The sequence below is a fragment of the Mus caroli genome, chromosome 2, assembly GCF_900094665.2.
Source record: "Mus caroli chromosome 2, CAROLI_EIJ_v1.1, whole genome shotgun sequence".
Classification (NCBI taxonomy): Eukaryota; Metazoa; Chordata; class Mammalia; order Rodentia; family Muridae; genus Mus; species Mus caroli.
In genome coordinates, this window is record NC_034571.1 from 125,096,548 (window position 1) to 125,163,796 (window position 67,249).

Below are 67,249 nucleotides of genomic sequence, written 5' to 3' on the forward strand. Positions count from 1 at the left end.
GATCCCATTACAGATGGTTGTGAGCCACCATGTGGTTGCTGGGAATTGAACTCAGGACCTCTGGAAGAGCAGTCAGTGCTCTTAACCATTGAGCCATCTCTCCAGCCCCCTGAAGTTTCTTAGATTCTAAATTTAGTCCTCTAAATCTTCCTTCCTTCCTTCCTTCCTTCCTTCCTTCCTTCCTTCCTTCCTTCCTTCCTTCCTTCTCTCTCTCTCTCTCTCTTTCTTTTCAAAAATGTCTACTTTCAGCCAGGTCAGTCAGTGGTGCCTTCTGGGGAAATCCAGTTTCAGCTGCTTAGACTAGTCACTATCAGTGACCAGCCCCTTAATGTTCCAGGACCTGCCATTTATATCCTATAGTGTCTGCATTTTCTCCCTTAATGTTGTTCTTTTTTTAAAATTATTTTATTTATTTACATTCCAGCTGTTGTGCCCCTGCAACCCCTCTGTCCTCCCTCCCACAGTTCCTCATCCCGCTCCTCCTCCCCCTTGCCTCCTAGAGGGTGCTCCCCTCCCCAGCAGGTTTCCCCCTTCCCTGGGGCCTCAAGTCTCTGGAGGATTAGGTGCATCTTCTTGAAGTTGGGCACTCCTATGGTTGAATTAGGGGAAGGACTGAAGAAGGTGAAGAGGAGGGCGAGCCCATAGGAAGACCAGGGCCCCAGGGAGCTCCTGCACACCTGTTCACTTACAGAGTGACTAAGGTTGTGATAGGCAGGCTGGAAGTTGCAGGAAGTGTGCAAGGGCTGCCTTTCAACTGGTGACATATTAACTTGGAAATACAGGGAAGAGCAGTGGGAGGAGATAAATAAAAACAAAACAATTATGTATGAAAATGCTATAATAAAGCATTGTGTGCTGATTTTAAAAAAATGTCCTATGTTTGAAAAAAGTTGGTAGATAAAGATCTCAGATTCCTTGCCTCACAGTGGCCTGTCTCTCCTGTGTATTCTATATCGTCTTAGTTACTTTACACAGTGCTGTGACAAAATACCCAATCAAAGCAACCTAAAGGGGAATGCGCTTACTTCACTTAGGGATACAGGCATTCGCGGGGTTAGGGAGAAGGAGGTAGGAGCATGAGGCTGGCTGCTCACACGGGGAGAGAGAACAGAAAATGGGGCTGGGTTATGACTATCAAGGCCCATCCCCAGTGACATACTTCCCTCAGCAAGGCTCCAGCTCCTAAAGGTTCCATAGCCTATCTAACAGCGCCATGGGTTGGGGACCAAAAGTTCAAACACATGAGCTTATATGGAACACTTTACATTCAAACCCCAGCGTATGCTATCTTCCAGAGTTCCCCAGCAAGAGGGCCCAATTGCCCTGTGCTCCTTAGTACTTCCTGTCATCCTCAGTAGCTCAACCCCGGCTCCTCAGTGCTTCCTGATATTACTTCCCTAATAGTTTGCCTATATGCAAATCCCTGTCTCAGGCTAATCTTCAGCCCTCTGCCTTCTCCTGAGCAGTAACCCACTAAATACTTCATGCGTTTTCTGGCCAGAGTCATGTCTCTCTGGAATAGATTACAATGCAACTTTTCCTGGGGAGAAATAAACACTTCTCTACTTATCCCAGAGAGAGCACTGGCGACAACCAAATAACAGCTTCACCCAAGTCTAACTGGGTGAGCAGGATTTGGGGTGAGGGGTTACTTAAATAAATATAGGTGATCCTCACATAGCCACATCACTGAAAAGTCTCACACCAGCTTGGGCGATGACTTCTTCTTAGCTGCACAAATGAAGTCTTACTCCCTTGGCTAATCTACCATACTATATATGAGTTCTGTCAACTGCCCAAGTCCTCACAGCAGAGTTATATTCAGCTGACAGGAAGGCACAGAGGGAGTACCTGAAACCCCAGCTGAGGATTTAATGGTCCCTTCTACCTCTTTCTCCTGGGAAGAAATATCAAGAGGCCCATCTGAATAGTCAGAGACTCTCTGAAGATGCTAAGGGCTGGTGTGGTCAGAGGACATCATAGCCCCACTCTCCCGTCTTCTGCTAGGCATGCCATTTTATCAATGCTTCCTTTCATTCCGTTGCTGGGACCCCTTCCTCTCACTTCTGTATCCTGGACCAAAACTACTATGCAGAACCATTTCATTGTTCTAGATCAGCACCTCTGTCCCCAAGCTGTTCCTGTGGGGATTATTATCACCTTTTCCTGTCTCTTGTTAAGAAACGTAATAAACAAAATGATAGCTATCATCTGTGCATCGCTTATATGAGTTTGAATGTTTCTCAGACTGCAAGCAGATGAACAAAATGTATTTTCTTTGTCATAGCAGACACCAGGAGCACAAGAGTCTGGCTCTTCACTCAGGGTAAACACACTCTGTTGCCATATAGATGATGACCTGGTAGAGGTTTAAGCAAATAATACAAGAAAATGATTTTTTTTTTTTGTTTTTTTTGAGACAGGGTTTCTCTTTATAGTCCTGGCTGTCTTGGAACTCACTCTGTAGACCAGGCTGGCCTTGAACTCAGAAATCTGCCTGCCTCTGCCTCCCGAGTGTTGGGATTAAAGGCATGCACCAACACGCCCAGCCTGAAAATGATATTCTTTAATAGTCTTTCTTTTGGGGCATTTCCTAAAGATAATGTAAGGACTTTGGATCCTATTATTCTAAAAACTGGCATATTGGGTTGTTGAGGTTACTCAAGCCTGGTGGTCTGAGTTCAATGGAGGGAGAGAACTTACCCCTGACCTCCACACATGTATTATGCTGTGAATATGCAAAGGTGAGCACACACTGAATAAATAAATGTAATGCTAAACATGTAAAAGAAGGTTTTTGATATGATTTTCTTTTTTCTTTTAATTGGCATATAGCTTTGAGTTGCCAACCAACTCAAGTGTACACCCAAACTTACAATTTTTCTTGACTCTCCTGCATACAATTGTGAGCTTCTATGTCCTTGACTAGGCAGGCAGTGTTGATTGCCTGCAAATGTTGAATTGCCTGTTGCGGGTTAGTTGAGTTATGTGCGTTCTCCAGTCCCGTGAAGCATCATGTTCTTTGGAGCCTGGAGAGTGGCAACGGACTGTCCTCTCACTGTACGCTGCCAAGCATCTCTAATCAATCAGGGACTGTTAGCTCCTGGGTGGGGCTGAGCACAAATCAGACAGGCTTGCTTCTCTCTCCCCAGTTGTGAGAGTTAGTGGTTTTGGGTTTTTGTCAACTTGACACAAGCTAGAGTCATCTAGAAAGAGGAAAGTCAGTGAAGAAATTGCCTCCATCAGATTGACCTGTAGCCAAGTCTTTGGGATGTATTAATTAGTGATTGATGTGAGAAGACCACACCCACTTCAGACAGTGCCACCTCTGGGCATGTGGGCCAGGGTTGTTTAAAAACTGAACAACCCATAGAAGGAAGCTAGTCAGCAGAGTTCCTCCATGCTTCAGGTCCTGCCACTGGGTTCCTGCCTTGACTTCCCTCAATGATGGACTGTGAGGTAGAAGAGGAGGCAAAATATACCTCTCCTCCCCACATTGCTTTAGTTAATGTGTTCATCACAGCAACAGAAAGTAGTCAAGGACACCCATTCTCATCTCCTCATTACCTCAGACTAACTCAAAACAAACTCAGCTCATTGAACCCTCGTCACTGGAATAGAGTCAAGGAGTGCCATCAGAGCCTTCACTGTCACATTCCATAGAATATCGGTCTCTTAGTTACTATACTATCACTATGATGAAACACCATGACCAAGGCAACTTATAAAGCAAGGCATTTAGTTGGGGGCTTGCTTATAGGAGGCAGCAGGCAGGCAGACATGAGGCTGGAGCAATAGCTAAAAGTGCTATAGCGACCTATAGGGAGTAGGTGGAGAGTGAGCTCTGGGCCTGGTGTGGGCTTTTAAAACCTAAAACCCCAGCCCCAGTGACGACATACCTTCTTTAGCGAACCTATACCTTTCCCAACAAAGCTACTCCCCCAACTCTTTCCCAAACAGTTCCACTCACTGGGAACCAGGCGTTCAAACATTTGATCCTATTAACCTGTCTGGACCAGTGAGCTAAGTCTCCACGGATCAATGGATATGCTAAAGATCTATAGTGGAGTAACCGGGGGACTCCAAGTGTTTGAGCTCAAGAGTAGTGCAAATAAACACTTCTCATTTTTATTATCAAAGTAAGTGTAATGTGAGGTGATGTTTACAGTTAGTGTAAGCCAATACAAGTACATCGAGGGATAAACATTGTATTATATATTATTATCTTTGGTTGTATGAAAAAAGCCAAGTATATTCTTTCCTGTCCTTGTTTGCCTTTCCCACAGATATGAAGCAGACACGCCAGGGCATCGCCTTCATGTCCTTGTTTTCAAGTACATTCATTTATCATAGTTTATGCAATTCTTTCTCAAAGGCTACCTTATGAGAAGAATTCTGCATTCTCTCCCATCCATAGTTCACAGTAAGTGTATAGCTTTCTCACACTGGCCCCTACATGAACTTATAGGGGTGAAAGAGCCTCCTAGGCTCATATATTTAAATGGTTAATCACCAGGAAGTAGAACTGTTTGGGAGGGTGAGGAGGCGTGGCCTTGTTGGAGGAGGTGTGTCACTAGCAGTGGATCTGAGGTTTCAAAAGCCTGTGTCAATCTCAGTCTTCATGTCTCTGCCCGTGGCCTTCAGATCAGGATGTAGGTCTCGGCTACTTCACCACAGTGCATGCCTGTCACCACTTTTACCACCATGACGATAATGGACTATGTCCCAGAAGCTGCAAGCAAGTCCTCAATTAAATGTTTTCTTCTATAAGTTGGCTTGGTCATGGTGTCTCTTCACAACAATGGAACTAACTAAGGCAGGGCCATTCTGATTTAAACAACCACAAAGGTCTTGTGGGAAAAGTGCCCACAAGAGACTGTAAAGCAGAAGTCAGCTGTCCCATTTCTTCGTTGAGGGGTTGCTGAAGGAGGAACCCAGGGCCTGGCATCTGCTAGGCAAATGTTCAGCCACTGGCCTACAGCCTGCCAATAAATTCTACAAGCAGATGCAAATTATAAGTGCAATAATAAGTAGCTTTCATACAGATGCTCTTATTACACATATATGTAATTCATATAAAAATCACATAATGTATACCTCTGGGGAGAGTAGACATAACTGTATTCATAATAGGGTTGGGATGGTGTGGGGGTTGGGGAAAGATGTTGAGTTTTCACACTATTTTACTTCAGCCATGATGGTTTTTTGCTTTGTTTTGTTTAGAGACAAAGTCTCAAAGACTATCTAGAAGTAGCTTACATCCCAGGCAACTCTGCACACACAATCCTCCTCGATCCCATTTCCAAGGGCTAGGATTGAGGGTGTGCACCCCCGTGCTCCACCAACTACATCCTTTCTCAATAGAGAGGTAGTTCAAGAAACTCAACATGGTCTTTCTTCTGATACAGATGGCCTGAAGCAAAACTCCTCCTTCTCCCAGCTGCCTATTCTTCCACCTCAGAAGTGGCTCCATGATGCGCACGGATGCTCTTCACTTCAGCTGCAGTGGTGGTCCAAGGGATCAGTACTGAATCAGTAGGCCTGAGGGTTAGGCCCCTGCCTGATCCTTTATCTTTCTGAGAAGCTGCAATGTGCCCTTTAAGTCCAGCCTTCACCACCCTGCTTTCCCCGGGTGATCTTGTTCCTTGTCACACAACTCAGGGAACTATTTTTAGTTCAGGTGCATCCCAGTTAACCTCAGCCTCGCCTCACTCCCCATATAATGGTCCTACAAGTACTCACACGGCCACAGGTCATCTAATGGTCCCTAAGAACTCACTCACACTTCTGTATCATTGTCAACTGTATAGGAGAGGATGACAGAATCAAAGCAATTTGTCTTCTCTCTACACAACACAGCAGTAATCAGTAGTGACGTGAGGGGTCCCCACCACACTCCAGCCATCAGCCAGCTTCAGGGCCAAGCACTTTTATGAAGCAATTGCCCAGCAAGATGCTCCCACATCCCCCACACCATTACAGAGGGAACAAGCTCTAGAAACAGAAGACAACAAGCGTGCCTCCTTTAATAGTTTTCTCTCCCACTGTTATTTAAATCACCCTTAATGAGGGGGCTCTCAAATGTATAACTCATAGCAAAATAAAGTCTGCTTCTTGGGTGTGGGAAACACACTAATGAGATGTCTGACTGAGTGTTAGCAGCGATTCTAGCAAACAAAGTGCATCAGGGTAAATAGTCCTAAAAGCCTCTGGGCACTGGGAAAAATGTACTGTGGGCAGCCTTCCCTAGCAAGATTACAAAAAGAGACTCCCAACCCAAGAAGGCATCTTAATTTTAAAAGTTACACTAGTCCATTTTGTCTGTTTATATGGGCATGCACACACCCCTGTGTGCGTGTCTCTCTCTGTGTGTATACATATGTGTGTGTGTGTGTGTGTGTGTGTGTGTATGTGTGTAAGTCAAAGGACAGCTTATAGGAGTCTTATCCTTTGGCCAGATGTATCACAGGAATTGTACAGAGGTCTTCAGGTTGGTGGGAAATACTCTAACTCACTGAACCATCTTGTGGGCCCACATCTTAAATTTTGGACAACTGGTTGGCATGGATCATTATAACCTGACACAAATCCTTTTCCTTCCACACACATTTTACCAACTTCAGAGGATGCTGTCATTGTTCCACTTGAAAGGCAGCTGGGAGAAATTTTGCTTAAACAGTCTTCATAAGGACCTGACTTTTCAGTGCAAACACTGCTCAACTGATGTGGGTATTGGCTTCTAACAATCAATCCACCATGCAGACCTTTCCTTGTGTAGGGTCCTTGCTCAGGTACATTTGCCTTCACGTCCTCCACCCTCAGCCACACCTAAAGACTGACCGATCTGATTAATAGCAGCCAGAACCAGCACGTCCAGACATGAATGAAATGAATCCAGTGGCAGAGAAAGACGTCGGACGTACTTATAAAAAGATAAAGAGAAGAGGGGATATGTTTGGTGTAAGTATGGTGAGGTGTGGGGGAAGGGGGTGCCTCGGTGGGCACATGCTGAGGCATCCCTTCCCCTTGAGGGACCAGCCACACGACCGTATAGTATTGAGTATAGAATAGAGTTTATTCAGGGCTTGGGGATGGGAGTTGAGAGGCTAGCAGAGGCAGAGAAAGAGAAGTAGAGGCCAGCCATGAGCACGTGGAGAGAGATGGGGGAAGGGAATAGAGAGAGAGAGTGGGAGCAGGAAGGCAAGAGCAAGAGAGAGCAAGAGAGAGGAGGTGTGAGGGGGCAAGCAGCCCCTTTTATAGTGAGTCAGGCATACCTGACTGTTGCCAGGTAACTGTGGGGCAGAGCTTAGACAAAATGCTAACAAAGTCAGAATGCTATCCCTCAATCAGCCTCATCCCCATGGACAATCATGTGACATAGCCACGCCCCTTTACATGTGTACTTTATTGGTTCTACAGGACTTGACTTGTCTCAGAGATACATAGACTGTAAGTGCTGAAGGGGCCTCAGTCACTTCGCCAACAGGTCCCGTGTAGGGCTGAACTGTGTTCTAGTTTGCTGTCTATTGCTGTGACAAAGACTGTGCCCCAGCAACTTGTAAGGGAAGGGCTTTTGGTGTCTTAGTTACTGTTCTATTGCTGTGACAAAACACTATGGCCAAGGCAAACTATGAAATGAAGCATTTAATTAGGGGTTTGTTTACAGTTTCAGAGGGTTAACCCATGCCCATCATGGTAGAGAGCATGACAGGAGGCAGGCAGGCGTGGACACGTTGGAGAGAGAGAGAGAGAGAGAGAGAGAGAGAGAGAGAGAGAGAGAGAGAGAGAGAGTGTCTTTGATTTTGCTTTCTGCTTCGCTTTGTGCCCAGGGCTTTGCTCTGGCTATTGGTTATTTCTACACTGTTTTGCCTGCTACAGAAAGAAAGCAGAAGCCCAGGCCTTTCCCTATGACAATCCACACATCCACCTCTTTACCATAATATCTGACTCACTCTATTTGGGTCCCAGGTCTACCTTAGAACCTTCCTCCTTCCTCTGATTCAGAGCCTACATAATGAACTCACTGAATAGCATTTCCGGAGGCAAACATCCAACTGCACAGGATTCCTCTGTGGACTCCTGTGAGTCAACACAATGTAATCCTTTCTGTTGTGTTTTATCTTCTTGGGACACAGTTTCCGGGACTCGCTGGGACTCACTATGTAGATAAGACTGGCCTTGAACTCACAGAGATCTGCTTGCTTCTGTCTCTGGAGTGCCAGCATTCAAAGTGTGCACCCCACACGTGGTTGCAATCTTTACTTAATTCATCAAAGTCTATTCACCCAAGGCAACATTCAGAGCCAGTAAGAATGGACATCCATCCATAGTGTGGAGGGTTTCTTTGTACCCGTAGCTTTAAAAACAGAATCCATCCAGGTCTTTGTAAGAACAAGATAACAAATCTTCCCAGAGTTCCATCTTTTGCTCCTCTTTCTTCCCGTGATGACACTCAGTTATGAGTCTGTATTTCCGTCTTTCAGTGCGATTCCAAGTAGATTTCTTCCTAAGCAAAGAGCACAAAAGTCATTCACTTCCTGGAAGTGCAGAGGAACCATCCATTCAGCAAGTGCCAGTCCCTTGATGTGGTTCTAAGTCCATGCTAATAAACGATGTAAACGTTGACATCATGAATTGTTATTAGAGATTTCCTAAAATATGAGTTAGTCAGAAATAGGCTATGAAGTGCTGATGTTCTGATCTGAATGCACCATTGTGGTAACAAGCTGAAGGCTGTACACAAATGGAGGCCACATTCAGGGACTTCAGATGCACCAGCTCTGGGTGGGGACTGAGGAAAGCATCGCTCAAATGGTGGTGTGCTGCAGTTAACAAATGGGCATCTGCCACTGATAGGCTGAAGGCCATTCTCATTAGTGTTAACTCCTAACTGGGGTGCCAGAGAATGTGCTGGGTTAAGAGCACAATACAGTGTGAGGGCTGATAGGCAAAGTAGACAGGGAGGGAGGGAGTGAAGGAGGGGGGAAGGGAGGGAGCTCTTGCTAATGTGGCTCTGGGGCGGGGCTGGACTCATCCACAGACCTCCTCTGACTAGCTGCTGCTTGTGTGGTTGGAGAGTGATGGGCAGCCTGTGGGAGGGGCTAGGCTAATGGTCGTAACAGTTCATGCTGATATGGTCCAGGCAAGAACAAAATGGAGAATGCCCGATGGTATTTCATGTCTATTTGAAACCTTGCTAATATTGGCTGGCTCAAAGACACTGACATCTTGGTTGGACTGTGAGTAAGAGGGTATCCTGGCTTATGCATGAGACCCTAAGGGGAGAGAGTGATTCTAACACGGAGGGGCTGCCTGTGGCATCTATTAGCCTGTGTGTGATTTCTACATGCCTCCAAGTAGATGTATTCATTACACTCCCAGTGATCAAGTGTCTTTTGAAAGGTGGTAGTGGGCTGACAAGATGGCTCAGCGGGTAAGAGCACAGACTGCTCTTCAGAAGGTCCTGAGTTCAAATCCCAGCAACCACCTGTAATGAGATCTGATGTCCTCTTCTGGTACGTCTGAAGACAGCTACAGTGTACTTATGTATAATAATAATAAATAAATCTTTGGACCGGAGCGAAAAGGGACTGAGTGAGCAGGCCAACTGGAGCGAGCAGAGGTCCTAAATTCAATTCCATGAAGGTTCACAACCATCTGTACAGCTATAGTGTACTCATATACATAAAATAAATAAAGAAATCTTTTAAAAAGAGAGAGGGAAAAGAGAAGCATTTAGAAACCTGGGCTTGAATAGGTAGGCTTGGTAGTAAATGCTTGTAACCCCAGGACACTGGGCACTATGATGAGAGAGTCAGGATTTAAGACTATCTTCTGAAATATAAGTTGAAGGCCAGTCTGGGCTACTGATATTCTATCTCAAAAACAAAACAACAGCAGATAGAGACGACAGAAAATGTTAATGTAGGCTTGAAGCTAACTAAGCACAGCAGCACACATCTGTAATCCCAGAACTCAAGAGGCTAAGGCACCAGGACTGCACGTTGTCTATAAACCAGCATCACATAGTGAGTTCCAGGACATTCTGGACTACAACAAAGAGATCCTGTCTCAAACAAACAACATCAACGACGGTGAGAACAAATCAGGACTGGGAGATGTCTCGCTCCCCAGTTAAGAGCACTAGCTACTCTTCCAGAGGACACAGGATCAATTCCCAGCACCCATATGGCAGCTCATAACCCTTTACAACTCCAGTTCTGGAGTTTCTGATGCCCTCTTCTGGTGTCCATGGGTACTGTCCACATGTGAAGCACAGGTAAAACACCCCCACACATAAAATAATCAAAATCGTTAATAAAACTTAAAAAAGAAAAAAGAAAAAGAAAGAAAGGTGGCAGTAATGAGGTCCCAGATATGTGACAAGTGAAGAAGACTAATGGCTGGAAAGATGGGCCAGTGGTTACGAGAGTACGCTGCTCTTGCAGAGAGCCAGGGTTGGAGTCTTAACACCTCAGCATCTACATGGAGGCTGAAACTCTATCTGTAACTCTGCTTTCAGAGACCCAAAGCCCTTTCTTATTTCTGTGGGCACCAGGCATACATGTGGTGCACAGACATGCATTCAGGCAAAACACTTAAACATAAAATACTAATAAAATAAATCTTAAAAAGAAGAGTAGAGGAAAACATAGGGCTGATAGTCTCCATTTCCAGTAATTATAAATTTCAAAGCCTAAAATAACGAGAATTTAATCATATTTATTCAGGAACTAGTTTTTAAAAGTCAGAATTAAGCCAGGCATGGTGTCAGAGAGTTTATGAGTTTAAGGGTAATCTAGGCTACTTAGTAAGGCCTTGTCTCAAAAAACAAACAAACAAAAAAACTCCAAACAACAACAAACAAACAAACAACAACAACAACAACAACAAAACGAGGAGAGGACCCAGGAGACAAAGATTTGTATTTTCTCATTGAGTTTTTTTTTTGTTTTTTTTTTTGTTTTTAAATTATATGTGAGTACACTGTAGCTGTCTTCAGACACTCCAGAAGAGGGCATCCCATTACAGATGGTTGTGAGCCACCATGTGGTTGCTGGGAATTGAATTGGGAATTGAACTCAGGACCTCTGGAAGAGCAGTCAGTGCTCTTAACCGCTGAGCCATCTCACCAGCCCGAGTTTCATTTCACAAACATTTCCTTTTGTGGTGTGGAGACCTGAGTGTCTTTGCATGCTAGGGAATATTCTACAATTGAGCCGTGCCTCTACCCCTCATCATTTTGTTTCTAAGTCATTGAAAGCATGATTTAAACCAAAATTTCATAATCCATATAAAATCTTTGCTGGGTTTTCTTACTTAAGATGGTAGAAACCTATACAAGACCATGCTAATGGTTCTCTCATTCTGATGGGATAAAAATAATCAAAAGAATAGCAGGAAACCAAACTCAAAAAGCTGCCCTTGTGGGCAAGCATTCGCACTTTACATTGGCAGCAGCTATGCTGGAGACTGGAAAAAATACGGAAAGTACACAGGTGGTTTGCCAAAGCGTGCTGGTAACAGCTTGGGTAACAGTTTTCTGGATGCGGTGTCAGGCTTGAAGCGAGGGAACAGGTGGTTTTCTTAATCACGAGGGAACGAGAGCCCGAGCAAGATAACCTCTCAATAGCAATCGTGTTTGGAACAAAACCAGTGTCTGATAAAAAATAAAAAGTGGAATCTCCCATGGTTAACAAGAATCTTTGGCTTTGATTTGGGAGGGGGCAGAACGCTGAGTATTGCATTAAAAAAATGCACTTGCGTTGTTTCATAGGCGGCGTGTGGCAGAGAGGACGGCCCAGTGAGCAGCGAGCCTTGCTCTGTGAAGACACTGAGTAAGGATGGGCAGGAGAGCTCACTGGTTATCCTGTGGAAAAGCTCTCCAAGGTGCTTCTAACCCGGGGAAGTTTGCATTTATAACAAAATAAACGGTGCAGTCTGGAGACGTTTTCTGGGAAGCAACTCCAAGGTTCTCAGTAGGTCTGACCAGTGACAAGGGTTCTTATTGGTCCAGGCAAACCAACAAGGGTACATTAACAAGGCTCACTGTCGGGTGCTTTTTCCTTCCAAATACTGAGGATAAAACACAGGGCCTTCAGCATGCTAGGTGAGTGCTCTGCTTCTGAGCTGTTCCCCCAGCCCAGCTCCCAGGGTTCATTTTCATCATGGGTAGGAAAGTGGGTACAGTTAGAATTCACTGCAGAGGCAGAATAATACCTGGACCACACATTGGCGTGAATAGTGCAAATCTGTGCAGTGCCAGAAGATAATATTTGGTTTATAGGGATTCCTTCTGACCCTCTGAAGCTTTACCGTCTCTCTGGCTTCAGGGAGCTGGGAACACCTGTCACTCAAGTTTAGAGGCCCCAGGGTTCCTGGGCATGGACACAGCCTTCTCTATGCCTCTGCCTCCTTGAAGTAACAGGGGTTGGCCAAAAGCGTTCTAAATTTTGTTTCAATGCTTATGTCTCAGCCTCCTGAATGTTGTGATTATAGGGGTGAGTCTCAACATGTGTCTGTCTGTCTGTCTGTCTTTTGTAGTACCAGGCATGTACATATTCCACCACTGAGCTAGAACCCAAGACCAGAGTTTTCTGTGTTCTTGAAAATGTTTATAACAAATTCTTTTATCGTAAATCGTAAGTTAACAAGAGCAACTTGAATCGAGATGAAAATATTTCAGCATTAAGATAGAAAGTAAGTGTCTTTTAGAGTGGAATTTACAGAGTAAAATACAAGTGGGAAACCTGTCAGCTCTCTTCTTCTTTTTTTTTTTAATTATATTTTATGTACATTGTTGTTTTGTCTGTATGTAAGTCAGTATGAGGGTGTTGATTCTCTTGGAAGTTATAGACAGTTGTGAGCTGCTATGTGGATGCTGGGAATTGAGCCCAGGTCCTCTGGAAGAGCAGCCAGTGCTCTCAACCACAGAGACATCTCTCTAGCTACATTTTTTTTTTTTTTGGTTTTGTTTACTTGTTTTGTTTTGTTTTGTTTTGTTTTGTTTTTGAGACAAGTATTTCTCTATGTAATGAGCCCTGGCTGTCCTGGACTTGCTTTGATAGATCAGGCTGGCTTCGAACTCACAGAGATCCACCTGCCTGGGCCTCCCGAGTGCTGGGATGAAAGGCGTGTGCCACCGCATCCGGCCTAACTCTTTTCTTTTTATGCTTGTCTTATTTGTAAACTATGTGTCTGCATGTGTGTCTCTGTGTATGCAGAAGAGGCATCAGATCTCTTGGAGATGAAGTTCTAGGCTGTCCTGAGCTGCCTGACGTGGGCAATGCTAACTGAACTCAGGACCTCTGGAAGAGAAGTAAGAGCACTTAATCCTCTCTCCAGCCCCTTGTTAAACTTTTGAAAAACTGGGGAGGAAAGCCTAATATTTCAATGACAACTTAAGACCAGACATTGTGTAGCACATTTGGAATCCCACAGGGAGGAAGGGGGAGTCACCTGATTCCTTGCTCTCCTTACTAGCCCTGCCCCCAGAAGATACAGACAAGAATAGCTGAATGAGATCCCATCAAACTTTTGTGCATTGAAAATATGACAGGATGATGAGGGGCCTCATTTTTGCGCAAAAAGCCAGTCACAGAAAGACAAGCAGAGCACAATGTCATTGCAGTCACATGGGTGTCACATCCATAGAACCAGGTAGCAGATGGTGCCTGCCAGGGGCTGGAGAGGAGAGGCAAAGGGGGCTGGTGTTTAATAAGTATGGAGGTCTAGCTTTGTAAGATTTAAATGCCCACAGGTCTGTCTGACAACATGAATATACTTTAGTACTACTGAACCTCAATTTTAAAATAGTGAAGATGATCAATTTTATGTAATATGATCTATTTTTAAAAAGCATCCCAAGCCCCCACCCAAATAAAATAAAATAAAATAAACCAAAACCCAAATCCAAAATCCTGTGGGAAGGAAACCCTTGGGGCAGAGGATTATTGAGCTGTTTTCAAAGCTTCCACATGAAGTGCTCAGAAGACTTTGAACTGAGACACTTTGATAGATAAACGACACTGACTAGTCTGAAACTAGGAACCAGAGTTGCCAAATGCCACCAAGAAATTTTGTCTAACCAGTGGTGGGAGAGATGGAAAATGAATGTTTCCTTTAGGGCAGCACACTTAGTAAATGTGCTCTTTAATTTTTAGTGTTTAAGGGTTTTTTTTTTTGTTGTTGTTGTTAGTTTTTTTTGGTTTTTTTTGTTTTTTTTTTGTTTGTTTGTTTTTGAGACAGGTTTTCTCTGTGTAGCCTCGGCTGTCCTGGAATTCACTCTGTAGACCAGGCTGGCCTCAAACTCAGAAATCCACCTGCCTCTGCCTCCCTAGTGCTGGGATTAAAGGCGTGCACCACCACTGCCTGGCAGTGTATAAGCTTTCATTAGTAAACTTTATATATATTTTGTATGTTTTCTCTTCTTGCATATATGTCTATGTGTGAGGGAGGGCATAAGTGTTAGAGTTCTGAGGCAGCTTAAAGAGACAGGGAGTCAGAGAGATGCAGGAATCTAATTCAGTGGACAGGACTGTTGGTTGGCACACACAGTGAGGGTCAGACTCTCTCTCACAGGAAGCTGGTCTGCCCGAGAATAAAGATGGCTGCAAGCCTTTGTAGGGATGGAAAGTTTGCAGTACACGTTTCCTCCTTCAGTCCCCCATCTTCTGGAGTTGCCTAACCAAGGTGAGGCTTGCTGTCTCCACGATAGTCTCTCATTCCAATCCCTGAAGGGCTATAGAAAATGGGGGGTGGGTGTAGATTCCTTCTTAGATATTTCCTGATAAGGAGGGTCATTGTTGGGGGGCAGGAGTCCCAGATCTTTGAAGAGGAGGTCCTCTGGTGACAGCAGGAGAGTTTTAACGTGATCAACTGTGATGGCTCATTTGATTGCCGCCCCGTATTCCTCGAGAGAAATTTGAGAAGTCATTTTTTCCAGGGGTGTAAGCAGATGATTTGCTTATAATAAAACTGAAAGCTTGTTCAGGAAGTTGGATGGGGTTGTGGGGTAGAATTGTGAGAGTGTGAGCCAGGAGAGGACTGGAACCTAGAGGTGATTTAGGGTGACAGTCACTAGTCCCATGGCCAAGAATGCTGCACCAAAATGAGCTAGCAGAAGCATCAGAGAGCTACAGAGCAGTGAAGGAAGGAAACAGGAGAACACAGAGGACTAACGTAAAGTAAGAATTGTGTCTGGCCTGGGATGAAAGGGATGAAGGTTCCTTGTAGGCAGAGCCCTCCGCTCCGCAGCATTGCAGATGTGTCAGAACAACTGGAGCAAAGGGAGCTGCGGGGGGGCGGGTGAGAGGCATTGGGGGAGCTTGGAGGAACAGTTTGTTTGGGTGTAGGGAGAAATTCCATAAGTAAAATGTTTAAAAGACAGGGCAAAAACATAAACATGGGGATAATAAGGAGGAAGGAAGTGATCAAGAAGAAGAGGTGGAGTGGGAAGGATCCTGAGTCCCATACAAAGGAGGAGGCTGTGGTTGAATTTTTGGTCTGGTTCTGGGGTCTTTGGGCTCACCTCAAACCAGCTAGAATTCTGGTGCAGAAGCTGTGTCGTTTGTGGACAGTCAGATCCGGGTTTGGAGTACTGCAGCAGCCAAAGAATCGGGTTGGTCCTATAGGATGTTAAACTGGTCTGAGATTTCGCTAATGTTTCTTTAGGAGGTCAGCTGATGCAAGGAAGGCTTCAGTCGGCTGTTGTAGTTCTTAGTCCTGAAAAACCATGCCTAGAGCGGCAAAAACAGGTGAGGTAGATGACCCTTGGCCCATGAGTCCCCCCGTCAGGGGTTACCCAAACTGCTTTCAGGGGTTTGGGGGAGCTGCTCTCTCTTTAACTGTTTCCATCTGACAAAATGACCTATTGAAGGAGAAATAGCAGTTGAGGTCCTCAGAGGAGGCTCCATTCAAGGGGCGCAATACCACGTAACAGATGACAGAGATTCAGAATATAAGTCAGAGGTAATAACTGTACAGCCTTATGGGGAACTTTAAGGAAGCAAGTTAATGAGGAAAAAAATGTTAAAAAAGATTTATTTATTTATTTTATAAGTACACTGTAGCTGTCTTCAGACACACCAGAAGAAGAGGGCATCAGATCCCATTACAGATGGTTGTGAGCCACCATGTAGTTGCTAGGATTTGAACTCAGGACCTCTGGAAGAGCAGCCAGTCAGTGCTCTTTTTTTTTTTTTTTTTTTTTTTCCGAGACGGGGTTTCTCTGTATAGCCCTGGCTGTTCTGGAACTCACTTTGTAGATCAGGCTGGCCTCGAACTCAGAAATCTGCCTGCCTCTGCCTCCCGAGTGCTGGGACTAAAGGCATGCACCACCATGCCCGGCTCGGTCGGTGCTCTTAACCACTGAGCCATCTCTCCAGCCCTAATGAGGAAAGTTTTAAATCAAGTTAATATAAAGTTAAATATAAAGTTAAATGCAATTGTACAACTGGCTGGACCATGACCAACGTTCTGTAGAAGGGTAAGGTAACTAGTTAGCTCTTTGTTTATATTGGATGCCTGCATAAGGGGCGAGCACCTGGAAGCTCTGTAGAAGAATTCAGGTAAACTGGCATCTAATCGACAAATTAAAAGGGAAATTGAGTCCTATCAAATCATTTTTATAGGATTGTCTAGCAAAGTTCCAAAGATGCTGCTAGGATAGTCTGATCAACTTCCCAAAGCTGTGAGTTTGATGGCAGAGTATCTGGAAGCCTCCTTTAATGAGGGAACATGGGTGGTTAGGGTGTGGACCCTGGAATTAGCCTTCCCTAAGAGGAAGAACTGTAAGCTGAGGTAAAGGGCATGGCCAATTGAACTAGCAGGCAGGTTGGGTGGTTAGCTCAGGTACAGGGTTACCCTGCTCACAGCATCCTTTTATGTCCGTGTGGGAGACAATCCTCCATATTTTAGACCCAAACTGTATTTTCCTATTCAATTTTTTTCTCATCCCAAAGTATTTCCATTTTGCCAAAAACATATTTCCATGCCTATATCCTTTTATGTCTCTATTTATACTTGAAGGCTTTTTCTGTTTTAATCAATTTTTATAAATTTTCTTTCTTAATAACTCTGTTTTGCAATGATAACCCAGGGAACTGTATTTCAAACATATGCAGAATATGTTAGCTGTCCCAGAGGCATTTCCATTTTCTCTTACTACCAAATCTAAATAGTTGTTAAAATGTAGGTCTCATAATGGATGCTAAGCAATTGTCCTGACTAAAAAGCACCACCGTCTGAATGGGCCCACCCACAAGCCAACAAAGGGCTCCTCGGCCTCTCCTCTCTCTCTGTGCTTGCTTCCTTTCCTGTTTCCATTGCATAGGGCCAAGCACCTGCTTGATTTTCTATAGATGTGTTTGCCATTTAAGCAATGTCTATCCAAAACATTTTATCCTGTTCAAAGATGAAGACGTGGCAAACTATTGAACTGAAATCACTTTGGATTCCAGGAATGGCAAAACTTCCCAGGACAGACCATCTTTGCCTGTTAATTTTTGTGAACTTGACACAAATGTAGACATACCTAAGAAGAAGGGATCTCAATTGAGGAACTGCATCCATCACATAGGCCTGTGGGGCCATTTCTTGACAGCTAATTGTTGGAGGAAGGCCCAGCCACTGTGAGTGGTGCTACACCCATAGGCAGTGGGTCTTTGTTGTATAAGGTAGCTGATTAAGCCAGGGGGAGCAAGCCTGTAAACAGTACTCCTGTGTGGTTTTGCTTTCCTTAATAGGCAGGAACTTGTAAGATGAAATAAACCCTTTCTTACCCAAGTTCCTTTTGGTCATGATGTTTATCACAACAAACTAGGAAGCCATCTTCCATAGGTGAGCAATTATCCATGAAAGTGTGGTGGCCACATCCAGGGGCAGTAGCAATCATCTTTACAAGCCATAAGGACTTCTCTGGATCACCTTACAGAACCAAAACTCAGAAAATGACCAACAGATTAACACCCTACCATACTTGCCTAATTAACCATGTGTATTGCCCACCCTTGTCTCAGTTCTCTTTTTAAATAGAAAGTTATGTCATATTCTAAGGACAGACGTGGGTCTCTGGGCCCTTTATCTGGTCTTCCTGATGTGGCCACATCAGTCAAATTTGTCTCTTTGTCTTTTGCTGTTTCTTGTCTTTTTGACTGAGACAGGTAGTCAAACCTAGTTTTTTGGCGATTGCTGGAGCTGAGAACTTTGCCCTCAAATTCCTTTTATACTGTGAACAAAAAGGGATCGAACTAACTTTATATGAGTTCTTATAAGCCAGTTTTAGTAAGTCATTTGAGTGGGAGGCTTTACTATGTAAGCATACCACAGACATATATCTCACAATAGCATATATATATATATATATATATATATATATATATATGGGAAATCGATATATATATATATATACACACACTGATATACCAAGATAAAATAACTTTCATGTTAATATTTAGTCATAAGACAAATTGTAGGAATGTAAATTATGATGGAATAAAGATGACCTCCTAGTTTGGTCAAACTTAACTAATTTCTCATTTGTAGTTAAGTAAAAACCTCTATATTATAGCCCCAAACAAGAACATCAAATCATGGTCGTAGACTAACAGACTAACAGACAGCACTACCCAAAGAATTTGTGCAATCAACAATTCTGATGAACACAAACGATAGAATGAAAGATTCCACTAATCAGAGTTCAGTTTCAGTAAAACTGTGGGGACATGGACTGTGCCACCGGAAGAACTGGAATGTAACCAGAGAGGCAGAGCATGTTCAAATCCTGGAAATCTCAACCCTTGAGACCCGAAGGAGTGGAATTATTTTTGTGCCTGCCTCTGAGCAAGCAAACAGGCAACCCCCAACCAGATTGTCACCAGGAGGGTCACCAGGTAACCCAGCGCCTGGAAGGTCTCCCCATGCTAATGAAGTATCTCAGTACCTAGCTTTCAGCCAATGGCCTTCTTCCTCCCTGGATAGTCCCACCCCCTTCCTCAAAACTATGTAATACTTGGCTCACTCCACATAAAGCGTGTCTGTTTAAACGCACCCTGAGTATACTACAAGCTAAGACTACATCACAGGCGCCTCTTTCCCCTTCTGGCCTGGTGTGTAACAGCATCTGACACCACACAGGGAAGAGGCAGACTGTGGACCCCACCGGTTTTGGGATTTGCCAAGTCCTCTCTCCAGGCCAGGGGCAGGGTAGATACTGGTGGCGCTTGGACACCTCAAGAGAAGAGGCTAAAATGGAACCACATACAACCAAGGCCAAACCACACATCTGTCTTTAAGCTATAGTAGTGGCCAGTAAAGGAGTGAAGAGGGAAGCTTCTTAGGCAGGTTTTGGCTGATATTCTAATTAGTCTTTTCTGTTTTAGGAGCTGGTGATCAGAGGGACATCCTAAGAAAATCCTGTCTTGTAGAAAGTAGGGCCTGGAATTTTATAGGAAGTCAATCTTTTCTACAAGTACAAAAACATGTTCTGCTTGGCAGATCCTAGATGAGAAGGGAGGGAGGGAGGGAGGGAGGGGAGAGAGAGAGAGAGAGAGAGAGAGAGAGAGAGAGAGAGAGAGAGACAGAAGGTCATAGAAACAGAGGGATGCTGAACTGAGAACTCAGAGTCCCTAGAATGACTTATTTCAGCTCTGATACACCTAGACAAATTCTTACTAATTTCCTGTCCTTTAATCTCAACCTTGCTCCCCCTTTTCTTCTCTCCAGTTTTCAAAACTCCTAATTCTTTTTAAAAAGCAAATTAACAATTTTATTATCCTTTTTTTTTAAGACACTTAAAAATTCCAGTTAGAGTAGTCTGTCCAAGTATGATCTTTAGTTCCATTGCCTGAGATTTTATTTTGGTGTGTAAAACATGAAACAAAACCAGTTTAGTAGATATTGCTCATTTCGAGATATCTGCAAGTTAAACGATCATAATTATCAACCGTGATATACGCTGGAGTGTCGAATGGTGGGCTGTTTTCCAAGCACCTCATTATTTGTTCTGTTTCCCATTTAGTGTCTCTCCTTTTCCTCTGTCAGTGGGAGGAATTCGCTTGGATCCGATTCAGTGCTGTGTATGAGAGCAGCCCTCTCAGTGCCTGACTCCGGGTTGCTTCTTCTCACAGCTGCCCTGGTTTATCCCATATATATTCGGGAATGCATGGGAGGGGGTTTAGATACCAGGCAACCACCACCTATGTGTAGCTACCTGGATGAGCTAATAAGATTCCTTGTAATCTGGGTATGCTGTTTTGGGCTTTTCCCTGAGGACCTTGCACATCCTGGGAAGTCCCCTCTGATACCCCCACCCTGTTGGGCTACAGGGAATAAATGCCTCTTCAGCATACTTATGAGTAGACACGTTCAGCATTTCTAGACTAAAAGAATTAACTTTCAATAAGAAGGAGAGGAGCTAGGCAGAAACGCACAATTAGATACTGAAGGAGTGGCAGGGGAAAATAGCCAAATGCTCGTAAATAAATATGCATGCAAGGCAGAGAGAGGGAGGGAGAGAGGGAGAGAGAGAGAGAGAGAGAGAGAGAGAGAGAGAGAGAGAGAGAGAGAGAGGAAGAGAGGGAGAGGAAAAGAGGGAGAATGGGAGAGAGAATTTCCAATAATTCAAAATGTATACCAATGGATATTGACCAAATGAAAAGATGGTCCAGGCCCCAGAAACAGCTCAACTTCTACACTAGTCAGCAGCACTGACAGTTAAGTGTAAAAGGCTCATGTTGACACACAGTGTCACCTTGGGTGACTCAACTGGTGTAAGTGGACCATCCTTCCAAACTTCAGACCCTAAAACTGTTGACAAAAACAGCTTTCATTTCAAAGGGAATAAGGTAATGAACCAAATTTGAACCAAAGGAAATAAGGTAATGTAGTCTGAACCAAATTTGGGTGGCCATGTCCTGAGAACATGGGCTCAGATGATCTGAATAACATGTTTGCACATGGAAGTGGTTTCATGGACTTTTAAAGTCACCGAACAAAAGCAAACCATAAACCAAAATGTGTAAAAATCGTATACTGGAAAAAGAAATCGTACACATACGATTTTCAATCCTCAGTTCAAAATGAACCAAAGACCTCAACTTAGAACCAGAGACACTAAAGCTGCCAAAGGAAAGCGCTTTGGGATATAGGCGTAGATAGGCAAGAGTCTTCTTTTTCTCACCTGCTTTTATTAGCATATGTTAATTTTGTAGAATAGTTTGTGTGACTATGATAGTTCCATATATGTATATAATGTATTTAAATCATCTTCCCTCCTTGTTATTCTCTCTTGTTACCTTTCTGCTCTTACTTATTCCCCTCCTCTTCCAGCTGGCCCCTCTTTCATATCTATCTGTCTATATGTCTATCTATCTGTCTCTCTGTCTATCTATCTATCTATCTATCTATCTATCTATCTATCTATCTATCTATCTATCACTGAATACATTTTATTAGGGTTGCTCACAGGAGCTTAGGCACCTGTATCAGCAGCTACACCACTGAAGAAAATGTCTTCTTCTCTCCCCTAATAATCATTAACAGTGTATAAATATTCTGGGAGGGTTGGGGCCCTGTTCATGACAGAATATTGACAGACAAGTCTGTAGATATAGGAATCACAGCTGCTGGGAGTCCAAGAGCTCAAGAGGCATGCCTTCCCAGAAATCAGTGTCCTATCTACAAAGTTCCCTGCCTTCCTTTGGCTCTTCTATTCTCTCTGTTCTGTGATGTTCCAGGAGCCTTAGGGTAGGTGGCATATAAATGTCCCCTTTATGGCTTGGCTGCACATTCAACAGTCACACACTCTCTGTACTCAGATAGTTATTGAGCCTTTGTGACTACTGCAAATGGAGGCTTCTCTAGCCAAAGCTGTCAGTAGCAATAATCCACAGGCATAAAGGGGGCCAATATCTGTGATAAACCAGGACTACAAACAGTAAGTGCCAAATTAAAACCAAACTGCCAGTCAGTAAATGGGCCTGTGAACCGAAGAGTTCTCAGAAGAAGAAATAGAAATGGCCCATAAATACATATTTTAAGATGCACTGAAATATTTTTGAGTTTCATGTTACTTACCATTACTGTAGTCACATTCACTCTCTACTCCCTCCCAAAACCCTCCATTCCTAACAACTTCTTTCCTCCTTCCTCCTTCCTTTTTTCCTTCTTTCCTTCTTTCCTTTGTTTGTTCGTTCGTTCCTTCCTTCCATCTTTCCTTTCTTTCACTTCTTCCCTCCCTTCCTTTTCTCCCTCCTTTCTGCCTCCTTTCTTTCCTAGGTTGTGCAAGTGGTCATAGCTGCTGTGTTTATGACAGTAATGGCCATGCTATACCCAGAAAACAGCATTTAAGGCATTCTTCCTCATCCTCCAGCTCCCACGTTCTTCTGTGACCTACTCTGGATGTTCCTGGGGTTTCAGAGTGGGTGGCATAGATGTCCTGTTTAGGGACAAGCAATCTAGAGTCACTTATTACCAGAACTTTGCTTAGTTGTGAATCCCTACTTTGACTATTGCCCACTGCTAAAAATAGACTTTCCAACCAAGCCTGAGAGCATCACTAGTCTATGGGTTTAAACACAAATAGTTAGAAGGTAGTTTACTACACGTCGATTTAGAAAAGCACAAGCAGTATGTTTCTCTATGCAGCCTGTGACTAGCTGTAGCCTTCTGATCAGGTCTACAGTATCAGCCATGTTTTCTTCCTGTGCAGCAAACTTAAAACGTAACCAAGAAGCTGTTGGTTATTTCTGGATCATTCATGCCATGGCTATATTGGCTGGCATGTCTTGCCAGGAAGTTCAGTATTGTAGCACACAGGGGCCACATCTGGGTGGGATTGTTGATGATTTTTCTCTCCTAACTGCCTACATAGCACTACCTCTCAGTCCCTGTGATGGTTTGTATATGCTCGGTCCAGGGAGTGGCACTATTAGAAGGTGTAGCCTTGTGGGAGTAGGTGTGTCACTGTGGGTATGGGCTTTAAGACCCTCATTCTAGCTGCCTGGAGGCCCATATTCTTCAGATGAAGAGGTAGAATTCTCAGGTCCTCCTGCACCATGCCTGCCTGCCTGGACACTGCCATGTTCTTGCCTTGATGATAATGGACTGAACCTCTGAACCTGTAAGCAGCCCCAATTAAATGTTGTTTTTATAAGAGTTGCCTTGGTCATAGTGTCTGTTCATAGAAGTAAAACGCTAATTAAGACAGTCCTCAACCCTGTTTAGACATCCCCGACTCTAAAGTCATAGTTATGTATACTTTTAATCCCAGCACTTGAGAGGCAGAGACAGGCAGATCTCTCTGAGTCAACCATGGTTAGACAATAGATCTTATCTCAAAAGCATCATCATCATCATCATCACCATCACCGCCACTACCAACATCATCATCATCAACAAGAACAACATCTTAGCTACTCTAGCATTCCTTTCTACACTCATATTAAATGTGTTTATTATACCCTCTTCAGACCCTTTTCACTCCTCTACCTCCAATGGCTCCTCTTTTTGCTTCATGGTTCCAATGGACTCCCCTTCTTAAACACAGAAATCTAAACATTTGTGTGCATAGGAGGGAACAGAAAGTGTTTGCCTTCATGATGCCTTCAGGGTACCTTACTCAGTATAATATTTTCTAATTCCACCCATTTCCATGAAAACGTCAGAATTTCCTTTCAGCTCAGAGCTGAGTAGAATTCAACTGTATACGTATGCCCTATCTTCATGATCCACTCAGTAGCTGATGGCCACCTGGAATGTTTCCATATCCTAGTGGAAACGCAGCAGCCATAAACATGGATGTTCAGGTCTCTGGCGATGGACTTACAGACCAGTGTGAGCCACCCAATGTGGGTGCAGGGAACTGAACTTGGGCCCTCTGGAAGAGCAGTAAGTGCTCATAACCACCAAGATGTCCCTTAAGCCCCACCTATGTCTATATATTTAGTGTATGTAGTAAATTACAATGTAGCAAATTGATAAAATCAACAGGTCCAGAATTTTAGGCCTTGAGATGCTTGATCCACTTTGGAGTTGATTTTTTGTGTAGGATGGCAGGTAAAGGGCCCTGCTTTCATTTTTCTACAGGTAGGCATCAGGTTCTTCCAGCACCATTTGTTGATGATGTTTATCTCAACTGTCTACTTTTGACAACCTTGTAAAATCAGGTCACTCTAATTACTTGGTCTTATGTCTGGATTTCCTGTTCTGTCCCATTGATCTACTGTTTTGTGACAGTACCACACTGTTTTTGTTACTATGTTTCTGTAGTATAAAGTGAAATTGGGCACAGGAATATCTCCAGTATTGTTCTTTTTGACTATTTAGGTCTTCTATGTTTCCATGTGAATTTTAAGATTTGTTTTTCTATTTCTGTAAGCAGTAGCACAAAGATTTTGCATTCAAAATCTTTTTAGGATTGCACTTAATTTGCAGATTGATATTGGTCAGATGTTCATTTAGAAAATATTAATTCTTCTAATCCATGAGCATGGCATTATCTTTCCATTTTCTACCGTCTTTCTTGGTTTCTTTCTTCAATCTTTTAAGGTTTTCATTGTGGAGTTCTTTCATGTCCTGGCTTAGGTTTACTCCAATATTCTTTTTTAGACTATTGTGTAGAGGTTGTTTCTCTGATTTTTTTTCAGTATATTTGTCATTGGTACACAGAAAGGCTACTGATTTTTGTATTAATTTTGTATCCTTCTACTTTGTTGAAAGTGTCCATCAGTTATGGGACTTTTCTGGTGTTGTCTATAGGATCTCTTTTTAGAACCATATCTGCAAATAGAAATACTTTGACTTCTTCCTTCCCTATTTCCTTTTATTTCCTCATCTTTTTAAAAATTACTTTAGGTATGATTTTTAGCATGTGAACAGGAGTAAAGACATTGGACACTTTAGTTTTGATCCTGATTTTACTGAAATATTTTAATATTTGTCTATTTATTTTGTTGTTGACAATAGGCTTGTTATATATAACCATTATTATTCTCAAAATAACAACTCAGATATGTTCCCTATATCTCTATTCTCCCCAGAGCTTTTATCATGAAGTGATGAGGTATTTTGCCAGTGGTCCAGTCCTACATTTCTAGAGATGATCACATGATGTTTTTCTTTGAGTCCATTTATATGATATATTTACTTCTTTGCCAATGTTGAATTATCCTTAAATCTCTGGACTCAAGCAAACTTGATCATGGTAATAAATGACCTTTTTAATGTGTTTCTATATTCAGCTTCCAAGTATTTAGTTGAGAATGTTTATGTATATGTTCCAGAAATATTCATCAAGTTGTCTTTTCTGTTGTACCTTTATCTAGTTTTGGTTGTAGAGTAATATTGGCTTTGTTTAAAAAAAAGTTTGTTTTTTCTACTTGGTGGACTAACTTGAGAAATGTTGGCTTAGTCCTTTGAAGATTGAAAAATATTCACTGGTGAGTACAACTGGGCTTTGAAGTCATTTTTCAAAATCACTGTTTTTCTTTCCTTGTTTCAGGTCTATTTAAAATATTGATCTCATCTTGGTTTAACTTTGGTAGAACAGAGAAATCAAGAAAGTCATCCACTTCTTTGAGGTTTTATGAGTCAGTGAAACACGGGTTTTAAAAAGTATATTCTTAGCATTTTCTGAATTTCATTGTAACCTGTTACAATGTCTCCCCTTTCTTTTCTCTTTTATTTTTTAGATTTGTTTATTTTATTTATGTGAGTATACTGTAGCTGTCTTCAGACACACCAGAAGAGGGTATCAGGTCTTATTACAGATGGTTGTGAGCCACCATGTAGTTACTGGGAATTGAACTCAGGACCTTTGGAAAGGCAGTCAGTGTTCTTAACGTCTGAGTCATCTCTCCAGCCCCTTTTTGTTGTAGATAGCCCTGAGGCTAATTATATTTGATGTCATTTCCTTCTCCTGTGAGAGGTTGTGAATAAGGAATGAGTCAGCATTCGGGTGATTTCTTGTAAACCTTCTTCACTCCTTAATTTGTAAAATAAAGGAGAATTGAAGATTGGGTAGATAAAGGGGAAGGTGGAGCAGAAAGAAAAAAAAGAAGGTGGTTTGTGAGAGACACAATGCAGAGGAGGAGGAGGAAGAAGAAGAAGAAAAGCAGAACAGAAGCACAAGGCCTGGAGAAACCGCAAGTTCTAAGGGGTCTCTTATATGGGGAAGAAGGTAGTGTAGTGGTAGATCTGCCCAATCTAGGCGCCCAGCATGTATTCATATTAATTGTGTTGTTTTCATTGCCTGGGGCATAATTGGGTTGGAGAGCTTTACCACAACAAAATGGTGCCCAACATATTTATTTGAACTCAACTAACCTGAGATAAAAGTTCACTGACCTCCAATCCCTGAATAGGGCTTGGGCAGCAATATAGGCTTCACCAGCGTAGAATAGAAACTGACTGAGTCTGAGTGGTCTACAGAGAACAACAGAGAGGCTCACTCCCCCAACTCCCAGACAGAGAGCTACAGCTAGGGGCTGAAGGGAATACAACTGCCTGTGAGGTAGTTTTTGGGCAGACACAGTGAACTAATAGGGGCATCTATGCCAGAGAGCTTTTCTGTGTTTGCTTCCCCGTATCCTTTGCCCCCCACTTTGCTTCCCCACCCTTGTGTCTAGGACAGCCAGACTGGATCTCCTGACTGCTTGTTTACGCTGTGGATTGCCTGAAATCGGCACACACTGCCAGCTGCAACCCAAACCAGGGATACAGACGACCAAAAGGAGTTGGGTGGGACACTATCCCAAATAAAGCAAAGCACCAGATGGTTTAAATGTATAGGACCAGAAGGTCAGGTAGGAAAATTGAAGCCATACATGGCTGATATAGCCATTAACTTATGGGGAAGAGAACCTATTACAGCAATGGAAGACCCAATTAATATTGCCGCAGTCTCAGTGTCTAGTTATGAAACTTGTCAGGCTCCTAATAAAAAATGTAAAATAGTTAGGGAACATTAGCAAAGACAGTTATAGACTGTCCAAGCTGTCCATAAACAAGATACAGCAGAGGCTGACAATTTAGCTCTATCCTAAGAAGCCACTGCTGCCAGACACCAACAGCCTTACCACTAAGGTGGTTGACTGACCAACCCATTTGGATTGATCAATGGTCTATGACAAAAGAAAAACTACAGGCATTAGAACAGCTAGTCCAGGAGCAGCTGGAGGCTCGGCACATAGAGGAGTCTACCAGTCCTTGGAATTTGTCATTAAAAAGAAAAAAAATCTGGCAACTGGAGGATCTTGACAGATCTCAGAGCGATTAATAAGATTATTTAGCCAATGGGATCCTTGCAGCCTGGGATCCCATTGCCCTCCTTGTTGCCTAAGGAATGGCCTATCATAGTGATTGATCTGAAAGATTGTTTTTCACCATTCCTTTACATGAATGTGATAAGGAAAGATTTGCTTTCTCAGTATCTACCTTCAATAGAGGTCGTCCAATAAAAAAGATATCATTGGAAAGTCCTGCCACAAGGAATGTTAAATAGCCCTACCCTGTGTCAATATTTTGTACAACAGCCATTGGAGATAATTCACAATTTCCCCAATCCATTATTTATCATTATATGGACGACATCTTATTGGGTGATCCACATATAATGTTTGATGAAGTAAAAACAAAACAAAATAAAACAAAAACCCTTGCCTTCCTGAGGATTGCAAGTCGCCCCTAAAAAAATACAAAGAGGGGATTCTATTAATTATCTAGGGTATAAAATAACTCTGCAAAGGGTTAGGCCACAAAATGTGTGTCTTAGTCAGGGTTTCTATTCCTGGACAAAACATCATGACCAAGAAGCAAGTTGGGGAGGAAAGGGTTTATTCAGCTTACATATCCATACTGCTGTTGATCAGCAAAGGATTCAGGACTGGAACTCAAGCAGGTCAGAAAGCAGGAGCTAATGCAGAAGCCATGGAGGGATGTTCTTTACTGGCTTGCTTCCCCTGGCTAGCTCAGCCTGCTCTCTTATAGAACCAAGACTACCAGCCCAGAGATGGTCCCACCCACAAGGGGCCTTTCTCCCTTGATCACTAATTGAGAAAATGCCTTACAGCTGGATCTCATGGAGGAATCTCCCCAACTGAAGCTCCTTTCTCTGTGATAACTCCAGCTGTGTCAAGTTGACACCCCAAACCAGCCAGTACAAGGTGCAATCAAAAGAAACCAATTAAGGACCCTTAATGATTTTCAGAAGCTACTGGGAGAAATCAAATGGTTGCAGCCTGCAGTTGGCTTGGCCACTCAAGAGCTAAGCAATTTATTTCAAACCTTGCAAGGTGATAAAGGTTTAAATAGCCCAAGGAAGCTATCAGCTGAGGCTAAGGAGGAGTTAGCTTTGGTAGAAAGGAAATTGAAGCATATACATCTAGATTGTATTGACCCAAAGATAGCCTGTGTCTTAGTTATCTTACCTTCTACTCATTCCCCTACAGGAATTCTTATGCAGAGGGAAGATTATATCTTAGAATGGATATTTTTAGCACATAACAGATTAAGAAATTAAAAACCTACATTGAGAAGGTCTCTGAATTGATAATAAAAGGAAAAATGAGACTTGAACAATTAGTCGGAATGGATCTGGCTGAAATTGTGGTACCTTTTACTAAAGCAGAAATTCCCTCATTATAGGCACAAGGATATTCTAACATCAGAGTGGAAAATGGGAAATTGACCCGTCCAGCAGGTCCAGTTATTCGAGGGTCTGGAGGGGACCTCCTCCTAAGAACCAAATGGGGGGTAGAGAGGGACGAGGGCCTTGTACGAATAACGACACGGAAACCGTTCTGGAATGTATCAAGGCCCCGATATTTTGAGAAAGGCCCAAGGCTTAAATGCACAAGCAAAAGGGGAAGTACAGATACTTATCAGTGGGAGGGGTAGGGCAATACAAGCAAAAGGAGAAGTACTTATGGGAGGGGGGCAATAGAAATTCTTTCTTTTGGCAGCTACTCGGGGAAGCAGGAACTTGGTGGTATCAGGGTGTGGTCAGGACATCTGCGATGGCTTAGGGCTGGAACATTCTCGGAATCGGTGGGTCGGTGGCCCGATTTTGACCCCCTTTTCTTCTGGGGGGAGAGGCCCAATTCAGAGATCAAGAGTTGTCTTAATAGCTCCCAACAGGAAATGTGTTATGCTGGGGAGAGATTATGTCTATGTTTCCATAGGAAAAGAAAAGCTATGGGTTCCTTCCAAATTAATAAAAATCAGACATGACAGAGGGAGACCTCTTGAAGATCTTGGCAACAGAGAAAAAAAAAGGGACTAATCAACAGAATAGGATAGATATTTGGTTTTCAAAAATGTCAGAAGTCTATAGGTAGAGAGCTTAACAATTAAAAACTCTGCTTCCTGTAGGCAGATATTAGTGGAAGTTTGAATTAATTGCTTTAATGATGGTATAAAGACATATTGCGCTAACAAGTCTTACAGGATACTCATATTCTGTCTAACATGGAGTTCACGGGAATTTTGGGTTAATATCCTGACATGACAAATTAGAAAGGCCTAGATAGGCTAAAGTGTGTGTGTGATTTTGAGTATTGTGGTTGTTTTATTGTTCCTCTGGGACAGAAGGCAAGCTACAGGTTTTCGTGGTTACCAGTTGAAGGATATGCGGATTTAAGGAAAAGGTTTGTCTTTGTGTTTTTGGAAAAGGTGATTAAGGTATTTACACTCCAGAGTTATATGGGTCAGATTTGATAGAAGGAGACCCCTGAGAACTAGATTCCAGAGACTAAAACAAAAAAGTTATCTTGATGATATTAAAGTTTTGTTTTAAGATCTATATATTACAGAATATACAGCCTTGGTGAATTTCATTGTCAGACATGCTGAACTGACCTGCCTGAACTCCTGATGTCTTGGGTTTTCATCCGGATCCAGTCAGGACACAGACATCAGAGACAATCATTGGTGTGGCCTTCTTAAGGCCAACAAATTCCCCCATTTTCCCTACCTTTCCCCCTCTCTTCAAAAATATCTCAATGCCCATATTCAGCTTGAAGAAATTGTGATGTCTTCATCCCAGTTTCCTAGGCTTTGGGGCTGGGGATGGTTATTATAGGTTGTCTTTGATACTAAAAATTTGAAGTAAAAGGTTTAGACCCAGTTCTTCTGTTGCTGTTACTAGAAACAGATCTGAGATGTTTAAGCCTGTGAATTAAAGGCCAAATAGGAGATTCATGGCTGTACTTGAAAATGTTCATTGCAATGACTAGTTGGTCTAGACCATGGACCCAGACATGGTCCTCAGAAGTAGCCTGGGCTAGCATGACACAATGGCCTCAAGTGGCAGCACAGGCCACTCAGATCAGTTTACCTCCACCTGCATAAGTATGGCACCTGACATCAACATGGTTTCAGGCAATAGCCCAGACCGCTGACATCTGGATGGCCTTTGCTGGCATCATGGGCTGTAGACATCAGCACAGACCCTGGCTTCAGCAAGACCATGAATCCAGATATGGCCGTTGGTGGCAGCTTGGGTGGACCTCATCATGATCCCAGGTTGTTGCACAGGCTCCTCATATCGGCCTGTTCCTAATTGCCCTTGTGTCTTCATTTCCATCCCTTTCCACCATGTACTCCCTTTTTCCCATGGCTCCATCACATATTTGCTCACTGAAGTGGCGCCCACCAAGGGACTGCAGAGCAGGTGCTTGGCTGTCTCTCTCTTCCTAGTTAGAATATGTTTTAGATGACTGTTAGGACTATCTGATCTTTGATGTTATTTAACTCCAATACTTCTCATCTACTTTTTTCTCGGATAAGTTGTCCATTGGTGACAGTGTATTGAAGTAGTCTACTTTTAATACATTGGGATTAAGCTTGCCTTATGTCTTTTTGTTTTATAAAATTGGGTGCACCTTACTTTGGTGTACATGTGTTTAGAACTGTAGTGTGCTATTGATTGGTTGCTTCCTTGATATATATGAAGTTACCTTCTTTATGCCTTCTGGTTAGTGTTGGTTTGAAGAATATTTTGTCAGATACTAGATTGGCGGTGTTTGTGTGTCTTCTAGCTATATTTTCTTGGAGTACCTTTTTCTGTCTTTGAAGGTGAAATATTCCCTGTAGATGGGATCCCGTTTTCTAATTTAATCTGCTGTCCTGTCTCTTTTGATTGGGGAACTGGGACCACTGATACTGTAGTTTATTACTGAAAGGTGTATATTAATTCCTGTCATTTTGTTGATTTTGTAGTTTTGTTTTTGTTTTTTCCTTAGTTCCCCTTTGCTTAACAGCTGTCCCAATGCTGTTTTATTCCCTGTAGCCTCTTGGATATGTTTATATTCTTGTGTTTAGTTCAAATTGTTTCTGCTAGTAGTCTCTGTATAGCTGGTTTAGGCATCATAAATTCCTTTATCCTGCTTTTATCATGAAAAAATGTTTTCCTTTTGTAATCAAAAGTTTTGCAAGGTATAATAGTCTAGTTGGCATCTCAGTTCTAGCAGAACTTGACAAACATTGCTCAAAGCCCTTTTAAAGTTTGCAAGTTAGAAGCCATACTATATCAGGACTCATAAAGAGTTTACCCCCAGGTCTTTTAAAGTTTCAATTGGAAATTCAACTGTTGTTTTGATGGATCTATCTTTATATATGACTTGTTTCTTCTTACTTGCCCCTTCCAAACACTTTCTTTGTTCTGTATCTTTAATGATTTAACTATAATATTATGTGAAAAGTTTCTTTTATGACCTATCTACTTGATATTCTCTATGCCTCTAATACCTAGACTGGCACCTCTTATCCTAGATTTGGAATTTTTTTTTTTTACTTTATTGAAAATATTTTATATGTTTTAAATATGGAATTCTCCTCTGTATCTACTTAATTTGAAGATTTTGTCTCTTCATGGTTTCTGAAAGATCTCATAGTTCAGTTCATGGCTTTAAAAACTTATTTTCTTTGATACAATTCCTTTACCTTATCTTGAAGCTCCAACATTCTGTCTTCCTCACGATCCATTCTATTGGTGAGGTTTTCCATTGAGTTTTTTTTTTTTAATTATTATTTGATTTACTGAGTCTTTGATGTACAGCCTTGTTTCAGTTTGGATTTTCTTCACTGTTTTCTCTTTATTGAATGGCCATTCTTATTGCATTCAGCTATTTGATTGTGTTCTCTTCGATGTGGAATTTATTCCTGTTCTCTTTAACATCATTCAGAAATTTATCTGTATCCTCTTTGAAGTCTTTGAACATATTTATGATGGTCCATTTGAATTTTTTGTTTGCAGGTTCATCTAAGTTTCCCAGTGAGGGACCATGATCATGGTATTGGTGGTTTGGGGAGGACTCCTATTGTTCTAGTTTTCATGTTGTTTTGGTTGAGACTTATACATCTGGAGCTAGTACATTGTTTATGGATTTTGGTATGACTTTATAACCCTCCTGTGTTGAGTGGGTGTTTTGATCTTTGCTAGCTGTTACTCTGGGTTGGCTGGTTTGGGATCATCTAGACACTACTTGAAGTTTAGTCTTGGGGAGTTTGTATGTGCATGTGCATGTGATTGTGCTTGTGTGTGTGTGTGTGTGTGTGTCTGTCTGTCTGTCTGTCTGTCTGTGTGATGAACAGCTGACACCTTTTTTGAAAAATTTTAGCATTCAATACTGTGATGGTTTGTATATGCTTGGCCCAGGGAGTGACACTATTTGGAGGTGTGGTCTTGTTGGAATAGATATGGCCTTGTTGGAGTAGATGTGTCACTGTGGGAGTGGGTTTTAACACCCTAGTCCTAGCTACCTGAAAGTCAGTATTCTGCTAGCAGCCTTCAGATGAAGATGTAGAACTCTTAGCTCCTCTTGCAACCATGCCTGCCTGGATACTGCCATGCTCCCACCTTGATGATAATGGACTGAACCTCTTAACCTGTAAGCAGCTCCAGTTAAATGTTGTTCTTATAAGACTTGCTTTGGTCATGGTGTCTGTTCACAGAAGAAAAACACTAACTAAGACAAATACAATATTGTAAATTGCAGTTATCTTGCAGTTATTAGATCTGTAGACTTACATGTCTTATCCAACTACAGTTTTATGCCCTTTGACATATTGGCCCTTATTTCTTTCCTCATTGTCCCTGGTAATCCACACTCCACCTATTTCTATATATGTATATGTCCCATTCCTGGACCTTATTAATATTATGAGTACCTCAACTTTTATGAAGCTCAGTATTCTTATCTATAAAATGGACTAAGAGGTCCAATGAGAAGGCTATAGGAGTTAATATATGCACCTGAGTGTGGTGACTGTAGTACTGAGTCATTACAAAACAGAAATCCTCCTCCACCTTTTCCAAGGTACACTTCTAGGAAGACTTGCCAGATGCTTAATGAAGCAGCCAGCTTGTGATTTTTGCAAGAGTTGTTATGGCAACTCTATTTTTGAAGTCACTGACTTGGCAATGAACATGACATTGGAACTATGTGATAATAATAAGAGGTATGGATAACACATACACACAAAGAAAGCCAGAAGTACAGAAGCACCCACTAAGGGCAGACATTTGAGTGAGCTTTTCTGGAGAGACGTGAAGCCCAGATAAGACACCAATGACAGATCCAAGACTAGTGTAGTAAACCAGTAAATTTATATGGTGTACTTATTGAATCATGGGTGACTCTATGGAAATTTTGTCAAGAGAAAGCCCAACCCGGAATGGGTAACAACTCATGAAAGATGTAACCTCAAGCTCTTTGTACAACTTGTAGGCAGCCTGGCTGAGTGGAGAATCCTATCTCCTTGGCAGTTGTTACTGCACATATAACCTTGTAATGGGCTTATAAGTCCAAGGAGCCTCCCGAGAATATAAGCTTCATTTATTTTTTGAGTCTCATGGACCTCCCTCCTGTCTCTTGCAGGAAATAGTTCAGTTTGAGGAAATTAAGCACAGGATTATTGTATATAACAGTGTGGGAATGAGAGCAGTCTCATGCTAGAGGGAGAAAGAGAGAGAGAGAGAGCGAGCTGTGATCCTGGAATGGCACTGCTATAGGTTGTGGCTGTTGCAGCCTTCCTACCCTATTGTCATCCTTTGGAATGAAAGGAGGGACTTCTTATCTCTACTTTGATTGGACCAGAAGTTGTTTTACTCTTTGAGTATTCTTCACTTTTGTTTCTTCCCGCCTATCCATGTTCTTCACTGAGAGCTCCTGGGGTAGACTTGGCCCCAACCACTTCCCATAAGTCCCCAGTGACTCTAACATTGGATCTCAATTCTTTGCTCACCAGTCCTAAACATGTGAAGAAGTTAGAGTCACAGTCTCACTTCACTCACACCTGAGTAGACGGGATATCAATTTATATTCTGGACACCCTTATGCTGACTGAACCTTGGGAAGGATGTATGAGAAACGGTTTGACAGGAATCCAGAAGAGCCTTCTTCCTTCCAAAGGATGGCAATCGGGTCATTAATAGCTAATGTTAATGTCTGGGCGTAATAAGACTGTCACCATTGCTAAACAAATGAAGGTTCTGCCTCAGGGTATCCACTGTTACTCTTGCTACTTCTTGCTTAGAAGCATTCTGTGCTTTGATTTGTACCTCAGAAGTTGACTTTAAATATGGACAGCACTTTTTAGATCCTCTTGCCTTCTAGATTTAGGTTAGATTTGACCAATGAAAGGAGTTACTGAGACTCGAGGGCAGATGGAAGGGTGGAATACCCTCCACTGCATGCTAGACAGAACTCCTTTCTTCCATAGTGACCCTTCCAAGATGACTCCCATGCTCTTTTCCTCCACTTGTCTTTGCTCCTAGGGGGAGAAGTTTCTGGTCTCTGGGAGCCACACCCATCCTCGTTGCCCTCCTGATTCCCAGCCCATTGATACAAATGCTACTTTCATCTAAGTTTTCTCATTTGAGTTGAAGTAACTTGTTATCAAGACACTGCTTGGTGCAGGAAGAAAGAGGAATGGCAGCAAGGATCCTGAGTTAGGTGGGCTTGGTATTTTGAGACAACAAGGATGTAGGTTGAAGAAAGGAAAGGAAATAGGAACAAACTGGAAAATACAGGAGCAGAGCGGGGAATCAGGCTCCGAAGTGAAACTCTATCTCAATGGTCTACCTGGTGCTCCTTGCCCCTGGTATGACCCATGATGAAAACTGCAGACATCTTTCTGTGAGGACAGGGGTGGTGTCTGTGAGCAGTGAGGATCTTTGGGAGGTGACTTAAATTCTGCTTCTGTGTGGGTTCATTGGTTGATAGATTGTCTTAAGACAAGTACATTAGGAAGTCCAGATCAGCTTTGTCTCATGTATGCACCATGTTCTGTCACATGCTGTCTTAGAACTCTGCAGACAGTCCTTACCAAAGCCTCTACAAGAGGCCCACATCAACTATACCCACCCCCAACCTTGGACATCCCAACCTCTAGAACTCTTATAAATAAACTTCTTTTCTTCATAACTTACTCAGTTTCAAGTACTCAGTCATAGCCACAGAAAATGGACTAAGAGAATATTTCTCTAGTTTTGGGAAGACTTTCTAATGGGCCAGCTTCATGGCCATTTGACCTAATAGTTTCTTGTGACTCTTCCTGCCCTTGGGGATCATTGGCTAATATTAGTCTATGAGGGGCAAAGGGAGCAGAGATGACAGATTTTATACTCAGGGTTTTGGAAACTCTTGAGTATATAAGGTGAATGATGACATCAAGATCAGTTTCAGGGAGATAGATCAATTTTATTTGGGGTGATTCAAGGCTTATATCATTTTGGGGGCTGGGGTTAGGAACATCCAGGATGGGCAAAGGTCATTGGCTGAAGGTGTAAAGTAACGAAATGCTTCATTAGTGTGGGGAAGCATCTCAGGAGTCTTGGGTGTTAGCTGAATGGGTTCTTATTGAGAGAAAGATTCTGTCCTGTTTATCAAGGCTATGTGACATTCAGCAAGTAGAGGCCTGGGGAGAGGGTGGAACTTCCCAGACAAGGTCAAAGAAGGGGAAGCCCTGCGGGTGCAGGGAGACAGTCCTCCATATTGCACTGAGCCTCAGAAGGCTATCTGGCCAATGGTAGACTTTGACCTTAATTAGCAGGGCAACAGTTTCTTTTAAAGTATTTTACGTCTGTGAATGAGTCAGGAACCAGGGTATCAGGGCTCCTAGCTCACTTCTGTGTTCTTTTTGTCACTGTTGACCTAGAGTTACCTATATCTAAACGCCACTCCCCGGCATTATTGCCCAGCTTCGGTGTTTGAAACTGAGCTGGAGTGAAGCAGGTCCAACTTTCCTTACCTGTTATACCTTTCCCCTTGCATTGACCCTACAGGAGTCTATAGAAAGGTCCACAGTTTTCATTAAGTTTCCAGCAGTTAAGAGATGGCCTTTTGCCCATTCTCAATTCCAAGGGGCAGTCCAGAACAAACTCTTTCTTCAAGGTCTGCATATCTGTGTATTTGCAGGCAAACATCTTCCTCCTCTGTATTTCCCAGGAAGGGGTGCTGGATTGGGTGGAAGGCCATGTGAGTGCGATATCCCTCTATTCAAGGACAGTGGTAATTGTCAGAGACAGCTGAGACAAACAGAGGCAGGTTTTCTTTTATAATTTGCACCATGATCTTTGAGAGGTGGAGATAAACATCATTCATATTGAAGGGATTCTTTCTTTCATCTCAGACTTCTACATTTTGTGTTCCTGGGTCTGTTGGAAGAAATAGCATTGCAGCCAAGTGTGATGGTGCATGCTTTGATCTCAGCACTCAGGAGACAGAGGTAGGTGGATCTCTGTGAGTTAGAAACCAACCTGGTCTACCTAGGAAGATCAAGGACAGCCAAAGCTACATGGAAATATCCAGTGTCAAAAACAAACAGAACAAAAAAAAAAAACAAAAAACAATAAAAAGAACAGAAAAGAAATAACATTGCCTATTTTTTGTTTTTGTTTTTTTGTTTTTCGAGACCGGGTTTCTCTGTATAGTCCTGGCTGTCCTGGAACTCACTTTATAGACCAGGCTGGCATAGAACTCAGAAATCCACCTGCCTCTGCCTCCCAAGTGCTGGGATTAAAGGTGTGTGCCACCACCACCCGACTATAACATTGCCTATTAACAACAGTCCCTCACCATGGCTTTGCAAAGATTACCCTCTTTCTTCTGAAATGCCACATAAACACTCAGTTAAAGTCTTTGACAGTGTCATCCTCCTTTCCACTGTGGGATGAAGAGGTGTGTGTGTGTGTGTGTGTGTGTGTGTGTGTGTGTGTCTTCTTCCCTGTCTGTAACAGCACTACAGAACTGCCAGCCATTAGCTCTAAGATTTTTAATAAGGAGAAAGCTTTTTTCTTAGGACATGTGGTCTGCAGAAGGTGTGGGCTGTACCTTGGGTAAGTGCGTACATTTTCATTATAGGGCTCCCTCTTCAAGGGTTTTAATTTGCATCAAAGTGTCAGACTTGGAAGGAGATGGTGGCAGGGATGCTTCAAGAAAAATGTCAGTTTGGTTAATTAAAATCTTAGACCTTCAGGCTTCATTTAGCTAGAGTTCCAAGTTATGTGTTGTGACAAACAAGGTTTGAACCCAAGAAACATGACTTACTCCTTATACTTCACAAGAATGCCCAATAAAGTGATTAAACATGAATTAGAAAATATTGTATGTATGAAAGAAGTAGCAAATATTGATCAGTTGCTCACAAGGAAAGCTTGGGATCACACCCCTGAGGCTACTGGCCACATTTTGTATACAATCTTTTAAATGCATGCTTCTATTTAAATATAACTTTATTTAACATGTACTTGCCTGCTTGACATTGACTTCATGCCAATGCCACTAAAATAAAGCTTCTCTAACATTTATTTTATATTTAAGATATATCATAGCTGTTTTGTACTTGGGAACACGAGAGATCACTTAAGGTCACTTGGGGCCCTATAAAAAAACGAGACAAACAAGAAAAGGCCTCCAAACACAACAAATGACCTAAATGTACTTTGAAGGCATATGTGACAGGATGCTAAAGCCCATGTTGCCTGCCATCACAGCAACCAGTGATCAGAGATGGGAGCAAAATCTATAGACTGTTGTACCCATAGAGCCAGCCTCTGAGAAGCCAGAGAGAGGTCTGTCTGCTTTGTTCCACCCCAGTTAAAAGCCACTGTTCCGTGTGCCTGTACAAATGTCAACAAAAGCATCAGGTGCACTAATTTGGGGATTACAAGTATATTTTAGTTTGTAAACAAATATATAAACATGCAATCCTACAACAATGAGACTATGCATATGCATATATATCATAACAACTCATGAGGATACACATACTTACTATTTTCAACTGTATGTAGAAAAGGGAGTATATGTTAAAATTAAAATTGATTAAGATGCACTATGGAAAACTTTTTAGAGAAATGCTCATTTATAAGAACTGGATGTTATTTTTTGAACATCTTCTGGATAGAGTTGGATACCATGAACCTCCAACAGCCGTCTACAAGGAATCCCTGTGTACAACCCACACTTTGTCTCTTGATCTTAGTTTATACCACAAGGTATTCAGAATGGGGATTTAACTTCTTTTTAACAAACAAGCAAAGCAACCTAGAGACTTAAGATTCTACATACTCTGGAACCTGCTACCACAGTGTGCCAGGTCCTTTGGACTCAAGTATAGGCAGTCACTGAAAGCTGCTCATCGTCCTAGAGATAAAATCTTAGGACAAGGCTTTAGCTCTAGAAAGAATCAACTGTGTACCTGTTATGGGTGATTTCCTTTTTCGGAATTCAGATCCACCAAAGAAAGGAGCTGAATGTTATGTTCTCAAGGCATTTCTTGGTATGGTGTTCTAGTGATGTGTGTGTGTGTGTGTGTGTGTGTGTGTGTGTGTTCATTCTTGTGGCCAAGGGAGTATATGGTTGGATGCAAAGATGGGTTTTGGAGCCACCATTTTTAAGTAGAAACAGAACTTGTGTTAAGATTTCTAATTACCTCCCAAATGACACATTGTTCCTTGTGAAGTCTGGAGTTGTTTGTCATGCCTGAGGGCCTGAAGCATTTTTTTTTTTTTTTTTGATTTCTCCAAATTTAGAAGTAACTTATTTTAAATGTTGGATGCATAACAAAAATCTGTAACAGCTTCATTGTCTAACCATCTTTTCTCATAATGTGGCCAAGAAAATAGATCTGGCTTTGCTAAGTGAGATTAACTTTCTCCATGAAATAGGAGGCATAAGTGTGTACTTATCTTGACGTGTTAAGAGTGTCTTAAGCTTGCCCTTAATTAGTCTTGGGAAGACTGAACACAAATGTAATTAACTTATTACCTTAGTTCTAGCCAGACGCACAAATATTTTCTAAGTGAAAAGAAGCCTGCATTTTAAAAAATCGTTTATAAACAAGGGGCACATAGGATAATGGTTTGCTACTAATTCATATTCAAGAACACACTCCTGAGAGAGCACAAACTGAGGCCAGCTGCTAGCCTGAGATGGCCCTGCCCTAAGAACACCTTTGGACATTCCCTCATTTCAGGCTTGAGCTGCTTAGACAGCTACACAGCTCCATTTACATCAAACATATAAACATAAGATACAACACGAGTAGGGAACCTTTTGGGAACTATGATTACAATTCTGTATGTTAATTATGCCATATGATAACAGCATATGCTTTTTACAGTGGGGTATCACAAATGCATTGATATTTACAGGAATGGTTTCTGGTTAAATCTAAATGAAAGGAGGATGTTTAAATACAAGAAGGAGGCAAATTCTGTTGACATGTGAAGGGTACAGTGTCTACTGGAGAGGTTATTTGTGTCCTGGACAGAATAATGATTCTCCTGTGTTTAAGAAGGTCTTCCTTAGTAACTGAGTTTAAGGGAGGGATACATATGGGGCTGTGAAGGAGGAAGAAAATACCTATCTAGCCAACCTGATCAACCTTAGTATTCAGTAGATGACATAATAATACAAGTGAATTCAGTCCTGGGGTCCACCAGTGCTTTGTTGGGAAGACTGTCTAAGACCACAGGGATGCTGAGGGTATGGGCATTGACTGGATCTTCTTGATTGCACCCTGTGACAGGGAGACCTTTATGCCTCACTATAGATACGCTACTTCAAAAATGCGTTTAGTGGTCTCTGATTCAAGGAAGAGGGATGAAAAGTGTGGAGCTGTTTCTCCATTCCAAACTCCCTCTAATGAGCTTTTCACGACCTCATTCTTCACAAAGGAAGAGGTGAAAATCACATCCACACCATGACTTCGCTGGGCTGATGTTCCTAATGATCCGTTCTCATTATTTCCATTTCATTACAGTGGAGACACACAGAGATGAGTCCTGGGGTTAGGACTTTTACCCGGATCTTTGGATCTCAAGTAGAGTTCCTTTTGTAAGTCATTGTATGTTCTAGAAAATTGTCCAAATCATAGCAAATGTTCAGATTATACTCATTGCCACTGGAAACCTCGGCTCTTTCTGTGTCCTCTTCCTCCAAGACCCCAGAGCCCTGAAATCCTTGGCATTAAAGTTATCCACAACTGGATACATTTCTTGTCTCAGGACTGCCCATCTTTGCCCAATGGGCTTGATGAGATTTGATACATCTGTGGTAAAGCCTGCTCCCTTATTTTTCCTCATTTGAAATTACAACATTCCAGATGAGTACAGAATATCTAAGGAGACAACTGGTGTGGAGTGGGGAAAGTCAGTATACTATATGGACCCTCTTCCTATGAGGCCATGGTCTCCCTATTGATGGAGTTATCCTTACATTTCTAGTATGTCTAAGTGCTTTATTCTATTGCCTTTGACAGTTCTGTGCAGAAAAGATACAGAATGAAAGAATATGTAGCATGACTCTGGCTAGTCATTTGTGACTTCTTTCTAGTGACCTGGATGGATGGATGGATGGATGGATGGATGGATAGATAGATAGATAGATAGAGCTGAATAACTCCAAATAGCTTCTATCATTTTTGGGGGGTAGGGGTAACTTGTTTTTGCACATAGCAGGTAATTCTCACATGTCAGCTCTTGTCCTTGAATAATTGGTTGATGTGGTTTGCAGACAGAAGCATTCAGTCCACGTCACTTGTTACTATTTGTGTCTATCTTCTAAGATGTTATGTAGACATCAGTTGTGCTGTATGTTATTACATAGAAGCGTCCCGATACATTAGAGCAGGAGAACATGAATACAACTGATTCTTTCCATGTAGCTTGTGAGTGGTTGATGGTGTGTGATTTACTGAGTACCGAATGTTAAATTTTTCCTTGGGCAACACCTGCAGGCTACTTTAGTCTGATACAATCCACCTCTTCAGTGGCAGGCACCCCGCTGGTTTTGAGGTCGAGGTCAGCGCTGGACTTACTCCCGTAGTGAGATGGCCGCCAGTGGAGGCGCAGCATCTTCTTGAAGTATTTCATGGTGTTGTTCTTGACCGTCACGAAGCATATAGTATTGATCATGCTGTTGCTCATGGCAATGCACTCCACGACGTAGAAGGCGGTGAGGTAGTGCTTCTCCTTCACAACTACCGTGGGGAAGAAGTCTCGCACTATGGTAAAGCCATAGAACGGCGCCCAGCACAGCACGTAGGCTGTAAGGATGCCCATGAGCAGTAGCACTGTCTTGCGGCGGCAACGCAGCCGCTTGCGGATCTGCTCCGTCTGGAAGCCAGGTACAGCCTTGAACCAGAGCTCTTGGGAGATCCTGGCATAGCACAGGGTCATAGTGACCACGGGACCCACGAACTCAAGCCCGAAGACGAAGAGGAAGTAGGATTTGTAGTAGAGCTGCTGGTCCACCGACCAGATCTGACCACAGAAGATTTTTTCTTGATTCTTGACGATAACGAGGATGGTTTCTGTGGTGAAGTAGGCAGATGGGACAGCGATGAGGATGGAGACCATCCAGACCAAAGCGATCAGGAAGGAAGCGGTCTGATAATTCATCCGTGGTTTCAAGGGGTGGACAATAGCGAGGTATCTGAAGGGAGAGGGAAGCCAGCAGTGATGGTTATATTTCGAAGCACGATTGCTTTTTAACCAGCCCGGAGAGCTGGAACCACACAGTGAAACCCCAGCTGCCTCCGACCCAGGTTTAAGCAGCCTTAGCTCACTCACAGCCCCACTTGGCTTTTAGAGCACCGATTTAATGGAATCAGCTACTGGGTTAAAGCAATGGCTGTTCTCCTTTGCCTGACATAGGGACCAGGGAATTACCTTTCTTCTGAGATTTATTTCCCTGAATACAACCCAAGACATTTGTTATACTACAGCCAGTATAAGCCTATCCCTGTCTAGCTTACAAATGAATGAGACTCAAACTTTGGTTATTTTATTTGGCTTTGGCGATGCTGGGGGTGGGCTGGGGTGATGGTAACGCCTACTCTACTTTTCTAACTGCTGACCTGGCTGCAACCCCAGTAGTGTATGTGTACCCCAAATACTTGCTGTTTCTCCTGGTCACGTGGTCCATCTCCTCTCATGGTGGCTTCCCCCTCCTGCATCCTTCTCTCTCTCTCCTCCTGTCCCACTCACCAGGTAACTCAACCTGCCTATCTCTAACCCCTTCAGTAATTGTCTGTAGCCATTTTTATTTAGCCAGTAGTTTTCAATTAAGGAACAGGTTTGCACAATAAAAGCGGGTAAATGTAAGAACTCCCTCGTAGGTCCAGACCTTCAGGTACAGATTTTAGCATTAGAGTTCATAGCTATAGACCAAACCTCAACAGTCTGTGAACATTAAACATAGTAAGGATATACTTGTGTGAGTATTTTTCAGTAGATACACACACTCATCTGTTCAGGATACTCTTATACCTTTTAAGTTTTCAATCTTGCCATCCTGCCCACAAACATGGTACTCCTAAAGTTCTTATTCCAAATTTCTCATGATTTAAGGTGAAAGAAAAGTTGTGTAGCTCAAAGGGAGGTGTGGACACTGCTCGAGCTTCCTCTTCCGCCCCGCCCCGGCTCCTAGATGTCAGCCTGCATTATGGATGCGGTGGGATTAAGTGGGATTTAGGACTCTAGTAAGAAATAAGCAATATGCCCAGGTTCATGGCCAGCAGATACCAGAGTGGAGCCTCCTGATACAAAGCGTTCACATCCACCTCCCCGTGCCATTTCACACTGAAGAGAAAGTGCGTGATGAAGGCATCTCACTGGAGTACCTTAAAGCGTTACCCCTGTTTATTTAAGGAGTCACACTACTCGAGACGGATGAAGCCTGAATCCTTCGTGGAAAATGAGCTCACTTGTGTGGGCTGCTTCCAGAGAGATGGAATGATAGCTATTTAGATATTTGGGTCCTGGGATAATTTCTGTGTATTATGTCGGGGGTGGGAGAGGCAAGAAGGATGGTAGGGGAGGGTGGAGGAAGAGAAGAGGCATGAGAGGTAGATAAGAGACACATTGTCCTGGAAATGAGTGTGTGGGCCCAAAGCAGGAAGTATACTAAAAAATACTCAGGCAAGTACATCCTTGCTATGTTTAATGTTCACAAACTGTGTGAGCCAAGTGCAGGAAGCCTCCAGTAGAAAACTGACTTCTTTTCTAACCAAACTCTTTGATCACCTTTCCAAAACAATGGCGTGACTTAGAATCCCTCTGCCATGTTACTGTTCTCTGTCCCTTGAAGTATTTCTGTTATCTTGTCCCATCTGTACCTGCTTGCTGGTGTCTCTCCAGTGGATTCCATACTTGAGGCTTCTGGCTATGGAGGAGAAAGCTGGACCCATCCCAGCCATGGGGGCTCCCTGATGGGCGTTACCCAGAAGCCTCTGGGGCTTCCCACCTATCTGTGGGAGCAGGCTAGGAGGACAAGCACAACAGGGCCAGAGAGGTGAACAGATGGGCAGGGCAGCCTCACCACTTGACTGAGACATCTCACCGTCACTGTCTCTCTGTGATAACTGGACAAATTGTTTCCTGTTGCCTTTATAATAAAAGGGATACTTGTAATGCCACCACTGTGCCAGTACAGTGTTGGGGGTCAGAAGTCTGACATGGTTTCACTGGGTAATCTTGGGTGTCAGCAAGTGGCACTTTTTAGGGGTTCCAAGGACAACCTGATGGGGGGCTTTTGTTTGGGTTTTATTGTTGTTTGCATCTCTAATTTTTTGAGAACTGCCTATATTTCTTGGTTCATAACCTCTCCTTCTTTCAAAGCCAGCAATGGCCAGTGGAGTCTTTCTCTCACAGGCCTATTATGACATTCTGCCCACCTTCAGATAAGAACCTTTGCCACTCATTGGTTCTATTTTAAATGATTGGCAACCATAGCTCCTTGGATTACCTTGCTCCTCCTTAGGATGCAGCGAGCACAGTCATGGGCTTTGGGGATTTGGGTACAGGTATCTTTGATGGGCATTCATTACTCTGTGTACTCTACTAAACCCAAAGTCTTTAGAGACTATAAAACAAATTCAGGACTTAAAACTGCTCTCAATCTGGTCCTGTCATCACAGTGTATCAATAACTCACAGTATGTCAATAACTCAGTTTACCAAAAACTAATACAATGTACCAATAACTAATATTCACAGTACACTAATAACTCACAGTGTACCAATAACTAATACTTACAGTATATCAATAACTCACAGTATAACAATAATTCAGAGTATATAAAAAACTCAGTGTATTAATAACTCTTAGTGTATCAATAACTGAAGTCTCCCAATAACTCATGGTATATCAATAACTCACAGTATATCAATAACTCACAGTATATCAACAACTCACAGTGTCTCAATAACTCACAGTATATCAATAGCTTACAGTATATCAATAACTCACAGTATATCAATAACAGTATATCAACAACTCACAGTGTATCAATAACTCACAGTGTATCAATAACTCATAGTATACCAATAAGTAATGCAAAAAACTTCACATTTCTGCTAATTTTGTTGTCATTTCCCATCCCCACCCTCATCACCTTTTTCTTGGGTGGCCTGGAACTTAACTGTTGTAGATTAGGCTAACCTTAAACACACACACACACACACACACACACACACACACACACACACTGATAAACTGCCTGGCTATCCTTAACTCTTACAGTCAAACACTTTGTCATCCAATACATCTTTCTTACTCAGAGGACATTCCAAAATTCATTGTTAACATCAAGTAAATCGGAAAGGCAAGAGTACTGACTTGGAAGGTGTTGGGCAGGTCTGTTTCCAGACTGCACATTGGATAAATAACTTAGGCTCCAGAGACTTAGTATCTGCATCTGTGAAGTGGGGATAATAATGACTTAATTGACAATCTGTCAGGATTTGTGTCAGCTTCCAAGAAGGTAAACATCCATAATGTATGACAGGGCTACAGTACTTTGCGTATGCTGAGCCTTTCCCATGAGTCATTTGTTGGCAAGAGAGACATCTGCAAGTCTCTGTGGCCAACTGTCTGCTTGAGAGGGTATGCATGCTTTTGAGGTCAATGGACCTCAGCTCTCTGCAACTAGAAATAGCACCTCCTCTGCAGGAGGATAGTCTCTGGCTCAGCTTCCACAGACAGCATGTGCTGGCCCTTCTGGAGTTTCTGCACAGCAGAGCAGGCATATTTGAAAAAACAGTGGATGGGAATGCACAGGGAGACTGGGGCTTCTGCAGGAGCCCAGGCTATGCATGGGCCGGTGGTTAAGCCCCACTGGGTGGCTGCTCCCTTATAATAAACACCCTCCCTTGAAATGATGAGCATTGAGATATTGCAGTGTTGGAGGTCAGAAGTCTGACAAGGTGGGGGCTGGCAGCTGGTATTCCTTTTGGAGACTCTTAGGGGAGGACCTGTGTTGGGGGAGGGCAGTGGCTAATAAGTCTCTTCTAACCCACAAGAAACTTAAATTGTTTCTCTATCTGAGGTGACTAAAAATAGGATCCCAGGAAACACCACCCAGGATGGCCCCAGTAAGAAAGACCCATTTTCTAAAATGAGCACCATCAGGGAAGGGTAGGGATGTCTGACCCATCTTCCTGATATTTTAGAGCCCAGTGATGGCAGGAGGGGAAACTTATTAGGGCACTACTCTAAGGCCCGAGGTTCCACGTGCTGCTTTAATCTGTGAGCCTCACAGAACCCCAGCGCCTACCCAAGAGCTCCTCTGTGCTTGTCAGATGTGCTCCACTGGGAGCACTCCAGGAAGCCCATGAAGCTTCTCCTCCATTTAGCTCCTCTAGCAGGCATGGCGGGTATAAGCTTCCTGTGGGCGCTAAGTCTAGATTTAAGGCTGTGTGCCTATTCTCCCAGTGCCCAGTAGCCTAAGGCAGGAGAATCAGAGTTCAACATCATCCTGGACTACATAAGCGAGACCCTTGCTTCTGTTGAAAAACTAGCATTTACAAGTCACCATATGTTTATTATTCTCAATGCTTGATAATTCCTAGTTTTTACATGAAAAAAAAAAAGCTTCTTGAGTTCAAAAATTACATCTTCTACAGCTTGTATTTCTACAGCAGTTTCATAGCTTGGGGACAGCATAGCCACAAACCTGTGGCAGTCATGCCTCCATCCTCCTTTCTCTTATCCTTGAGTATATTCTCCTCTATAGGCCTCTGCCTTTACATTTCAGCACATCCTCTCCCATCCCCCTCTGCTCTCACCACTTTGGTACACACTCCCTCACTCCTCTTTTGCTGCATCAGCATATGTGTGTGCACTCTAGCATGACGATACCCGCCTCTTTGTTTGTTTGTCTGAGGGTTTTCTCTGGCTTTCAGAGTCCTCGTGGCTTCCTGTGCAGTATTTTCGAGAAGCCCTCTACAGTGACTTGTAAGAGCCATATACAAACAACTCAGCTCCCTCCTCCCACGCCTGGGAGAACTCCGAGCTGTGATCTACACTTACTCCAAGGATTTCTTAGCAGCACTCGCCCACGGAGGCTTTTGTAGTGTATTTCCTGTTCCCTCCACTTCTCATTTCCCACTCAGTACTTCCTGCACATGGATCCCTGCACAAGTCCGAGGATATGAGGGAAAACCACAAACTAAGACATAGGTGTCTTAGTGTAGAGGCAGAAAGACCAAAGATATGATGATTGTCTTAAAATACACAGATGGGGACTTCTATATCTTTATACCCAATATGAATTGGAGGGTCATGCTGGCATAGACCACAGTGCTAGACTCAGGATTTATATCCTGTGACATTGGGACTTCTGGAGATTTCATAAGCAAAGGAATATCTTAGGAAAAGCCAGCAATAGTGATTCTCAGATGCTTTGTATGGCTAAGCATGGATTTTAGGGTACAGTTAGAAGCCCCTGGGGAGCACAAGAGACAGGTCAATAGAGCACCAGAGTGTCCATCATGAGTTGCCAAGTGGCAAAGCTGAAGGGACAGGTACTGGGTTTAGTCAGAGCTGGACATAAGGGATGGGGTCAGTGGGTGAGGGACAGGAAGAAAGGCGGAGAATGATGGTCACTTTCCTGTTTGGGTCACTGGGAGCAGGGTGAGGGGACATGGTGGGTGGGGTGTGAAGGCTGCATGGGAAACAGTTGGCTGGGGTGAAATGGAACCTCTGCTGTCTGTGCCATGTGACTGCTTCCTATACAGCACTAGCATCACAAACCACAAGACAGCAAGATTGACGTCACAGACACAGCTTACAGGGGACAAGGCATGAGGACAGCAATCACTCTCCTTTCAGCAAGCTTACAGTCACTCAGGAGAGTGAATAAAACCGCAGATTTTTGCAAACTCTCAGCTCAAGGGATTTCCATTCAGGCGATGTGGGTGGGTGGGGCTCAGGAAGCCAACTCTATCACTATAGCAAGTGACGGTCTGTGTGATTTTCCTGAGGACTTTTGTGCAGTTGGCTGGCAAGTATGCATTTCATAAGCTGGTTTCTGGACTGCAGAGCCTCAGGGCTGTAATAAAGGTGCTTTCCCTATGGGCATCTTGCTATGCAAAGGAAGAGGTATCTTGTTCCTGCGTCTTTTCTTAGGATAACTGAAAAATAACTAGCTGGTATATTAAAAAGCATGAAACAGCACCCAGAACTGAAGAGCTGAAAGAGACAAAATGGGAGGCCAAGAAGCCCATCTTCAGAATACATTTCAGAGCAGCCCAAAAGGGCTGTGCATCAAAGATCTCTCCCATCTCCCACTGCACCATTGGTGACAATGCTGACCTGAAACTATACACATAAATGACACATACAAGATTTCTCATTTGCTGCTGTTACAATTCGTGCCTACAAATTTATAGCAGAGCAAGGACTTCTGGGACATCTCATGCAAATATATGCAAATAAGCACACAGATATATGCAAAACAGCAAAAGCAAACTTGTCCTTCTCTCTTTCCTGAAAGCAAATTCTGTTATCTTATTTTCAAATCAGCTCTGCAACAAAGCCACCAGAAGGGATGCTCCATGCTCCATGATTCTCATGAAGTAAATAAAAGACAGGGGGCTGGAGAGATGGCTCAGTGGTTAGGAGCACTGACTGCTCTTCCAGGGTCCTGAGTTCAATTCCCAGCAAACACATGGTGGCTCACAACCATCTATAATGGGATCTGATGCTCTCTTCTGGTGTGTCTGAAGACAGTGACAGTGTACTCATATACGTAAAATAAATAAGTAAATCTTTAAAAATAAAGTCTAAACTATATATATATGAAATGAAGAACAGACAGAACTGAATTGTGGTGACAAAGAATGATCACTAAGACTGGCAGAGGAATTTGTCAGGGGGCACAGGAAGCTTGCTAAGCAATGGAACGCTTTGTATCTGGATCTGGCTGCAATGAAAAGCTTGGTACCTATTGTGCTGACTAGAAGCTGCTCTGGTTAACTCTCCTAATGGCTTTTAAATAGTTGTTGCCTGAGTTTTCTGCTTTTTGTCTCTATGTTGTAGGGCATGTGCTAACTGTATCAGAATTGGAGACAGTATCTCAGAGCAGGACCAGAACTATGAGACTCAGAGGCTTCCAACTTCCCCAAATGCTGGTGAACAGAAATGTCTCCTCTAGTCCCTTGACAACTCACTGAGCTGTCACATCTGGAGCCACACCAGTCTGTGAGAACTGAAGTTGAACCTCACCTGTCAATAGCGATGGCCAGCAGAGCGTTGGTGGAGACATACAGGGAGACCGTACGGAGGTAGTTGACGGAGGCACAAAGCACGTGACCATGTGCCCAGGAAAGCTGCCGTACTACATAATAGTCCATCTCAAAGGGGCAGCAGACGATCGCCACCAGGAAGTCAGAGATGGCCAAGTTAGCAATGAGGAGGTTGGTAAGGTTGCGCAGCTTCTTATAGCGGGCAAGGGCAGCAATGAAGACAAAGTTGCCAATGCCGCAGACTAGCATGATGCCTGCCAGTGCCACGCCAATGACAATTTTGGCTGCAAAGAAGGTCTGTGTCTTGGTCACATCCTCGTCCTCACCCAGGGGGAGGTCATAATCACCATAACTGTAGTTTAAGGAGACATGGTCTTGGGGTGGATTCAAGTCTGGTGCAAAGCTAGTGTTTCTGTTCTGGGGTCCCATGTTGATGGTGCTACAGGTGAGTTGGTGTGTATCAGGAAGATATGCTCACATGGAGTTCAGCACTTCTGCTGGGGTCAGTGCGTGCAGGTCCCTGTTGGAATCCTTAGGGAGAACAGATAACATCCAGGATCTGGGGACAGATAAAACCACTGGTCAGCAAACATCAGATCTGGCTAGTCCCCCCAAGAGTTAGCTAGGTACAGTCCAACCAGAGTCACCCAGGGCCAAGGAGACGGGAGGCCGTCTGCTTGCTGGTCACAGAATGAACTGGAATCCAGAGAAACCCAAGAAGAATATGCACCCTTAGCCGGACAGTGGTGGTGCATGCCTTTAATCCCAGCACTTGGGAGGCAGCGGCAGGCGGATTTCTGAGTTCAAGGCCAGCCTGGTCTACAGAGTGAGTTCCAGGGCAGCCAGGGCTACACAGAGAAACCCTGTCTTCACCCCCCCCAAGAGCCCCCCAAAACCAACCAACCAACCAACAAACAAACCCAAAGAATATGCACCCTTGTCCTCCTTCCAGCAACAGTGCTGGGCTGACTGTTCTTACCCTCAATAGCTTACCAGACAATGGCACAAGGCAGGGGCTGTGGACGGGAATGCATTGGTGGCTGGGAGTGGTTCTCCTGCTACTCTCCTGTTCTTTGCTTAGGAGCTCTAGAAGCCAGTCTCTTAAACTATGGGGCTTGCATAATTGAATGTGGCAAGGGGGAGGAGGGGGAGGAAGGTGACTGCAAATGGTTTCTGAATGAACAAAAATCAATTCAAAAACAAAAATCAGACACACAATGAATCCTGGCTGTTTCCGGCATCCTTCATCCAAGTTGCATCAGGACACTTGGTTGTGGCCTTGTTTCTGCACACATGTGCACTTTGCCCTGTGTGCTAGTGTGCTTTGCAGTGCCCCTAAACAGGGCCTCCAACACCTTGCCTCAGACTCGTGTGCTGGGAATTGCACACGAATAGCTACTGTACACGCAAAGTTTTCTGCTCTCATAGAAACATAACAATTTAATTATGGAAAACAAAGACCACACACTGGACATTACACACTGGGTGCTACATACTGGATGCTACACACTGGATGCTACACATTGTTTCATTCAGCTACAAATTAGTGTATCCTTGAGCTTATTGTGTTGAAAGGTTTTGATTTTAAAATTTCTATTCAAAGGGCTGAGAGATGGCTCAGTGGTCCCAGGGGCTTGCTGCTCTTATAGGGGGCTCTCTTCAAGACCAGAATTCAGAATTCCATAGCAAGCACCAATCCTGGCACTATTAATGATACTCTGTTATGCTTGTACACAGGAGCCTAGCATAACAGTCCTCTGAGAGGCTCCACCCAGCAGCTAACTGAAACAGATGCAGAGACCTACAGTCAAACATTGGATGGAGCTTGGGGACTCTTATGGAAGAGTTGGGGAAAGAACTGAAGGCCCCAAAGGGGATAGGAACTCCATAGGAAGACCAACAAAGTTAACTAACCTGGACCCTTGCTGGCTGTCAGAGAGAACCACTAACCAAAGAACGTACAGGCTAGACCTAGCCTCCACTTACCCACATGTAGCAAGCATGCATCTTGGTCTTCATGTGTGTCCCCCCAAAACTGGAGCAGGGGCTATCCCTAAAATGTTGCCTGTCTGTGGAATTTGTTCCTCTAACTGGGCTATCCTGTTTGGCCTCAGTGGGAGAGGATGTGCCTAGCCCTGTAGAGACTTGATGTGCCAGGGTTGGGGGATAGTCCTCTTCTCAGAGGAGGAGAGGAGGTGGGGATGGGGGAGGGAATATGTGAAGGGGGAACTGGGAGGAGGGTGAGCAATGATTGTGATGTTAAGTGAATAAATAAATTAATGGAGAAAAAAATAAAATTTCTATTTTAAGGACTGAGATGGGTTAGTGGTCATAGAGGCTTGCCATTCTTGTAGGGGGGGGGTCTCTTAAATAAGACTGGAGATCATAATTCAGTTCTCAGCACCAACACTGGATTGCTCATAATAGCTTGTAATTCCAAGTTCTGGGGAATTGATACCCTCTTCTGGCCTCAGACAGTCCCCACCTTACACTAACATACACACACATGGCACAATACACACAGACACACATGTGCACACATATGTACACACACACACACACAAGAATTTAAAAATTGCTGTCTGAGCAATTGACTGGAGTTTCATTCTAAAAAATAATCATTAAATGAAATTTGGCTTGGAATTAGGACAGAATTTCTAGCCGTGCTTGAAATGGCCCTGAAGCAAGCTTGCCATTTGTGCCGTGTGTTTCTATGAAGAGGCATCCCAGCATTGACTATCACAAAATCAAAGTATCATTTAACTCTGAAAAAATGTTCTAGATGCTGTATCAAATATTCAGCCAAGATTTAATTCTTTATGTAAAAATACGCAATCCATCTCATTACTATGCAAATTCGCTTTCCTCGTTCATAAATGGTAAAATTATATGCGTATCAAAGAATTGTTTTTAAATACATTAATGATTTATTATTAGTAAGTGTTTGAATTATATTCCTACTTTATACACGTACAAAAACCCAGGGTCGTGTAAAGAATTCTCTGGTGAATGAGGTCCTTCTAAATGGAAAAATTTAAGAAGCCTTGCTCTAGGATAAATCCTTTCTCCCCAGGTTGACCCCACGACTCTGGATCAGCTTCCGGACCCCTTCCTTAGGTTCCCAGATGCCCAACCACAGCCAACCCCGATTAAGGAGGAACTGAGCCTTGTCACAGTCTGTGTCTTCTGAAGTGGCTGCTTGAGACCAGATTGAATTGATAACAGCCTCCTAAGAGTGGGTGGGGGATGACCAGGGAGTTTAGGGGCTGTCCATTGCTTGAGAACTCCTTTATAATCCTAGTGTCCCGAGACATCCACAGAAGGGAGACAAAATAGTCTCCAAAATGCTAGCTCCCAGGAGGCAGCTGCTATGGGGCAAGCGAGGGGCTGGAGAGAGGACTCTAGCCTGACTTAGTCTGTCTCAATGAACTGCCTTCCTCTCCCACCTCAGCACACCGGCCAGTGTGGGAGCTACGGGAGCAACGGGTAAGGGTAGCAAGAAGCTATCAAACTGGATAGCGAGGTCTGCCCAGTCTTACGAGGGAGAGCTCTGGGGGACAGGAATCGCCACTCTAGCCAGGACCAGTAGTCGCCGGCGGCGTTAGTGAAACCCTGACTTGCTACACACGAATCAGCCACGCGCTCCACCCTACCTAACAAGCGGGGTTCCAGTGGAGTCTGGATCCCAGTGTCCTCCCTCTGGGGCGTCTATTGGTCTCCCAAAGATCGCCACCGGGGACCAATAAGCGGGAGTTCCAGCCGCCTTCTCATCACCAGCCTGTAGACTGTGGGAAGAGGGAGCCGGTTTGAAGGTTCCCACGTCTCTCACTCGTATCAGTGCAACACTGGTACAGGATTAGGTACCCAGTGGGGAATTTAAGCTTAAGAAACAAAGCCCGGCACCAGAGGTGCCTGCAGGGCGCAGGAAACGCGCAGATACCCCCTCCCTTGTCCGCACGCCTTCCACTGAGTCCGCGGTTTCGGGGCTCTACTCCAGTCCCCTAGTCCCCAATCCCAGGGTTTGATCTCCTGGAACAGACGCGGAGTGCCCCAAGTCCGCCCGCCCGCCACCACCCGGTACTCACTTGCCTCGGTGCTTTCAGGGGCGCACTCCCTGGCCGGTGGCGCCACCATAGGTGGGAGCGGCCCGGGCTCTGGGAACGCTAGCTCTGGTTGAGGCTTGCCTACTTGGTAGGCGTGTGTCGCTTGGTCCTGCTCTCCTCGCTTCAGTCTTTCTGGAGTTGCTGCTTCGCTCTGCAGCTCATCCTACAGCCTGGGACCCAGCCCAGGTGTCCCGCCCCTCCCGGCGCCCGACTCCGCCCCCGAGACCCGCCTGCCTCCTAGATCTACTGAATTAGGGCCTCAGACTTCCGGGTGGTACTTCCAAGGGTTTTGTAAGCTCTTGAACGCGTTGTGACCTCAGCAGCTGGCCATCCTTGAGACGGAGCACTGTCCTCTGCAAACATCTGTGGCTTCCACTGGTGTGCAGAGTTGGAGTGTGTGTGTGTGTGTGTGTGTATGTGTGTGTGTCTACAAGTTTCCAGAGCCAGCAAGTAAGGGGTGAAGCCTAGTCTTCCCTTAGAAGTGATGCAGGAGAGGCCCCCATATGCAATCCAGACCTTAAGAGGCAAAACTGGAAATTAGTGGTGGCATGGCTTGCCCTGCACGAAACTTCAATTCTGAGGTTCCGGTCTAAACTGGGATGATCTTTCCTGTAGTGTCCTTGGCTATTCAAAGATAATCCGAGTCTAACCTCCAGCCTATCTGAGGCTACCCAGAGCCCCTGCTTTATTTCCAGAGGAGTTATTTTATTTCTCCCAGAAATGGAAGGCCTTATAAATTACCCCCACTAAAGCAGGAACTGTGTGCTGGCCACAGAGAATATTTTCTAAATGAGACCTGTCCAATAAGCTGACAATTTAAACTACCCACATAGAGGACCTGGAAAAGTATTTGGAATTGGGCATTCTGTGGTTCTGCCTGTCTTACCTTATGTGAAACTAACCCACTGTCCTGCCCTCCTAGATCCTCTTCACTGCTACGATCAAGTCAGGAGACCGAGCTTCTTCCCTCCCAGGGAGAGGCTGTGGTTCGGCTGGCGCTGTGGCTGGTAAGTACAACTTCCAGACTGAAGGAAAGGCTTTGCTGTTTTGCTTTGGTTTTGTACAAGGAGTTGACTGACACTGTAGCCGGATTTCTGAACACCCTCTTTAGGTCATTCTTTCAAAGATGCTTGCTTATCAACTTCAGCTATCGGCTTCAACTCTCCTGGCCCACGTCTACCTGCTCACCCCTTTATATGGGACAAGCAGACCCTCTGGTGTGCTCACAGCATTCTCCAAGGTAGATTTAGGTCAGGGTCTCATTCAGACAGATCAAGAAGCCCATAGTTGTCATGCTAGCAACTTGATGTCCTGATCTCAACATAATAGATTTGTCAGGTCACCAGCATGGGGTGAAGCCATGAATCTTGGGTGAGTAGGGAGATTGAAAGGTTGGAGATTTCTCAGTATACAGTTGAAGACTACTTTGTGTCTTAACTTTGGCACATGAGAAGTCTAACCCCCATGCCACACACACACACACACACACACACACACCACCACCACCACCACCACCACCACCACCACCACCACCACCACCACCACAAAGTGTGTTCCCTGGAAGGCACACCATTATTATTCAGGACATTGGAGTGGGTTAATGCCGGCACTGAATAACATCTTTCAAAGATAATTGCCTTCTAAAGGGCAACACTGAATTGTTGGTGAGCCTGAGATTGCCATATTGAACTCCATTAAGTCACCCCTTCCTACCACCACAGTACTTGAATAATTGGTCAGTGTATGCAGAGGAGAAAAGGCATAGGGCCTGTCCTAGTTTATTCTGTTGCTATGATAAAACACTCTGACCAAAAGCAAACTGGAGAGGAAAGGGTTAATTTGGCTAATGTTTCCTAGTTACAGTTTATCTCTAAGAGAAGTTAGAGCAGGAACCCAAGGCAGAAGCTTGAAGCAGAAACCACAGGGGAACACTGCTTCCTGGCTCATTCATAAGCTTAAGCTCATTCAGCTAGTTTTCTTGTGCAGCCTAGGCCCACCTTCCTAGGGATGGTGCCACCCATAGTGGGCTGGGCCCTCCCACAGTAAGACAATCTCTCAGAGACATGGCCATAGGCCAATAAAAGTTATTCTTTTCTGGAATATGGCTTCCCACCACACATTCCCTGTAAACAATGGATGGCAGAGGTAAAGATTCCACTACAAAGTTACTGGTTATGAGGAATTGGGACACATAGCTTGATTGTGGTACCTGTGTCCTCATGAAGTGTCATACTGCAGGACAGTTTCCCAGCCAATAGCAAACTCAACACAATTCAAAAATTAAAACACATAAAATGATATCATATAAAATAGCATTCCTTCCCATCCACCTTGTGCATTCCTGTTTTTCCAAGGGGTATCTTTACATTCTTTTAATATATATATGACTTCTTCACCTTTCTACTATAACATAGTCTATTGTAGGGATACACTGTTGCTACCTTTTACAACCCACATTGCTGGATATGTTGGTTTAACAGGTTCAAGATGTCTGTAAAATTACAGATTAAGTTATTTCCAATTTTTTGTTCTTATAGTGTTGTGGTATAGAATGGTGTGCGTATTATAGTTCATCAGTGAACAAGTACACAGAGCATCTTTGGGTGCATGTGCAAGGATATTTGTACAACAAATTCCCAGAAGTGGTATTGCTGAGTCAAAGCATAAAAGCATTTGTACAAGGCTTTGTGGTGGATCTTGTCACAAAGAGCTCCGTGGGGCTCTATTAAGCCGTCTGTTGGACAGAGGTCAAGGCCACACATTCGATTGATGAACACACGTTTGTTGAGAGAAGAGAAGCAGTATTCCAAAGCAAGATTTCTCAGTAATGTTTCCTCCCCTCAGTCCTGTAGCCATGGTGATCCTTCAGTCTTTCAAAGTATGGGAGGGAGGGACTCTGTTCTTAAAAAAACGAATCTATTCCATCATTTTTTTTTTTTTTATGTCTGTGTGTCTCTTGTAGAATCACACTAAGAAATCAAACTAAGACTGTGCTGTTGCTATTGACACATTTTAGGTAAACTTTGTAAGGCTGTTGGAATTAAAAGTCACTTAGCTCTGTGAGTTACTGTAGTTAGACAGATGGGGACTCCTTCGTAGAGGTTCAAGGTTTCACATAATCCACCTGCCTTTTCAGGGTTCTGTAGAATGACTGTGTAAGACACTGGTGGGCTGGCTTTACTAAGTAGAACTCAGGCTGCTTCTCTGGCTTCATTGGCTCTGAGGGCTCTGAGTACCAAGGGACAGTGCAGAGAGTGAAGCGTAGCAGATTGCATGGCCACTAGCCATACTTCCTGTCTGTGGATGAAAGCCTGAGAGCTGTTTGGGTCAGAATTTGGGATTGCCATTGAAACTGTTTCAGAAGTTTTGAGGCCCCCAGAGGAGGCAGAAGTAGGAGAGGTGGAATGACAGAGTGGACTCCTGGGAGGATGGAGCTGGTCACCAGATGCAAAGCTAAATTCCAGCTGGGTAAACACATGCTCACCTGTAATCCCGGCATTCTGAGAGGCTGAGGTCAGAGGATCAGGAGTTCAAGCCCAGCCTGGGACACATAGTGAGAGCTTGTTATTTATTTATTTATTTATTTGTTTGTTTGTTTGTAGAAAAGCACTAGGCACTTAGCTCAGTGGTAGAATGCTTTCCTAGTACATAAAAGGCTCTGTACAGCACTTAAAAAGGGGGTGGGGGACTGGATTCCATAAGAGAGTTTAGCTAATGCAGTCTTCTTTGTGGTTAGGACCTTCTTTTGCTGGGATGAGAGGTAGAGGGGACAGTGTTCTAGCTATGAAGAAACACCAGTTTTTCCATCTCTGCTGACTGAACTTAGGGAAATTTTCTTTCTTTCTTTTTTTTTTTTTAAAGATTTATTTATTTTTTTTTATTATATGTAAGTACACTGCAGCTGTCTTCAGACACTCCAGAAAAGGGCGCCAGATCTCATTACGGATGGTTGTGAGCCACCATGTGGTTGCTGGGATTTGAACCTCGGACCTTCAGAAGAGCAGTCGAGTGCTCTTACCCACTGAGCCATCTAACGAGCCTGAAATTTTCTTTTTTATAAAGAGGCACTTCAGTATTGATTCACGTTGTGCCTCTGTCTCTGTCTCTTTCTCCTCCAGGTTCAGGTGTTCATGTCACTCTTTCCTGATCTCAAGAAAGGACACAGGCATAGCACATGCCACAGGAGTTCTGGGGTTGTGCACAAGTCTGAGGAAAAATTTATATAATGTGGATATGTGGAAAAGACAAACCTTTCTCTGCCTCCTCTTCGTAACCTGGCCCCTGGGGTTGACCCCTTTGGCCTGTGCTTTCTTCCTTCCATATGTGCAAAAATGGCAATCAAGCAAGCATAAGGATATTTGGGCTCATTTTATGAGGGAGGGCAAGCCATTTTCACGGTGAATGGCATAAGGCTCTGGGTTAACCTGAATATTAAAAAAAATATATGACCTTGGTTAGCATTTCTAAAGTGGAATATGGCCTTTGGTTGGGTTACTTAAAACATCTGGAGACAAAGATTTGCGTGCTTTCTAGGGAATTGATCGTAGGAGACGCTTCGGGGAATGGAAGGGTAAGATGGAGAAGGGGAGGTGAACAAGAGAAAGATAAAGCGGGTGATAGAGTTAAGGAGATAATCAGAGCTCAGGTGCCCTGAGAAAGTCCGAGTCACAGTGCAGAATAAAACTTCCCTGTTCTGCCAGCAGAGGGCTAAATTGAGCCCATGACTGAGGACTGTGAAGAGTCAGTCAAGTCCCAAAGTGGCTCCCTTGGATCAGAATCTTTTGTTTAGAGAAAGTAGACAGGGGCTATGCCAGGCATTCACTTCCTTGTTGGTAAAAAGCACCGGACAGAACGCACTTGTAAGAGGGAAGACTTATTTTTAAGCCCTTGCTTCAGAGACTTCATTTCTCAGTCAGCTGGTCTTAGGTTTCTGTGCACATGCTAAGGCAGAACACCAGGAATGAAGTTGCCATCTTAATTCACTGCAGGTGCCATATATACTCCCCTTTCTAGCCCTCCCAACCTCCAATGGCAAACGTTCTCCTTAGTGTTAATAGTTTCCCCGACTGTGTGTCCATTTACATAAAGTACTTTTTGCTTCGTAAACTTCAAAGGTGGCACCCAAACAGGAACTTCATGCTATTTAAGGCCAGGGAATTCAATCTGCATTTGTGGCTAAGTTTCGGTGAGTTCTGAAGTGGGCATCTCCTGTTTACTTCCCAAGGTGATTCACACTGTGATCTGTCTGAGGCTATTTGGTGGTCTCCAGTTTTCCAGGCAAAGGACTGGGCTTCTCTTAGTGATTCTGGTTGTTTTATTCTTTTCTTTCTATCATCTGTCTGTCTGTCTGTCTGTCTGTCTGCCTGCCTATCTATCTATCTATCTATCTATCTATCTATCTATCTATCTATCTATGAACCTCTCTATCTGGATGACCCAGGGTCTCACTATATGGTCCTGCTGTTCTGGAATTTACTACGTAGACCAGGCTGGCCTTGAACTACCAGAGATCCACCTGTCTCTGCCTCTGGCTCCTGGATGCTGGGATTAAAGGCATGCACCATCACACTCAACCTTCTTGCTTGTTTTTCTTGAAGCTGAATGAGTTCCCCAAAGAGACAACTACTTCCTGCATCTTTCTTTTGCCAGCAGGAATTTAATACTCCAGGGAATCACGGGTAACTAGATGGAGTGTCATACCCTCACCACCAAGGTCACAGCAGTGCCTTCTAGCAGCTGACAGTCACTCAAATCTATTACCCAAGTTATGATTTCTCCCTAAGTGCTTTTAGCCTCGCTTTAAATACTGTTATTAACACAAGTGGCATATCAAGGCAGGCGGGCTCTGCACGAAGGCAATTCTTGTAACAAAAACCTGGTTAGCATCCAGATTTTTTTGGATGTGTGAATAAAAAAACTGGAAGTGGAAATTACCATGTGTTGGAGCAATTATCCCCAGGTGCTGGCATGGTGGAAGAATTGTAAGTGTGTATATTTTGAAGTTGACACAGGAGACATAGATTATGTGTGTAACAAAGAACATGGGCGCACTTATGCAAGCAAAAAGTTATGTAGATATTTGGCAACGCGGAAAAAACAGCACTTTGTTTTGACACATTCAACGTGTTTGAAAAGCTAATTGGAGTATGAACCAAGCCAATAAAATGGTTTTGCCCGAGTTTTCTTCCGTGCACTGCTCTTCATGATCTGAGGGTGGAACCCAAGGTTTTCCACACACCAGGCTGTGCGATTCTGCTTGCTGGACAGACCCTCCACAGATGTTTTCTAATAACCAAACAGCTGGTTTAAGGGCACCTGATCTTTGCACTACTTTACACTTGAAGTGACCCATGTCAGGACTTTAAAGTAAATCTAACAAAGCAAAATGACCATTCTTGGAAGATGAGAGAAAGACACCCTGACAAAGTTATAAAACGTCTCACCAAAATAAAGGAGCCTTTTATGATTTACGCCTCAATTAAAAAAAAAGTAGCCCCCAAATAAAAAGCAGCTCTGAGAAAGAAAATATAACTTAAGATATCTTGAAAAGACAAGGTGAATACAGGTTCAAAAATGACTAAAATACATTTCTCTAAGGCTACCTAGGGTTAGGCTGTAAAGAATCCTAGCATTTCAAGTCTACCACTAGTTACTAGATACCAATTTACAAGTAAGGTGTTCATTTTTGTGTTCTTTTATCAAGAGAAAAATCTACCTTCAGACTGTGAGGGTAGTGATGGCGAAGGGGAGAGACAAGAAGACAAGATTCACACAATCCCATGCAGTCTCACAGTTTTCAAGTGGAAGAACCCCTGACTGTACTGGAAGTTTCAATCACTAAGACATTTTCCACCGAGATGATTTTAAGTACAAACGTATGGCACCAAGGGTCAAGCCTAATAAAGGCCTGAGGACCGAGTCCTTGTTTTCTGGAAGAAAGCCCTCAAAAGTCCCACTCAATTTCATGTAACAATGTTTTTAAAGACTAATTTAATGAGGTTTTAATTTCCATTGTTTTTTTTTTTCTTTTTCTAATCTTAAAGACTAAAGTTTAGTCAATCCCCAGAAGGCATTGTTTTCCTTTGCAACAAAGAATCCACAAAGACCTCTTTGGAAGAACCAACCAGCTGCGTTGCCCTCTGAATGTGGACAACAGAAGGAAGGATTTGCCTGCTAGCATACTGTTACTTGTAAACTGACAGGCTGAAGAAACTCTGTTGCCCTTTTTGCGAAAGCTCAAGGTATATCTAGGGTTTCCTGGTTGACGGAGCACATGAGGTGAGCGGACAGTCTTAGTTCAGAATGGCCTGATTGTGTAGATTTGCAGTCTGTGCGCTGCTGGCTAAGTGTGATAGCATCTGCAGTTCTGTGTATGTCCCGTAGGCTCCCGTTAGTTACTGAACTCTTAAAACGGGTATTGTGATGTTACAATGTTGTTTTATGCCAATTTTATAAACCTTAACAGTGCAATATGTGTAACTTTTCTGAGGCAAACCAAAGGTATATTTCTCAAGGTTTGCTGCCTTCAGCAACATTTGATGGAGGATTTTTTTTTATACATTTGTAATAGATAGAGGTGAAACAGATTGCAGTTTGTTTTTTTGTTATTATTATTATTATTGTAAACCATGTGCCAAGTTTCTGTCAAGATTGTGTAGGATAAGTTAAACATAATTGCATTCTATTAACCAATATGAGTGTATTTCTTATGCATATAGTTACATTGAAATAAAGTTCTAAAGTTTTTTTTTTTTTTAAAGCCATATGATCAAGCTAACTGGAGGGCTTGCTTGAGGAGTTACATTGATAACTTCCTCACGTCTGGAGTCTCCATCAGTGAGGGAGTGTAAGGGGAAACTATGGTGGCTAACCAGGCACATCACTTGGAGAACCTACCTTAAAGGCTCCTGGGTGCAACTTTAAAAAAAAAATTAAATTATGTGCATGTGTGTATATCTGTGTATGTCCCGTAGGCTCCCGTTAGTTACTGAACTCTTAAAACTGGTATTGTGATGTTACAACATTGTTGTACATGCACACAGGTGCCTGCAGAGGCCAGAAAAGTCCACTTCCCCAGAAGCTGCCCGATATGGGTGCTGGGAACTGAACTCTTCCTCTGTAACAGCAGCAGGTGCTGATCTATCTCTCCCAACTCTTCGGAGCAGCTTTAACAAGTCAGAAGCGCATATCTTGGTGCAAGCGCGCACCGAGAGAAACGTACTTGAATCAGCCAATCAGAGGAAAGGAATCTGGACACAACCTGGTGTGTCTCCCAGATCCCAAGTCAGGACTCCAGAGGGCAGGTACACGGAAGGCCTTGCTGCAGCTGTGTGGCTACTCTGTTGGGGCTCTACTTGCTTTTCTATGTCCCCCTCCCTCTTGTGCTTTCTCCCTGTTCCGTAAAAAGCCCTCTCCCAGCTGGGCCAGACCTCTCCAGTTTCAAAGTCTAAATCACATACACCTTGGAGAGAAAAAGAATTTAACCTGGGCCAAACATTTACCCTGATGGCCATCGGCCCATAATGAGCAACTGTGATATTTGGAAAAGTATCTTCCTTCAAGATAGATGTAACTCAAAGTCAGTGTACGACCCAGGCTTCTTCTGCACGCACTCACTTGGCACGAGCAGACAATACACAGCAGTTCATGTATACCCTGATCCAGCCAGCTGTGGCTAGAGTTGGGACATCAGACACATAGAGTGAACGTCCAGGTGAGTGGGGCGACAACACTCTTCTGAACTGTTACCTTATCTTTCTCAAGCAGATCATGCACAGGTTGGGCTGAATTTACCACCTAGGCACATTCGATTAAAAAGCTTGGAGCCCTTGATTGCAGGTCTGGCAAGCACAGTGAGCAAAGCAGATAGCTGTGTTACTGTGCATAGCTGCAGAAGCGCATAGATGTCAGTGCTTAGTCTGAAGCCTCCATGCTAAGATGTGACTACAGTAGTTTGAGAGGACTTACTGGGGCAAGGGATGACTTGTTAAACGACCAAAAGAAGGAAGAGTTCTTCCTTGTGGAATTTCTACTTTAGACACTTGGAAATATCTGGCTGGCAGGGGTTCTGTCTGCCCAGAAAGGCAACCATGGTTTTCCTCTTTGAACTCTACTCAAACCCATTCTCTACAAACTGTTTTTTGGTTTTTTGAAATCTGTTTGTAATTGTCGACTTGGTTCCCATGTTAGACATAAAACTCCACCTACGTTTCTGGAGCACCTCTGCTCTACCCTGCATCTTGTTTTTGTTTTTGTTTTTTGTTTTGTTTTGTTTTGTTTTGTTTTGTTTTAACGTAGTCCTTGATTCTTCTGCTCTGGAGGAGACTCCAGGGTCCCCTGAGCCCCATCTTTTCTTGCAAGGAAGGCTTGCGTGACAGACCAGGGTTCCCTCTGGCTTGTCTTCCTTCTGACAGTTCCTTTGACCCAGTTCCCTGAACTGCTCTTTCCAACACTTTATACATAGGTGGGCACACACCTCAAATATCATTCTGTTAGAACTGACAAGACATTTTTCTCTTCTTATAGCTGAAGGGAAATGTTTTTAATTGACCTTAGAATACTTTGGGGGGGGCACTGGGTGGGTTTTCTGTTTCATATTTTATTATCTATATTCTGATATGAAATAATTGCAGCTTGACTAATCCGTGGTTCAAATTTGATGGGCATTCTTTTTTTTTTAATTAGGTAATTTCCTCAATTACATTTCCAATGCTATCCAAAAAGTCCCCAATACACTCCCCCCCCAGTCCCCCACCCACCCACCCCCACCCCTTGGCCCCGGCATTCCCCTGTACTGGGGCATATAAAGTTGACAAGTCCAATGGGCCTCTCTTTCCAGTGATGGCCNACTAGGCCATCTTTTGATACAAATGCAGCTAGAGTCAAGAGCTCTGGGTTACTGGTTAGTTCATAATAATGATCCACCTATGGGGTTGCAGTTCCCTTTAGCTCTTTGGGTACTTTCTCTAGCTCCTCCATTGGGGGCCCTGTGATCCATCCAATAGCTGACTGTGAGCATCCACTTCTGTGTTTGCTAGGCCCCGGCATTGTCTCACAAGAGACAGCTATATCTGGGTCCTTTCAGCAAAATCTTGCTAGTGTATGCAATGGTGTCAGCGTTTGGAAGCTGATTATGGGATGGATCCCTGGATATGGCAGTCTTTAGATGGTCCATCCTTTCTTCATAGCTCCAAACTTTATCTCTGTAACTCTTTCCATGGGTGTTTTGTTCCCAATTCCAAGAAGGTGCACAGTGTCCACACTTTGGTCTTCNTTCTTCTTGAGTTTCATGCGTTTAACAAATTGTATCTTATATCTTGGGTATCCTAAGTTTTTGGGCTAATATCCACTTATCAGTGAGTACATATTGTGTGAGTTCTTTTGTGAATATGTTACCTTACTCAGAATGATGCCCTCCAGATCCATCCATTTGCCTAGGAATTTCATAAATTCATTCCTTTTAATAGCTGAGTAGTACTCCATTGTGTAAATGTACCACATTTTCTGTATCCATTCCTCTGTTGAGGGGCATCTGGGTTCTTTCCAGCTTCTGGCTATTATAAATAAGGCTGCTATGAACATAGTGGAGCATGTGTCCTTCTTACCGGTTGGAACATCTTCTGGATATATGCCCAGGAGAGGTATTGCTGGATCCTCTGGTAGTATTATGTCCAATTTCTGCTTGTGGACGTTGTACATCGTGGTGCGCACTAGGCTCCGCACCACGATGTACAACGTCCACAAGCAGCTGAGGAACCGCCAAACTGATTTCCAGAGTGGTTGTACCAGCTTGCAATCCCACCAACAATGAAGGAGTGTTCCTCTTTCTCCACATCCTCGCCAGCATCTGCTGTCACCTGAATTTTTGATCTTAGCCATTCTGACTGGTGTGAGGTGGAATCTCAGGGTTGTTTTAATTTGCATTTCCCTGATGATTAAGGATGTTGAACATTTTTTCAGGTGCTTCTCTGCCATTTGGTATTCCTCAGGTGAGAATTCTTTGTTCAGTTCTGAGCCCCATTTTTTAACGGGGTTATTTGATTTTCTGGAGTCCACCTTCTTGAGTTCCTTATATATATTGGATATTAGTCCCCTATCTGATTTAGGATAGGTAAAGATCCTTTCCCAATCTGTTGGTGGTCTTTTTGTCTTATTGACGGTGTCTTTTGCCTTGCAGAAGCTTTGCAACTTTATGAGGTCCCATTTATCGATTCTCGATCTTACAGCGCAAGCCTTTGCTGTTCTATTCAGGAATTTTTCCCCTGTACCCATATCTTCGAGGCTTTTCCCTACTTTCTCCTCTATAAGTTTCAGTGTCTCTGGTTTTATGTGGAGTTCCTTAATCCACTTAGATTTGACCTTGGTACAAGGAGATAGGAATGGATCAATTCACATTCTTCTACATGATAACCGCCAGTTGTGCCAGCACCATTTGTTGAAAATGCTGTCTTTTTTCCACTGGATGGTTTTTGCTCCCTTGTCAAAGATCAAGTGATCATAGGTATGTGGGTTGACCTCAGGGTCTTCAATTCTGTTCCATTGGTCTACTTGTCTGTCGTTATACCAGTACCATGCAGTTTTTTATCACAATTGCTCTGTAGTACAGCTTTATGTCAGGCATGGTGTTGATGGGCATTCTTATCAATAGGGCTGATGGGCAAGGGCACAAGTTGGGCATGAGGAGTTGAAGTCTCTTCTGGGGCAAGGACTGTCCGGATTTATTCTAGTCCCTTTCAACATCAGGGTGTTAGCTTTGTTTGTTTAATTTTTTTCAGAGATTACTGGTTTCTTGTGTGTGTGTGTGTGTGTGTGTGTATTGTGGTGTGTGGTGTGTGTGGTGTGGTATGTGTATGTGTGTGTGTTTGTGGTGTGTGTGTGTGATGTGTGGTATGTGTGTGTGTGTGTTTGTGTGGTGTGTAGTATGTGTATGTGTATGGTTTGTATGTATGGTGTGTGTGTGTGTGTGTGTGGTGTGTATGTGTCCTGTGTGTATGTGTGTGGTGGATGTCTGTGTGGTGTATGTATGGTGTGTGTGTGTGTGGTATGTGTATGTGTGTGATATGTGTGTATGTATGTGTGTGATATGTGTGTATGTATGTGTGTGTGTATGTGTGTGTGTGGTGTGTGGTGTGTGTGTGTGTGTGGTGATTTAGGCAACTATTTGGTATCTTGGAAAGTTTAAAATCTAGAAAGGAAAATGGTTTGGCTCATTTGGGAAATCTCTTGGTTAGAGAAGCTGCTGGGGGCTTGGGGGCCAAGTTGTTAAATGCAGATAAAACTCCCAAGATACCAAAAGAGACTCATGAAGGTCGTGGTGGATTCAGTGATTCTGTGTGCAGTTAGGAATCTCTTTGATGAGCTATAAAACTAAGAGCCTGGGGGGCTGGGGAACTCAGAACAGCAAGCCCAGAGCAATCTCTGCAAAGGGTTTTAAAAGTGCTTCCCATCAGACAGGAAGAGGCAGAGTGGAAAAGGCTGAGTGGAGTGGGCTATTGAGAAAATGATGTGTTATTTATGTCTCTGATTAATAGCTGGAAACCTTTTGGGATGTTGGTAAGTCTCCAGGATTTAGGAAACACACTTATAGAAGGAAAACAAAAAACAAAAAAAAAAACCACCCCATATTTTCAGCATTATTGGGGGATTGTGATGTCAGGTCATTTTGCATTGTTCTCAGCAAGGTGTGAAGTTATTACTCGTAGAAACTGGGATGAATGAAGATACTTGCTTGTGCTTTAGGGATGCTGCAGAGAAGGTGCTTGCCTGTGCTTTGCTTTAGAGATGCTGTAGAGTACAGATCAGTCACCCAGTATTTTAGGTTCTCTCAGTAACTGAGAAGACAAAGGTATTCCATCTGCTGGTGCAGCCATGAGCAGACACACAGGGCCTGTGATTCTTTGGCTTCTCTGTAAGAGAAAGAAAATGATACCAGGTTCTAACCTCACAAGTTCAGACATAGAGGTCTGGACTGGAGCCTGGGTTTGGGAGTTTTGAAAGCTTTTCCAGATGGTTCTAAAACATGGACATGTCTGAGCACCCTCCTTGTGGATTTTCTTACTACTTTAAATTTTTAAAGGCAAAGTGGCTCTTTGAGGTTGGGCTGACCACTGAAAGCTGGTGTTTGTACTGAACAATGTGTTTGTGTTAACAATCCAACAAAAGCACATTAGAATGTTAGAGAATTCTTGAGCTGCATAATTCCACCATGTGAGCGCATAGGTATGTGTTATAGAAATTTGTAAAACATTGATCCTCAATTTAATTGAATGTCATTTTCTGAGATAATTTAAAACCATAAGGATTTTGTGAATGCTGAAAAGGGCTGAGGATAAATTTTGTTTTGATAAAGGTTATAATCTATAATTTGTTTAAAAAAAAACAGGCTATAGTAGACATTGTGGATGAAATTTGATGAGGTAGAATAGTTTTTATCAGATTTTGATGCATAACAAATTGTTCCTAAACTTAGTGGTTTAAAATAGTAATTATTATTATTTTTTTACCAGACTATGGGTGAGTGCTGATAGTCTGCTGATGTGAGTGGGGCTTGGGGGATCTTGGCTACACTTTCTCACATGACTAAGGTCAATGTGTAAGCTGGGTGTGGGGTGAGTCCGTGCTGGCTTTGTTTACATGTCTTGTCTTTTCAGCTGTAGAGGTAACAGGGAGGGGTCATGTGAGCACATCCTGCAGCAGACTAACCTGGTCTCACTCATATAAACTTTTAGGGTTTCAAGAAGGCACACCCAATGCACAAAGACTCTTTTGCATCTCTGCTTGTCCATCCTATGGGTCTGTGAGAACCAACCCCAGAGGTTGCCCCTGCTCCTAATTTGTACTTTGTGTCACAAGACAAGAAATTATAGAATTGGGATAAGACAAGATTAAAGAGATGTGAAAGTCAACTGGGTGGTGGTGGTGCATGCCTTTAATCCCATCACTTGGGAGCCAGGGGCAAGAACATCTCTGAGTTCTAGGCCAGTCTGGTCTGCCCATAGAATTCCAGGACAGCCAAGGCTAGACAGAGAAACCCTGTCTGGAGAAAGCTGGGGGAGAGAGAGAGAGAGAGAGAGAGAGAGAGAGAGAGAGAGAGAGAGAGAGAGAGAGAGAGAAGA

At 43.3% G+C, this 67,249-nt stretch overlaps 1 protein-coding gene across 2 annotated transcripts; it reads right to left on the reverse strand.

The window, feature by feature from the left end:
* Positions 1-38,156: 38,156 nt before the first annotated feature.
* Positions 38,157-53,306, reverse strand: Prokr2 (prokineticin receptor 2). 2 transcript variants are annotated; one of them, XM_021156568.1, is made up of 3 exons: positions 53,118-53,306; positions 49,013-49,591; positions 38,157-41,939 (listed from the first exon to the last, which is right to left on the reverse strand). In XM_021156568.1, the coding sequence occupies exons 2-3, from the start codon at positions 49,459-49,461 to the stop codon at positions 41,243-41,245; spliced, it is 1,146 nt and encodes a 381-aa protein (XP_021012227.1). In that variant the 5' UTR covers positions 49,462-49,591; positions 53,118-53,306; the 3' UTR covers positions 38,157-41,242. The 2 variants fall into 2 exon arrangements, with proteins under 2 accessions (XP_021012227.1, XP_021012228.1); XM_021156569.1 differs by lacking the exon at positions 53,118-53,306 and adding an exon at positions 52,686-52,817 and having other exon boundaries at positions 39,023-41,939.
* Positions 53,307-67,249: the final 13,943 nt, after the last annotated feature.

What these genes read in the sequence shown, in the direction of transcription:
- Prokr2 (XM_021156568.1), bottom strand. Translation starts at nt 49,461, where the DNA reads ATGGGACCCCAGAACAGAAACACTAGCTTTGCACCAGACTTGAATCCA. An exon ending in CTGGCCATCGCTATTGACAG is followed by an intron (nt 41,940 to 49,012) that starts GTGAGGTTCAAC and finishes CTCTCCCTTCAG; the next exon opens with ATACCTCGCTATTGTCCACC.